The sequence below is a fragment of the Bos indicus genome, chromosome 11 (assembly GCF_029378745.1).
Source record: "Bos indicus isolate NIAB-ARS_2022 breed Sahiwal x Tharparkar chromosome 11, NIAB-ARS_B.indTharparkar_mat_pri_1.0, whole genome shotgun sequence".
NCBI lineage: Eukaryota > Metazoa > Chordata > Mammalia > Artiodactyla > Bovidae > Bos > Bos indicus.
In genome coordinates, this window is record NC_091770.1 from 96,487,211 (window position 1) to 96,548,770 (window position 61,560).

General features: G+C 51.3%; 2 long non-coding RNA genes across 3 annotated transcripts; one reads left to right on the forward strand and one right to left on the reverse strand.

Annotated features, from left to right (window-relative positions):
- Positions 1–25,285: 25,285 nt before the first annotated feature.
- Positions 25,286–34,551, reverse strand: LOC139185685 (uncharacterized). Of its 2 annotated transcripts, none has more exons than XR_011569169.1 (3): positions 34,286–34,551; positions 31,961–32,098; positions 25,286–25,874 (listed from the first exon to the last, which is right to left on the reverse strand). It is a non-coding gene; the product is annotated as an uncharacterized lncRNA (long non-coding RNA). The 2 variants fall into 2 exon arrangements; XR_011569170.1 differs by lacking the exon at positions 25,286–25,874 and adding an exon at positions 30,371–30,574.
- A 1,886-nt stretch (positions 34,552–36,437) lies between these two features.
- On the forward strand, positions 36,438–59,234 carry LOC139185686 (uncharacterized). The gene is made up of 4 exons (XR_011569171.1): positions 36,438–36,560; positions 37,180–37,406; positions 54,031–54,155; positions 59,167–59,234. It is a non-coding gene; the product is annotated as an uncharacterized lncRNA (long non-coding RNA).
- The last annotated feature ends 2,326 nt before the right edge of the window (positions 59,235–61,560 follow it).

Below are 61,560 nucleotides of genomic sequence, written 5' to 3' on the forward strand. Positions count from 1 at the left end.
CAAGGCCACACAGCCAAAGCCGTCCTTCATGTTTGCATCCCCCGAAGGGCTGCCCCAGGTCCTCACTGTACTAGGGGCATCAAACTCTGGAGGGAGGCTCATGACAGGTCAGGGCCAGGTCAAGAGTGAGCAGGGCTCCGTGCGAGGCACAGACAGGCCCCCTGTGCCTGGTCCCACTCCGGGTTCACACCCACCCCACGGGCCTGCACTCTCATCAGCCCTGACTGAGGTCAGAGAGGCGGGCTCCCCCACCAATGTCACGCTAGTGTGATTTCGGGGCAGGAATGACAGAGGCCTGGCAACTCTGCCCTGTGCCCTTCCAGAGCCCACCTGCCTGCCCCTCCTTGCTGGCCCAGTGCAGGGTGTGTGAAGTGTGAAAGTGAAAGTCGCTCAGTTGTGTCTGACTCTTTGCAACCCCATGGACTATACAGTCCATGGACTTCTCCAGGCCAGAATACCAGAGGGGGTAGCCTTTCCCTTCTCCAGGGGAACTTCCCAACCCAGGGATCGAACCCAGGTCACCAGCTGAGCCACCAGGGAAGCCTAAAACCCTTGAACCCAGTTTCCATCCCGGCTCTGCCGCCTCGGGCTATGTGACCACAGGCGGGGACTCTGCCTCTCCCCAGCTCTTCATCTGCAAAGTGGAGGCAAGGCGCCTTGCTCCCTCTCAGGATTAGGGGCCGTGGCGATGACACAGTGCAGGGGAGCACCCCACAGATGGTCAGGCCACTCAGCCGGGGTCTCAGAGGGAGGGTGAGGACCCGCTTTGTCTGCCCCTCGGGCTGCTGTGGGCCGCTCTGCACCCTTCCCAGGTGCCCTGTGCTTCCTGCACCCTGGCTGCTTGGTCTCTCTCCCCATCCTGCCTTTTCTCCTGCTTCCCTCCAGGTCAAGGCAGAGCCCCCTGGCATGTCTGGATGCCCGTGGAGGTCCCGCCTGTGCTGGGGAGCCACCGCTGCCCCAGCTTGCATCAGGCCCAGCTCAGCTCCCCTAAAACACCTAAGCACCCACGTGCATGGCTGCAGCCCTAGAGGGCCCTCCCTGCAGGCATCTCTTTATGGAGGGGTATTTCATTGCCTGCCCAGCCTCCAGGGGTCTCCCCTTCATAGCCCCCAGCCTTCCAGCTGCTGGCGTGGGGAGAGGTTGGAGGTGCAGGGAGAGACAGCCCCGGCTTTGAAATGCATCGGTGCTACTCTCTACTGGCAGTCACTTGGCTTCTCGGCCCCCATTTCCTTGTCCACAAAACGGGAACAGAGTCAACACCGCCCTCGCAGGATGGGATCGTGAGTGAAGAACCTGGCACAGGGCCCATTGCAAAATCATTGCCAGGGCATCCAAGCTGTCTTCCCGCCCTGGTCTCTGAGTGTTCCAGTCCCAAAGGTCCGGCCCAGCCCGGCCTGCCGCCTTGCTGGCCTCTCCTCTCAGCCTGGCCCTGGAGGCAGCGGCTCCTCCTCATTGCGTGCTCCCTCTCCGTCTCTCTGCTTGGTTGGCTCCCAGCCCCTCCTCCCGCTGCCATGTGGCCTCCCCCATCCAGATGCCTTCCTGCTGACCGACAGAACTCCCTGCCACATCCTGTGTCCACCCTCCTGACCCTTCCCAGTTCCCCGTGTTTTATTGGCTCTTTATTTGTTTCTGGTCCGGCCCCTCACTTAGCAGATGCTCAGGCCACAAACCTAACAGCCTGGACTCCACTTTCTCTCACACGCCACATCAAGCCACCAGGGAAGCAAATGTGTCATAAGAAACTGCTTCTCACCTCTCCCCCTGCTTCCACCCTGGACCAAGGGACAGTGGCCATTGCTGGGAGGCAAGAGCCTCCTCCATGCTTGTTCCAGCTCCCAGCTTTGGCCTTCGACCCCTTTCACTCTCCACTCAGCAGCCAGAGCTCCCTCTAAAACCTGAACCCTGTCCCCACCCTCCCTGTCACTGGAGGGAAAACCACAGCCCTTTATTTCGTTGGTCCCACTGGGACCTCCCCCTCTCCCCAGCCCACCAGCCTCCTTGACTTCCTCCTTGACCTCTGCCCAGAACTCCCTTCCCAGCGCCTCTGCAGCGTTCACTTCCTTCCCTCCTGGAGATGGCTCTCCACTCCATCTCGACCCCCTGGTCAACCCTGTGCCCGCCAGGCCCACAAGCCCTCTCCCTCTGCAACCTATCATCACCCTTGGGCACCGGATTAGTAACTTAGTGTTAGCCGCTCAGTTGTGTCCAACTCTCTGACCCCTTGGACTGTAGCCCACCAGGCTCCTCTGTCCATGGAATTCTCCAGGAGTGGGTTGCCATTTCCTTCTCCCGGGCATCTTCCTGACCCAGGGATTAAACCTGGGTCTCCTGCATTGCAGATCCCCTGGATAAGGGACTGTCCAGTGGAGAATCCCATGGACAGAGGAGTCTGACGGGCTACCACCCGTGGGGCTGCGAAGAGTTGGACATGACTGAGAACTAACACTTTCATGCTCACACTTGCATGAAGCCTTGCAGGCAAGGGGCAAGTCCACCAGCCCGGCTGCCTCTAGGGGGAGCCAGAGAAGAGCTGGGCGGGCTGCTGCCTCAAGGCTGCAGGTGTGAAAGGGTGATTCTGCCATAGTCACTGAGGGACCCCCCCACCCCATTCCCAGCCTCCCTCAGTCCCGGCTCTGGCCTCCACAGCCGATGAGCCTGTCCCATTTGGAGCTTTTATTTCACACAATTGCTTCTGCCTGCTGGAAGAGCTTCTCCTCGCAAATCAAATCTACCCCAGGCGAGGAGAGTGAAAATCAATGCTGGTGGAAAGTTCCCTGTGGAAAACTAATTGGTTCTCCTGGAAAGTTCTTTAACCACCACGGGCTCCGACATCCACCCGGGGCCTGTCAGTTTGCCCAAGGCTCCAGTCTGGCTGCCAGGAAGGCTCAGAGGAGCAGGGTGGTGTTTGCTGGGTGTTCCCTGAGGGCCCGGGCAATAACCACGCCCGGCCAGGGCACTCCCAGGCTGGAGGACACAGAGGTGCAAGGGTTGAGGCTTGACATCTCAGATCCAGATTTGAGTAGTCTGACTCTAGTATTTCCCAGCTTCCCTGGTGGCTCAGCAGTAAAGAATTGGCCTGCCAATGCAGGAGACAGGAGAAGTGAGTTTGATCCCTGAATCAGAAAGATCCCTTGGAGAAGGGAATGGCAACCCACTGAAGTATTCTTGCCTGGAAAATCTCACTGACACAGGAGCCTGGAGGGCTACAGTTGATGGGGTCGCAAAGAGTTGGACCTGACTTAGTGACTAAATGACAATAATAATAAGCACTTCCTGCTGCATATCCCTGGGCAGGTCACTTGGCCTTTCTGAGCTTCAGTATCCCCTTTTCAAAGGCGAGGATATCAAGAGTGCTCAGCCTGCAGGATGATTGTGGGAACATGAATACTAGGCGCACAGCATCTGGCCAATATTAGACTCCAGTTTAAAAAGGCTGAGTGTCCCCAACAGCGCTTCTCCCAGTCAGAGCGAAGGGCAGAGTCCTCTGGCTGCCTCTGCTGATAATCTAATGTGAGCAGAGTCCATATACAGGGTGCTCACTAGGTACCAGGGGCTTACTCTGTGTTATAGGACTTAATCCTCTCGGCTGCCCATAAAATGGCTTTTTTTTTTTTTTTTTTTAAAGATTTTTTTTCTTTTTTGATGTGGACCATTAAAAAAAAAAGAATTATTTTTAATTGAAGGATAATTGTTTTACAATATTGGTTTGGTTTCTGCTGTATATCAACATGAATTAGCCATAGGTATACATATTCCCTGGTAGCCCAGCTGGTAAAGAACACACCTGCAATGCAGGAGACCTGGGTTCAATTCCTGGGTTGAGAAGATCCCCTGGAGAAGAGATAGGCTACCCATTCCCATATTCTTGTGTGGAGAATCCAATGGACAGAGGAGCTTGGCAGGCTACAGTCCACGGGTTAGTAAAAAGTTGAACACGACTGAGCGACTAAGCATAGCACACATAGATACATCCCCTCCTCTTAAACCTCCCTCCAGCCTTCCACCTTTCCCACCCCTCTAGGTTGTTACAGAGCCCCTGTTTGATGTGGACCATTTTAAAAGTCTTTTTCGAGTTTGTTACAATATTGTTTCTGTTTTATTTTTTATTTTTTTGGCAGCAGGGCATGTGTGATCGTAACTTCCTGACCAGGGATCGACCCTGAACCCCATGCATTGAAAGATGAAGTTTTAACCGCTGGCTGGACTGCCAGGAAAGTCCCCAAATGGCTTTTGTTAACACTCCCATTTTAAAGATGAGGAAACTGAGGCTCTGAAAGGCAGAGACCCTTGCCCCAGGTCACACAGAGGTGTCTGAGAGCCAATCTGGGGCTTATCCCACTGCCCCAAGGCCTCCCCAGGCACAAACCTTTCCAGAGGATTCTGAGCTGACTCCTGTCACGGCTGCTGGGGCCTGCCTGGCGACTCTAAGCCTCCAGAAGTGACATCTATATAAATATTGTTAATGGCCAGAACATAATGTTAAGTCAGGTTTTACTGGACTCCCTCATCCAGCCTGTGGATTTATGGCGATAGAATTTGAGGTAAATGTTTATTGGCCCAAGTGAGAACCGGGCCTGCCTCTCCCCTGACTACCTGCTCCCCAGGGCTGCCCCAGGGCCCTCCACCCACCTGTCGGGAGCACACCGGGATAAATCTCACCGAATGAAATATTTATTAATTTTGCTAACCAGTGTTGATCTCATAAATTACACCGACTTTTTCATGAAATGGTTATTAACATCCAAGGCGCCGTGTTAATGGCTTATTGACCAAATATGGGATAATTAGGCCCGAGGAGCGCGGCCTAGCTGATCTGTGAGAGGCCAATTTGGCCAGGATTACGCCAATGACCTATTTTATATCTCCGCCAGAATTATGGGGCGATTCTGGAGCCTGGCCCTCCGAAAGCTGAATTCTTAAGGGGGCTACTGGCAGGAAGCTACTCTGGCCTCCAGCTCTTCTTCTGGCCTGGAATCCCTACCCCTCCATGTGTCCAGGTGTGATTCAAGGGGAGCACGATGAGGGCCTACCCTTATGACCCCCATCCTGTCCTCAGCTCTGGCATGAGCAGGTGAGGAAAGAGGCCCGAGAACAGAAGATGGCTCAGCCCAGGTTCCTAGCTCCTCCTACAGGAGCTGGAGGAATGAGTGGCCTGTCTGCCTGGAGAACGCACTTCTCTCTAGGGAGAAAGGTGGTTGGGAGGTGGGGCTCTCTCCCTGGGGCGCTGTGCAGCGGCTGCCTGGCTGTGCTCCTGGGCTCAGGCACACGGCGTGACCCAGGTGTCTGCGTTTGCCCACACACACGTGACCGGGCCCCTGCGTGTGGCACACACACACATGACAGGGCCTCTGCGTGTGGCACAGACACGTGACAGGGCCCCTGCCTGCGGCTCACACCCGTGACAGGGCCCCTGCGTGTGGCACACACCTGTGACAGGGCCCCTGTGTATGGCTCCATGTGGGCCCACAGGCGTGTGTGAGGGTGATGCTTGAGGCTGTCCAGCTCCCCGCCTGGACAGGAGCAGCCTGGCCTCTGCCTGCTGCCTCTCAGGGACCTTGCTTTCTGGCTGATGCTCAGAGGGCCTTTGGGAGCCAACAGTGAAAAGTGCCCCCTCACCAGCCACTGCCCCCTTCCTTGTGGACCCCAGGGGCAACCCAGAGAGGGGAAGGGGATAGGCGTCCAAAACAGAGATGTTCTCCTAAAATTTGGCTCAGAGGTCATTCACGTGCTCTCACCCTTTCAGGGGCAGGGCGCGCCCTCCTTAGGCAGGACCTCGATTGTTAAACTTCAGGAACATGATTAGGGAGCCCCTCAGAAAACCACGTTCATCCCCTTCCAGGTGGCTCCCGCCGGCCATGTTGGTTCTGGGTGGTGACCTTGCTCCAGGCCTTAGCTCATTGGTCCAGGATAAGTCACTTCAGTCGTGTCCAACTCTGACCCCATGGACTGTAGCCTGCCAGGCTTCTCTGTCCATGGGATTCTCCAGACAAGAGTGCTAAAGTGGGTTGCTATCTCCTCCTCCAGGGGATCTTCCCAACCCAGGGATCAAACCTGAGTCTCCTGTGGCTCCTGCACTGAAGGTGGATTCTTTACCACTGAGCCCTGACTGGACCAGGACTGGGCATCTAATCCCACCCGGGGCACTCTGGTTCTCTCTGGGGGATTTGGACGAGGACAGTGGAGAGTCAGAGAGAAAACCAGGCGGAGAGCAGGCTGCTCCTCCATCTGCCCTTGCTGGGCCCTGCCAAGGCCTCCTGCCTTCCCTGGGAAGCAGTGTCAGGGGCTTAGGTCTCTGCTCCCAGAGGGGCTTTTCTAGGCCACTCCCAGAGTGGCGAGGAGCTGGCCTGCCCTCTGGAGCCATGGCAGCGGTTGTGGAGTGCGCTTGAGGTCTCTTATCTGGAAGATGGAGGCTCCCAGTGCTGGAAGGTGCTGGAAGATGCCCTGTTCTGAGAACTAGTCACATACTGTGAAGACGAGGACACCCCTGAGTGAGTGGAGGGTTGTCTGGGGGTGGTCTTCCCCCCAAATAACTTCCTCTTCTCTGTCAGAGGTTTGGGGAATCCGACCCCCCACCCCCTGACAGCCCTGCCCAAGACGTCCACCATGACATGCTCTCCACTTTCTCTCTGTTAAGCAAATCCTTCAACATTTTTCTGTTTAACTCTGAGTGCCAACCGAGACTGGGTGGAGTGTGGGGAAGGGGGGATAACTCTGAGGACAGCAGCCCAGCACTTGTGTGATGACCGAGCACAGCGGGGGGCCAGGGGTGCTGGATCCTTAGGGGCACCAGGTGGCCCCACCACGGCCACTTCAGGCCTTTGCAGGATCTTTCCAGAGCTTCAGGTCTCTCCCTCGGAGGAGCTACGAGCTACCCTCTGGTTGTGGGGGTCCCCATCCCCCTTCACCGTCATCTGTCACATCACCCTGCTTGTTCCTTCTGCAACTTGTCATGATTGCCAATGATTTTTACTCCTTTATCGGTGGGTTATTTCTCCCATGAGACTGTAAGTTCCTTGAGGGCAGGGACCATCTTGGTCTTGTTTAGAATCCTCTCCTAGTGCCTGGCAGTGAGCTTGCTGGATGAATAAGAGAAGTGGCGAGTGAGTGAATGAACAAGTGAACAAACACATCGTGTGGTTGATCCTCCTGTAAAGCATCTCTCAGGTTGCTGACCTTTGGTCCCGTCTGCCCTCCTGGCGGAAGCTGTGGGCAACTCTTCCCATCTGAAGGGTTTTGGCTCCCTTCTTCCAGTCCCATTGCCTGCCCTCCTGGGCAAGGCGGTAGTGAACCTCGCCGGGCAACCCTGTGGCAGCCCTCTGCCTACAGCCCTCCCGTGGATCTGCAGGCCTGTCCTCCTCCGGCCCTCGATGCTCCCTGCAGCCTCCCCGCAGCTCCTCCCCAGGCTGACCTGTCCCTCCTCTGTGTCCCTGCTCCGCTCCTCCGCATCCTGCTTCGTGTCACCTCCCCACTTCTGATCGGTGTCCCGTGTTTGCTCTTCTTTCCCCTCATGGTGCTCAGCACAGTTTGCAATAACACGCCTGCTGGTTATTATTACTGAGTTTGCCTCTCACTGGCCTGCAAGCCCCCGAGGGCCCTGTCCGTGAGGGAGGCCAGCATAACCCACCCAGTGCCACACCTTCAAGGTTTCTTGAAGCAGTGAATGAACTTGGGCAAAGTCACCAAACCACACCAAGCAGTGCGTCAGGATCTGAACCCAGGACGCTCCTCACCTGCTGTGTGTTTGATGTTGCTGTTATTCAGTCACTCAGTCATGTCTGACTTTCTGACCTCATGAACTGCAGCACTCCAGCCTTCCCTGTCCTTCACCATCTCCCAGAGCTTTCTCAAACTCATGTCTGTTGAGTCGGTGATGCCATCCAGCCATCTCATCTTCTGTCATCCCCTTCTCCTCCTGCCCTCAATCTTTCCCAGCATCAGGGTCTTTTCCAATGAGTCAGGTCTTCATATCACGTGGCCAAAGTATTGGAGCTTCAGCTTCAGCATCAGTCCTTCCAATGAATATTCAGGACTGATCTCCTTTAGAATGGACTGGTTGGATCTCCTTGCAGTCCAAGGGACTCTCAAGAGTCTTCTCCATCATCACAGTTCAAAAGCATCAATTCTTCAGTATTCGGCTTTCTTTATGGTCCAACTCTCACATCCATACACGACTATAGGAAAAACCATGGCTTTGACTATAAAGAACTTTGTTGGCAAAGTAACGTCTCTGCTTTTTAATATGCTGTCTAGGTTTGTCAAAGCTTTCCTTCCAAGGAGCAAGCATTTTTTAATTTCTTAGCTGCAGTCACCATCTGCAGTGATTTTGCGGCCCAAGAAAATGAAGTCTGTCACTGCTTCCATTGTTTCCCCATCTATTTGCCAGGAAGTGATGGGACCGGATGCCATGATCTTAGTTTTCTGAATGTTGAGTTTTAAGCCAAGTTTTTCCTTCTCCTCTTTCACTTTCATCAAGACGCTCTTTAGTTCCTCTTCACTTTCTGCCATAAGGGTGATGTCATCTGCATATCTGAGGTTGTTGATATTTCTCCCAGCAATCTTGATTCCAGTTTGTGTTTCATCCAGCCCAGCATTTCCCTTGATGTACTCTGCATATAAGTTAAATTAGCAGGGTGAATATAAACAGCCTTGATGTACTCCTTTCCCAATTTGGAACCAGTCCATTGTTTCAGGTCCAGTTCTAACTGTTGCTTCTTGATCTGTATACAGATTTCTCAGGAGGTAGGTAAGGTGGTCTGGTATTCCCATCTCTTTCAGAATTTTCCACACATTGTTTTGATCCACACAGTCAAAGGCTTTAGCATAGTCAATGAAGGAGAAATAGATGTTTTTCTGGAATTCTCTTGCTTTTTCTATGATCCAGTGGATGTTGGCAAGTTGATCTCTGGTTCCTCTGCCTTTTCTAAATCCTGCTTGAACATCTGGAAGTTCTCAGTTCATGTACTGTTGAAGCCTAGCTTGGAGAATTTTGAACATTACTTTGCTAGCGTATGAGATGAGTGTAATTGTGCAGTAGTTTGAACATTCTTGGCATTGCCTTTCTTTGGGACTGGAGTGAAAACTGACCTTTTCCAGTTCTGTGGCCACTGCTGAGTTTCCCAAATTTGCTGGCATGTTGAGTGCAGCACTTTCACAGCATCATTTTTCAGGATTTGAAATAGCTCAGCTGGAATTCCATCACTTCTACTAGCTTTGTTTGTAGTGATGTTGTGTGTTTAGTATATTTTTATTGAGCATGCAAACTTTGAGAAGCATCCTTTGGAGGCATCTGGAGGGGCCCCCCTGTTTTTTGTCTTTCCATAGGCCTTCCCCTGGACCAAGGAGGGTGACTGAGAAGGGGGCTTGACCCCTGTGCAGAGCAGAGGGTCCCAGTGCAGATGTGTGCAGGCAGTTTTGAGGCCAGACCCTCCCAGGCAATGGTTGTGAGTGGAGCTGGACAACTCTGCCTGTCGGTCCAGTGCCTCCGCCTTCCCCTCTGGGGCTCTGCCCGAGGCACCTCCCTCGGCAACAGCTCTTCAGATAACTGGGAGCAGGTGGTCTGCCTGCCTGGCCACCCTCCAGGGTCAGCCCTCCCCTAGACTGTGCAGCCCTGCCTTCCCCTGCTCCCCTAGGGCATGCTCAGGGAGCTGTCCAGCTCTGACCCTTAGCCAGGTGGCCCTGGGTAAGGCCCTTCGCCTCCCCAGCCTCAGTTTCCTCCTCTGTACAATGGGTATAGTGTTATTCATCTCTTCCAGACTGCTGGGGGGAGAAGATGAAGCAATTTACACAAAGCTCAGGGCAGGGCCCAACCATTGAAGGTTTTTGGGACTACCAGTTCCAAATTGGCTCAGGACTCAGGCCTGGGCCAGGTGTTGAGGGGTGGGGGCCCTGCCATTCCCTAACAGAGGGCCTGTTCCCGTGAATATAGATAATGGGTTTGTTTCCATGGGAAGGAAAGCTGCTTCCTGCTCACCAGCGGTGCTCTGAGAAGTGACATGTGGTCCCCACTTTCCAGGACAAGACCTGCTTATGAGTGTAACAAGGCACAATTCTACATGTCTCTTACCCTTTAAAAGTGTCCCCAACTGGATGATAAATATGGTCACCCAGCTTGGAGGGACAAGAGTCCATCTGGCTTCATAGAGAATTTCCTGTTCTCAGGTGCTTTTCTATATTTTCCGTATTTTCTGAAGGGAGTAAGGATGGCTCCTACAAAAAACAACACACGGAAGAGACAAGTGCTCCCCTCCTCCTAGACCTGCCGGGAACTGGGTGCTTTGTGGAGTGAAGCCTGGCACCACAGCCCGTCCAAATCTGCCCTTCTGGGGGGCTGGATCCCGAGGGCTCCCTGGGCCCTCAGACTCGTCTTCCCTCCCGACTGGCCTGCCCAGGGTCTGAGCTAACCGTCCATGTTGTTCACCCAGAGCCTGGCTTTCAGCTGCCATCACCCCCTCAGCACACACATGTGCGTGCGTGCACACACACACAGAGACACACACACACACAGACAGACACACACACATACACACCCCTGCATCCCTCTCTGGGCCCTTTCACCTCCAGTCCCTGTCCCAGACTCTGGCCCCTCCGGACGCCACTGCCTCCCTTTGGGTGACATTTTAAAAAGCCTGGAGAGCAGGCAGAGCCCCGCCCCTGCCTTTGCTGGAGACAGGAATGAGAATTTTAATGAGGGTTTATTTTTAATAAAGGTTAATAAAGTTTAATTAAATTAAATTAATAAAGTCCAATATTTGCCAAGCCGTGCGCCAGGCCTGGGTATGCTGGAAGGCTCAGGGGATTAAGTCTGTGTTTGTGCTTCCTCCCAGTGTGGGAGGAGGGGCACTGGGGCCAGCTGGAGGGACGGGGTCTCCAGAGGCAACACCCTGTTTATCCCCAAGGTGGGCTCTCTGCCACCCCCACTAGCCCAGTGTGGGCTGGTGGGGAGGGCAATGGCCTGGGCCTGGGAGGATTGCCCCCGCAGAATCCAGGCTCCTCCCAAAGCCCCCCTCCGCCTCCCAGGCCACGTCTCAGCCCCTTATGCCAGCACTCAAGGCCTTTCAGTTTTTTGTGTGCTGGGCCTGGCTCTGAGATGTTCATGGGCCGTGTGCTGTGTGTGTGCTCTGTCGTGTGCAACTCTTTGCAACCCCATGGACTGTAGCCCACCAGGCTCCTCTGTCTATGGGATTCTCCAGGCAAGAATACTGGAGTGGGTTGCCATGCCCTCCTCCAGGGGATCTTCTCAACCCCTGGAATTGGGAAGAACTCCATTACTTGCGTCCCCTGCAGTGGCAGGAGAGTTCTTCACTCCTAGCACCATCTGGGAAGCCCCCGGATGTTCCTAGAGTATTTCGTTTAACCCACCTCCTCCCCCTAGCAGCCTAGGGGAAGTGAGGAATACTGTGCCCATTCTCCAGAGAGGGAAACTGAGGTTTGGGTGGTGAGGGCACCGAGTGGCTGAGCAGAAGCAGGCTGATTTCCTCTCTGTGCCATCATGACACAGGGTGACCCTCCATCTAGAATGTCCTTTTCCTGCCCTCTGGACACCCCTTCCTCCTAGGGCTGTGTGTGTATCTCCATGTTTCCCAGGCCCTCTGGGGCCACAGGAGAGGCCTTTGGTTTGACAAAGTTTATGTCACCTCACTCAGTCCTCAGGGACGAAGGTCTATGATTATAATTCTCAGTTTGGAGTTAGGGCAACAAGCTCAGAGAGGCAAAATCATGTGTCCAAGGCCCAGAGACAGGGCGGAGAGGGGTGAAAAGAATGGGGAATGTCCTTTTCATATATCCCCATCACCAGCCTTTTCCCAGCCAGTGTGGCTCTGTGCCCTGTGCTAGGACTGGGGCTCCACCTCTCACATCAGCCAGTCTTGCCTTTGAACCAGGGCTTGACATGGACCCTGGGGTGCCTTCGCAGGAATGATCATGGGAATTGAGATAAATGTTCGGCCAAGGAAATGAGGACAATGGGGCTTTCAGGTGGCAGTAGTGGTAGAGAACCTGCCACTAATGCAGGAGACTTAAGAGATGCGAGTTCGATCCTGGGTTGGGAAGATCCCCTAGAGGAGGGCCTGGCTACCCACACCAGTATTCTTGCCTGGAGAATCCCGTGGACGGGAGCCTGGTGGGCTACAATGCATAGTGTCACAGAGTCAGACAGGATTGAATGACAAACACACACGCACACAAGAGGACCAGGGTGGCTGCCCCCTAAGTCTGAGTAGAGATGGGACACATCTCATGTTAGGGTTCAGTCCAGCGAGAGACCGTTCTCCTCTCAGGGGCTGAGGAGGGAGGGGTACCCAAGAGTGGCCAGGGTGCTATGACCCGAGGAGGGGGACAGCAGTATCACTTTACCTAGCCCATGTATGTCATGCGCCATGTGGGTGACCTGGGCTCTCTCCCTGCATTCTCACAAAAGCCCTTGGGTTGGGGGGGACTATTATTATTCCCATTTTATAGATGAAAAAACTGAGGGTCAGACTGGTACAGTGACTTGCTCAAGAACCTGGAATTACCTCTTTCTTCCAACACTCTGTCTCCAGCTCAGGCACCAGAAGAGCATCTGTCAGGGTTCCCTGACTGGCTCCTGCTCCAGGAGGGCAAGGGGCAAAGAGTATAGCTTCTGGGCCAGCTGGCATGTGGCCTGGTGGCAGACACCCCATGTGGTGCCTCTGGCGCCAGCTTCAGCGGGCAGCCCTGCCTGACAGACCGCGTGAAAGATGGTGAAATGTTGTAACAAAGGCATTGATTTTCCTATCTCTGCTTTATGCATTTTATTAGCCAAACACTTTACCGTGTAACCACTCAGCGCCACGCTGGCTGGCGATGAATCTGAAACGCCCAGGCACGTAAAATGGAATTGACCACATTGCTTATGCGCCAACAACAAAAATAACAGGCAAAAGTGTAATAAAATGAATAGCACCCGGCAATGGCCGTAAAAAAATATTACCCAGGGGACCGGGGAATTTCCTGGGTTGTGAAGTAGCTGCACGAGGGGTCGCAGCGCTGGAATGATGGCAGTTTCCATCTCCATGGATTTGGCCAGAGCCAAGGCTCCTGCATGCTGGCACTGGCTTTGGCCACATCAGACTGAGTTGGCTGCCACTGGCTGAGTCCTTTTTCATGTGAGCTGTGAGAGATGTAAACGGAAGTGGCTTGAAGTAAGACTGCAGAGTCTGGGAGACTGAATTTAAGTCCATGCTCTTGGGGCTGTGTGACCTTCAAAAATCACGGACCCTCTCTGTGCCTGCCTCCTAATGAGGATTGGTGAGAGCACGTCCTTCCCGAGGTTCAAGTCGTAACTGCTTATGAATGGTGGCAGGGTTATTACGCTCCTTATTGTTAGAGAGGATAGTCCTTCCTGTGTGATTCTCTGGTGCTCAGCCAGCTGGTAAGGAGGCAGGGTGATGGCTGAGATAAACTCGTCTCCTGTAGAACCGATGGTCTGGGCCTGGTCAGCAGTGCCCTCCATCCCCAGGGTCCCACTTCAGATCAGATCAGATCAGATCAGATCAGTTGCTCAGTCGTGTCCGACTCTTTTCGACCCCATGAATCACAGCACGCCAGGCCTCCCTGTCCATCACCAACTCCCGGAGTTCACCCAGACTCACATCTATCGAGTCAGTGATGCCATCCAGCCATCTCATCCTCTATCGTCCCCTTCTCCTCCTGCCCCCTATCCCTCCCAGCATCAGAGTCTTTTCCAATGAGTCAACTCTTCGCATGAGGTGGCCAAAGTACTGGAGTTTCAGCTTTAGCATCATTCCTTCCAAAGAAATCAGAGGGCTGATCTCCTTCAGAATGGACAGGTTGGATCTCCTTGCAGTCCAAAGGACTCTCAAGAGTCTTCTCCAGCACCACAGTTCAAAAGCATCAATTCTTCGGAGCTCAGCCTTCTTCACAGTCCAACTCTCACATCCATACATGACCACTGGAAAAACCATAGCCTTGACTAGATGAACCTTTGTTGGCAAAGTAATGTCTCTGCTTTTGAATATGCTATCTAGGTTGGTCATAACTTTCCTTCCAAGGAGTAAGCGTCTTTTAATTTCATGGCTGCAGTCACCATCTGTAGTGATTTTGGAGCCCAGAAAAATAAAGTCTGACACTGTTCCCACTGTTTCCCCATCTATTTCCCATGAAGTGGTGGGACCGGATGCCATGATCTTCGTTTTCTGAATGTTGAGCTTTAAGCCAACTTTTTCACTCTCCACTTTCATTGTCATCAAGAGGCTTTTGAGTTCCTCTTCACTTTCTGCCATAAGGGTGGTGTCATATGCATATCTGAGATTATTGATATTTCTCCCGGCAATCTTGATTCCAACTTGTGTTTCTCCCAGTCCAGCGTTTCTCATGATGTACTCTGCATATAAGTTAAATAAACAGGGTGACAATATACAGCCTTGACGAACTCCTTTTCCTATTTGGAACCAGTCTGTTGTTCCATGTCCAGTTCTAACTGTTGCTTCCTGACCTGCATACAAATTTCTCAAGAGGCAGATCAGGTGGTCTGGTATTCCCATCTCTTGAAGAATTTTCCACAGTTTATTGTGATCCACACAGTCAAAGGCTTTGGCATAGTCAATAAAGCAGAAATAGATGTTTTTCTGGAACCCTCTTGCTTTTTCCATGATCCAGCAGATGTTGGCAATTTGATCTCTGGTGCCCCTAAATCCTTGCTAATGACTGTGCTTAATGAACAGCAACGCCTTGGGGCAGAAGAAAAAGGATAAATGGAATCCATATATGGATTCCTCCATCTCCCTGGCTCTTAGATTGTGGGACAGTAGGTGGTGGGTGGGGCAACATGTTTGTGATGGAAGCGTGGCTGGGTGGGCTGGCGCTCTCGGGGGACCTCCCAGGGGTGAGGATGTGGGGTTCTCTATTACGGTGGTTTGGCCTGACAAAGAGCAGGGCCAAGTGCCCCTAGCTGCCTGGCCCCCACCCTGGGAGTACCCCCCAGCCTGGTCATCTTGCTGGCCTCAGGGTGGGCTGGGCGGCAGCAGGGGGTGCACAGGAGGCCTTGAAGGGAGGGACCACCAGTCCCACGAGTACCCCCTCGCTCAGCCCAGTTCTGGGGGTGCTGCACAGCCCGCTGCCTGGTTTCTTCTGGCCCCTTTACAGGCAGGGTGGCCGGTTCAGAGAGAGCTTCAAGCTCAAGTGGTCTTTTTCCTCCCACAGGGGCCTCAGAATTCAAGGGGCATCAGTGGGCAAGGGCTAAAAACAAGCAGCCTGGGCTCCCCCTGCAGAATGCTGGTCCTTTCCAGGGGCCCAGGAATTTTCATTTTCATAAACCCTCCAGGACAGGGGTCTCCAAATTCCAGGATCTAATGCCTGATCGTCTGAGGTGGAGCTGATATAATAATAATAAGTGAAAGTGGAAGTCGCTCAGTCGTGTCCGACTCTTTGCGACTCCACGGACTGTACAGTCCCTGGAATTCTCCAGGCCAGAATACTGGAGCGGGTAGCCTTTCCCTTCTCCAGGGGATCTTCCCAACCCAGGGATCAAACCCAGGTCTCCCGCATTGCAGGCGGATTCTTTACCAGCTGAGCCACCAGGGAAGCCCAGTATTGTGCACACAATAATAAAGTGCACAATAAATGTACTATTCTTGAATCATCCATAACCAACTCCCTGCCCTCTGCTCCAAGAGACAATTGTCTTTTACTCAACAGGGCCCTGGTGCCAAAAAGGTTGGGGACTGCTGCTTCAGGAGATTCTTATCCAGGGGACTCAGAGAGAAGCTTAAAAGTACCATCTTAGGGGCTCCCAGGCCAATGGTGCTGTGATCTCCCTTCTCAGGGGCCACAGGGGCAGCAGGAGGTGCCCCCTCCCCCGGTGCTGCCCTGGTCGCTCTCCTTGCACAGCTGTCTTTGGGATTTGCCCCATCCTTCCCCAAGTCAGGGTCTGTAAGCCCAGGTGGAGAGGAGAAGGCGGAGGAGCTCTGGGTTGGGACTGATGGCCCTGATTTCACAGCCCACCTCTACGCCTCCATTAGTTACTTGGTCTCCCTAAGCCTCAGTTTCCTTGCCTGCAAAATGGGGAGAATGAGACCCCCTTCAGAGGGCTGTGTCAGTCAGGGGCAATGTGAAGATGTGGAACCCAGGACTCTTGTCAAGCCTACTGCTCCCCATCCTAAAGCCAGGCCGGGCTGCTGAGATAATCCTGGAAGGATTTTGGAGTGTCCGTACCAGGCTTGAGATCTGATCACACTGACCCCAGATGCCATGTTCTCAAGCCCAGGTGCCCCTAACTGGGGACTCAGCAATGAATAAAGCAGGACTGGGCTCTGACCTCTTGGGGCTCCCAGTCTGATGGGGGAGATGCATTTTGCCGTCAAACAGGCCATCTCAAAACAGTGCTGAGCTGGGATGGGGGAGGTTGGGAAGCTGTGGGAGCCCATGGTGGGGGGATCCTGGCCAAATTTTGTGGTGGTCAGGGAAGACTTCCTGGAGGAAGAGGCATTGTAGGTGAGACTTGAAGATGAGATGGGGTTGGTCCAGGCAAGAAAGTGTGGGAAGAAGGTCAAGTCTGAAGGCACAGGGGCATGAAGGCCTGGAGATGGGAGCTTGAGGAACTCTTGCTTGCCTGAGAAATAGCGTGTCAGGGGGTGGGGTGGGGGTGGTAGGCTGCGCTGCTGTGGACGAGGCAGGAGAGGATGGCTGGGGCCACAGAGCTGCATTTTGTGGCTCGGCATTTCTCTGAACCCTGCAACCCACCCAGGTAAGACTCAATAGCTTTTGATTGTGCCATTTTTTTCTTATTTTTTAATTTTTGTTTTCCCTTAAAGATGATTTTAACTTCCTGACACACCCTCCCCTTGGCCTCTCCAAGCCTAGAGTGAACACACAGACCTACTTCATCAACCACGGGAAGAAAACAGCTTGGTTATTACACAGTAACTACAGCAGAATTACCTGATTGTTTATATTTTTCTTGCTACGTAATTGTGTTTGGCCTTAGCATGTAAATTGGGCCATAATTACTGTATAATTTATAGTTTTTATATCTTATAACAAGTTAGTGTCTAAATCACACACCCCCATGTAAATACTTTAAAATTATTCAGTAATTACTTATTTACATTATAATTAAAAATAAGTAATTAGCATACATTTACAAAGGATTTACATACTTATTTCTGAGTATCAGTTCTTGGCGGTGCTAGTGGAATCTTTTGCTGATAGTAAATTGAAGGCCTGGAAAGGAGAAACTTCCCCAGGTTAGAAAGGGGATGTGGCTTTGGGGTCCTCCAAGTTTTTAGAGCCCAGCTCAGGCGGGGCAAGGAGAGTGTGCAGGGTGGGGAAAATCTAAAAATGTTCTTCAAATGAGGTCAAATGAGGGCTTTTGGGGAAAGCCTTTATTCTCATCCCTGAGAATAAAAATAGGCTTCATCGGCAGCACAAGGAAGCCGAGGTAGACAGGCAGAAATACTTCCTGAAGATCCGTGAGACTGAGGCCAGAAATGGGGCTCAGACTTGGCAGACCTCCCCGCTCCCAGTCTGTCTTGACCCTGACTATCTTTCAAAATAATGACTTCAGTGCAGTTGCCATTGGGTGTGAACTTGACATTGTCTCAACTCTCACTGCAAGATGTTTTAATTCCCATTTTGTAGGTGGAAAATAAAGGCTCAACACAATGAATCACCCAGACCTCTAGGGCCACAGAGCCCAAAGTGGTGAGATCAGAAGGCTGGGAGTGATGGGGAGCCGGCCACCTCGACCCGTCTGTTCCCAGACCCAAGTGTTCTACCTGTTGGGGACATTGAACCAAATAATGGCTGTTGGTTCAGGTGTACCCAGCGTCCAGCCTCACAGGTGGCTTATCTGAGATGACATCTCCACCAGGCACGCCTATCTGTCCCTAGGGACACCAGGCTCTATCCCATTCTTCAGAACACCTTGTGGGCTGTCCTTTTGTTCAACTTCTGGTAGGCTCGCAGCCTCTGGAAGGTGCGATGTTTGGCTGATCCCAGGGTCAAGGGCATCTTCTTTGCCATGAAGCGGGTCTCTTGGTCCAAGGCTGTGTTATTGAGAATCCCACGAAAACAGATCAAGATGCTCTATGAGGCTTACAAAAGTGGTGCTGGAATACAGAGGTCGCACCTGGGGAATACAGAGGTCGCACCTGGGGTGTGGGTCAGCCCAGTCCTGGGGGATTTGTTGCCCTTGTCAGGATGGTCTGATACAGTCAACTGGCCACATCAAAGGATAACACAATAAGAGTTGTTTTGTGTTCATTTCTGCTGCTGGCAGTTCTGATGTTTGGCATTCAGCTAGGTCATCCTTGGGAGGGGGAGCCCATGCCTTGGGTCCATGCAGAGTCCCCATCCTGCCATTATGGCAATTCCATTCATGGGTTCATTGCACAGGTTCAGGGGGTGGGAGGCTAGAGACTAGCTGACATCTGCCGGCCAGGTCATCCTGTCCATGTCATTGTCCAGTATCTGTCCTCAGTGGATGTCCTCTGGTGGCCTTCTCATGGGTGCAGAGATGCTTACACTTGGTGCCTGATCCCATGGGTCCATCCACATACCTCTTCCCCAGACCTGTGAATTAAATAGAAATTTGGTGGTGACGATGGCCCCTGTATCTTTTAAGATTTTGAAATGGCACTCACTTGTTCAGGTGCTCAGTTGTGTCTGATTCTTTGTGACCCCATGGACTGCAGCACGCCAGGCTTCCCTGTCCTTCATTATCTTCCAGCACGTCTTTTCCCCCACGATCAAATGATTTTTGGTTTTCTCTTGGCTAGGGAGTGGGTGTGCCACTTCCAGAGCCTTCTACTTCTTCTTTCCTCCATCATTAGCTCTTACTCTGAAGATCAAGGGACAAACATTCTGCCAACTGCTAAACAGGTCCACCAAATATGTCCACTCCAATGAGATATTTGAGAACTGATAAAGTGCTCCTTGAGTGGCCTGTGAACCCAAGGGTCCCACTATGGAATGACTTCAGCCAGGGTTCTATTTGTGACCTTCCCCTTCCCCCATGTGTCCCCACTTTTATAGGGAGATTGTGCTGGCTCACTGGGGTCTCAAGTACAAGTGTCACCTTGGGTCCTGTATCCTCCAGCCCCGAGGTTCTCTTTCTCCAGTTACTTGACCAAGTGGCTGTAGGTCCCTTTGGGGAAAGGGCCCAGGAATCAGCATGGTGAACCCTTGCTGTGGTGTTACAGGATCCTTCTCCTGGGCAAAGGATTGTGATTTCCCATTCTTGTTCTTTTTTGATTATTTAGAGTAAGGAACACCCCTGTTGGCTGCCCATCCATTTCACTCTAGGAACACCAGGTTCTATTTCATCCCTGGGAACACTCTTGTTGTCTGTCCATCTATCCCAACCATAGGGACATGGGGACCTGCTTGTTCCCTTTCTCCTGAGAGCTTGCCCTCAATAAACCATGTGACCCTGAGTCCCTAACTTAGTCTTGGCTTCAGTAGAACATAATCTAAGGTAGCATGGATGTAGTGGAGAAGCTTGGAGGTGGAGTGGTTAGAGAGGTGCTAGGAGGCAGAACTTCAGGATAGGATTCTTGAGATGCAGGCTGCCATTGCCCCTTGCTGCCACTATGGTAATTATGTCCATACTCAGGTAGTGACCTTGGGTAAGTCACTTCATCTTTCAGAGTTCCCTCATGGTAAAATGGAGAATGAAAAAAAATCATACTTGCCTTATAGAGTTGTTGGGGGGATCAGGTGAATTATTGTCTTTAAAATGCTCAGAAAGGTGCCTGATACATTTTAAATGCTCAATGCATATTAAACTTTCCTAGTATTCTTGCCTGGAGAGTCCCATGGACAGAGGAGCCTGGCAGGATACAGTCCATAGGGTTGCAAAGAGTTGGACAAGACTGAAACAATTTAGCATGCACATGCATTTCGGGTCTATCTCAAGACCCCTATCCTTGCCCCACCAACAGGCAGGAGACCAAGACTGTATGGATGAGATGGGACCAAGATCCCAGCCTCTGCTCCCCAAGAGTCTCAACTGGGGAGACATTTCAGAATGAGACCAGAGAGCTGGGCAAGGCAACCAAGCCCTTGAAATGCAATGACTCTCAGGAAAGGGGGGACCTAGCCTCTGACTCTGTATCAACACAAAGGACTCACCATGGCCTTGGGGGAGAGCTAGTTGGGCATAGCTTGTAGCTGTGTTGGAACTGTGTCTGGCCCCAGCCAGCATGGCATGGTGTTAAGCTTTGGGGGATGGTGGATGAGCCTGGGCATGAGAAGGAAAAAGCCCTCTTACTGGGTGCCTGCTTGGCTGAGTCAAGAGACCTGAAGCAGCAGCAAGAGCCACTGAAGCGTCAAGGCAAGCAGAGTTACCAGGCTATGCAGTTCCAGTCTTCAACAGCGCCACCGTGTGGCCTAGAGAAGCAGCTGGCATTGACGCTGAGATTGGTTTTCTTTTCTCTAGATCGAACTATTCCAAAGGGGTCTTGACCACAGCCTTGTCTAACTCAATGAAATTATGAGCCATGCCATGTAGGGCCCTCCAAGATGGACGGGTCATGGTGGAGAGTTCTGACAAGATGTGGTCCACTGGAGAAGGGAATGGCAAACCACTTCAGTATTCTTGCCTTGAGAACCCCATGAAGAGTATGAAAAGGAACAAAGCTAGTGGAAAAGACGATGCTGTGAAAGTGCTTAACTGAATACGCCAGCAAATTTGGAAAACTCAGCAATGGTCACAGGACTGGAAATGGTCAGTTTTCATTCCAATCCCAAAGAAAGGCAATGCCAAAGAATGCTCAAACTACCACACAATTGCACTCATCTCACATGCTAGCAAAGTAATGCTCAAAATTCTCCCAGCCTGGCTTCAACAGAACATGAACCGTGAACTTCCAGATGTTCAAGCTGGTTTTAGAAAAGGCAGAGGAACCAGAGATCAAATTGCTAACATCGCTGGATCATCGCAAAAGCAAGAGAGTTCCAGAAAAACATCTACTTCTGCTTTATTGACTATGCCAAAGCCTTTGACTGTGTGGATCACAACAGACTGTGAAAAGTTCTTCAAGAGATGGGAATACCAGACCACCTGACCTTCCTCTTGAGAAATCTGTATGTAGGTCAGGAAGCAACAGTTAGAACTGGACATGGAATGATAGACTGGTTCCAAATCGGGAAAGGAGTACATCAAGGCTGTATATTGTCACCCTGTTTATTTAACTTATATGCAGAGTACATCATGAGAAACACTGGGCTGGATGAAGCACAAGCTGGAATCAAGATTGCCAGGAGAAATATCAATAATCTCAGATATGCAGATGACACCACCCTTATGGCAGAAAATGAAGAAGAACATCTCTTGATGAAAGTGAAAGAGGAGAGTGAAAAAGTTGGCTTAAAGCTCAACATTCTGAAAACTAAGATCATGGCATCTGGTCCCATCACTTCTTGGCAAATAGATGGGGAAACAGTGGAAACAGTGACAGACATTATATTTTTAGGCTCCGAAATCACTGCAGATGGTGACTGCAGTCATGAAATTAAAAGATGCTTACTCCTTGGAAGAACAGTTTTGACCAACCTAGACAGCATATTAAAAAGCAGAGATATTACTTTGCCAACAAATGTCTGTCTAGTTAAGGCTATAGTTTTTCTGGTAATCATGTATGGATATGAGAGTTGGACTATAAAGAAAGCTGAGGGCCAAAGAATTGATGCTTTTGAACTATGGAGTTGGAGAAGACTCTTGAGAGTCCCTTGGACTGCAAGGGGATCAAATCAGTCCATCCTAAAGGAAATCAGTCCTGAATATTCATTGGAAGGACTGATGCTGAAGCTGAAACTCCAATACTTTGGCCACCTGATGCAAAGAACTGACTGATTTGAAAAGACCCTGATGCTGGGAAAAATTGAAGGTGGGAGGAGAAGGGGACAACAGAGGATGAGATGGTTGGATGGCATCACTGACTCAATGGACATGAGTTTGAGTAAACTCTGGGAGTTGGTGATGGACAGGAAGGCCTGGCATGCTGCAGTCCATGGGGTTGCAAAGAGTTGGACATGACTGAGCGACTGAACTGAACTGAAAGGGGTCTTAGATCTCTGTGTGTATGTGCAGCAGAAAATCCTTCAACTGAAAGAGGCTAAATGTTTTATTAATAGGTCACGTGGAAATTCAAAGTATTAATGGGAAGGAGAAAAGAAATTTGATCTTATTTACCACATGAATTAACAAAAATTATCATACTGACTACATCTGTGTGAGATGGGGTATATGGTAGGTGTGTATGATTGTGCATATGTATTCTGAATAGGGATGTGTTTTGAATCTGGAGTGAATTGCACAATGAGAAAACCAAATGGGACTTTGAAGATTATCTAATTGAACTTCTGGTGGTGTTTGTGGACTGAGCTTCAGAAAAGATGAGAAACTCATCTGAGGTCACATATCAAGTCATTAATAGAGCTGTATTGAAATCTAGGGGCATCTGAACTCTTGGTTTGGGGCATTTTCTTTCATCACTTAAAAAAAAACTTTTTAGAAGAATTCTAAACGTGTTACAGAGAGTTCCTGCACACCCTCCCATCAGCTTGCTTTACGTGACCACATTTTTTGTTGTTGTTTAGTTACTGAGTTGTGTCTGACTTTTTTGAACAACTTAGACTATAGTTGGACTATATCATTCCAGGCTCCTCTGTCTGTGGGATTTCCCAGGCAAGAATACTGGAGTGGGTCACCATTTCCTTCTCCAGGGCATTTTCCCAACCATGGTATTGAACCCACTTCTCCTGCTTTGGCAGGTGGATTCTTTACCACTGAGCCACCAGAGACCACAGTGCACTTATTAAAACTAAGAAACCAACACTGGAACAGTATTAGTAACTAAACTAGAGACTTTATTTGATATTTGATATTTATTTGATTTATAGATTTCTCTAGCTTTTCCATGGGTGTCCTTTTTCTGTTCTAGGAGCCAATCCAAGATGCCACATTGCACTTAGTCATTATCTCTTTAATTCCTCCAACTCTGTGACAGTCTTTCCTTATCTTTCATGATCTTGACATTTTTGAACACAGTTCACCACTTATTTTTATGTCAACTACTCTAGTCATGTAAACAAATGTGAATATGCCATCATTTCCATGAATAAATTCAGATTTATAGTTACAAGCACATCTCCACATACCTATCTATGTTCTGTAAGTATATTTGTGTGTGGGATGTATGTAAATATTTGGACATGAGAATGTTCACTCAGTGTATTTATTATAATTTTTTATATTTTGGGGAAAAAAACTTGCCCCAGAATCCTGCCTCATTGGCAGCCTGAAGAAAGTTTTTACTCTAAAGGGGAAAGCAGGGGTTTTTGGCGTGATCTGGGGTTAGTGCCATATCAGAGTGGGTGACGTCTGGGCCTTTGCTTAAGCTGGGGGCACAGGGTCCCCCAGATTGGCAGTCAAGGCCCCCGTGCTGGAGGTTGGACAGAGGAGGGAGCCTGTGCCATGACCACTGGTCAAGTTTTTCACACTCTCACTCAGAGTTCTGGGGTCTGCATGACCCCTCCGCCCAGCAAGTGAGAGGTCAGCCCGTGGGGGTCGCCAGAGTATGTATGTATGTGGGCCTTGTCACGCATATCCGCAAGCATAGATGAGCATGTGAGCCTTCATACATGTCCACGTGTGTGAATAACCGACTCTAACCGTCACCGGTTGGGTGACTTTGAGCAAATTACTTAGTCAGTTTGTGTCTCCATGCCCTCATTTCACAAATGCAGACTGGCAGGGTATCTGGGCTCCTGACATGCAGTGAGCCCCTGCATTACCCAGCCTGCTTTGCAGCTGAGTGGGGCCCACGTGACTAGTTCTGGCCAATGAACAGAGCAGCACCTGTCACTTCAGGTCTGAGGCAGTTAAGACCTCGTGTGTTTGTCACCACTTTCCTTTCCTGCCCTGGTGACCTTAGAGGCCACACGTCCACATGGCACAGCCACAAGACAGAGGAAGGCCAGTGACCTGCACTGGGCTTCATGCGAGTGAGAAAAATACGCTTACTGTGATAAGCCCTGAGATAGGGGGTTGCTTCGTTACTGCAGCATAGTCGTCCAGTCCGGACGAATCGAAGTCATACTCACCTCAGTAAGTGGAGATGCTCACGAGGACTCTGTGAGTTAACATGTCCATGTGCTGGTAACGGAGCTGGCCAACTAGGGCTTTGTGAAGTTTCCACAAGCTGGAGTGGGTCATATCTAGCGGGTGTCCACACATGCTCAGAAGATAATCATTGTTCCTACCATTCCTTGTGCGTGCATACGTGATGTCTCTTAAGTAAAGTCCGACTCTTTGCGACCCTGTGGACTATAGCCCCCCAGGCTCCTCTGTCCATGGGATTCTCTAGGCAAGAACACTGGAGTGGGTTGCTATGCCCTTCCCCAGGGGATCTTCCCGACCCAGGGATCGAACCTTCATCTCTTCTGTCTACCTGCCCTGGCAGGCAGGCTCTTTACCATTAGCGCCACTTGGGAAACCTCTTACCATTCCTTAAAGAGACAGAATTTCTGGTGAGTTCAATTTCCAGCCCCCACTTGGAAAGGGCTTTTCCTCCCATGTAAAGGATGACTTTGCTTGTTTGCTACTTCAGCAAACGATATTTATTGTACCAGCTATGTGATCCTCTGGTGGAGGGCTGCTGGCAGAAGTGGCAGATGGAGCCTGACAGGGGTCACAGGGAGAGGGGCCTGCAGGATCAGGCTGTTAACAGCCTCCCTCCACCCCCAATCCTGACCACGAGGAGCTCCAGGGTGAAGAAGGGCTCTGTCTCCCAGGGTGTGGCACTTGCAGGCTGGGGCTGGAGCCACAGGAACACCCTGTGTTGGGGACACCCAGGCCTGTTCTCAGATGACACAGACATTGCTGTCAATGTCAACACGTGTGCAGAGACCCTTCCATGGACCAAGACCCAAGCTGACCACTTTATGAGCTTTAACTTAGATTCCACACATCTCAGCAGGCAGGGTCTGTTACTCTCCATCTTTAGGACCAGGAAACCCAGGCTCCGAGATAGGGAGGGGCTTGGCCGGGGTTGCAGAGGCAGAGCTGGCTGTAGAGTGCCCACTGTCATCCACCACGCCCTGTCCTGCTGCTGCCCAGATGGTCAGGAGCATACTCGCTATGGACACTCCCTCCCTGCCAAGTCTGCTGGACGTGCCCTTTGAGAGGGTGATGAGGACAGTGGCAGACAAGGCCAAGATGAAGATGCAAACTTCAGAAAATCATGACAGTACAGGGGCATTTTTTATAAGAAATAAAACTAAAAGCTTCTATAGATTCCCACATGTGAAGGCGTAGAGAAAAATCTGGAAGGCTGCACACCAGACTGGTAAGTTGCAGAGAGGTACAGGGGAGAAAGTGGAGGTGGTCTAGGGAGATTTCATCTGTGATGCTTAAATTTTTGTTTTGAGTGAGACTGTGTTCGTATATGACCCATATAGCTAAGAATTCATTACAGATTTTAAAGGGTAAAAGCACGCAGACCACACTCAGGCCACACGTGTGGCCTGCCTTTGTTCACGCGTCCTCACCCTCTGCTCCGTCACACGTTCTGTGTCAACACTTGTGCTTTCTTGCCTTGGGCTTTTGTATAGGTTGGTCCCTCTGGAGCATTCTCCCTCCCGGCCCCCATTTCACCTAATAGGTCTTCAGCCTGGCATCAGCAGCTGTAGGGTCCTACAGCTTTGACAGGGGTCCCTCCTCTAGCTTCATTTCCCCGACTGCAGATTTTTATCAGCCTGTATAATCGTCTCTCCTTCTTGTCCGTCTGTATCGCAGTGGATTGTAAAACCTGTGAGGCTGGGAGTTGGGCTGGCCGCATTTCCTGCTCGATCTCCAGCACCTGACACTTGGCAGGAACTCAACAAATGTTTATCTGAATAAATGAATAAGTGAAAGAACAAACAGGTCAGAGGTGATCTAAATGGCATGGCTGTGGGGGGAATGATCACCTCCTTCTTTCTAGCCATCATATCTCTATTGATATAGCCTGAGACGGCACTGGCTTATTGGTGCCTGTACCTTGCTTGGGTCTCAGTAGGCTGGTTTCCGTTGAATTAAAATCCACAACTTCCCCATCACACACTCCTTGTAGGACCCAAGCACCCATCTTTCCTCCTTGTTCAAATTTGTTGTTATGCTCAGACCATTGTTGACTTTCTCCCCTTGCTTCTCATCCCTAGAAAACCTCATTTGTTTGTTTCCATGGGCTCTTCAAGGGTCTTCCCTGATGGCGCTAGTGGTAAAGAACCCACCTACCAATGCAGGTTGAAGATGAAAACTTCAGAAAATCGACAGTGGGTCAGAAAGATCCCCTGGAGAAGGGCTTGGCAACCCACTCCAGTAACCTTGCCTGGAGAATCCCAAGGACAGAGGAGCCTGGTGGGCTACAGTGTCTAGCATCGCAAAGAGTTGGACACGACTGAAGCAATTTAGCAAGTGTGAGTGCATGGGCTCTTCAATGAAGCACTGGCAGCAGTATGGACCGTGTGTGAATTGGGGGTGCAGATTGAATAATGGGGCTTCCCAGATGGTGCTTTAGTGGTAAAGAATCTGCCTGCCAATGCAAGAGACACAAGAGATGTGGGTTCGATCCCTGGGTCAGGAAGATCCCCTGGAAAAGGGCATAGAAACCCACTCAAGTATTCTTGCCTGGAAAATCCCATAGACAGGGAAGCCTGGCGGTCTTTAGTCCATGGGGTCGCAAAGAGTCAGACAAGACAGCACACACACACACACATGCGTTGAATGATGAGAAAAGAGTGAATAGAGCTCATTAGATGGGATGTCGGTGTGCATTAATGGCTGTGAGTGACCATGGCCACTGAGAAGAGGGCCTGTCTGGTTCCATGTCCAGCTGCTGTGGTCCCAGAGGAAGGACATGGCCAGAGACTGGGAGTGATGCACCGTCCATTTATGTCTTATGCAGCGTCATCTCTGATGGGTGTTGCAAACTCAGGGATGTCACAGATCCACGCCAGCCCCTCCTCCACCTGGCCTGGACCCTGCCTCCCCTACCTGCCACCCAGCCTTCCCTAGAGCCAGGGAGCTGGGAGCAGGAAATCACACACCAAGGCCCCTATCTGATGCCCATAAGTTTGCTCAAGCTTATGTAAATCACACAAAAACTGACAAGTTTTCCTATTAAAAGATAATTGTAATCAGGGTGCCGGACGTGCAACGTGGGGATGATTGGAGATAGACGGACAGCACGGAAAGATGGATTGTTTTAATTTGCACCAATTAAATTGAAGTTCATGGGATCATCTTCTTCAATCTTCATGAATACTTTATTTTCTGGCTGCTACGGAGCTATTAAAAAGAATGATTGAGGCACGCGGCAGGCCGGGTATATTTTATGAAATATCACCTTTAAAGAATTTGAGTACGCCATTTTCATAATGAGTTTTCTAGTACCTAATCCTCTTCTCTATTACTACATTTAAGAAGTGGATTGATCTGGGAAGTGCCGAGGGTGCAGGTAATGATACATTTTGCCAGGCGCAGGCGGTGATAATGGATCACGTTTTTGGCGAGCAGGATAATGGATGCGTGTCGGGAGGAGGTATATGCAGGACTTTGGTGGTGGTGGCCCAGCTTGGGTGGGGACCCTGTGCTGAGTCAAGCTTTCATCCTTGATGGGTGACTGTCCACGCAACGAAGGCCTGGAGCCCAGAAGAGGAGTGGAACAAAGAGGTTCCTTGTTGGGGCTGAGCTGGGATGGGAAGGGCTTGGGGCTCCAGGTCTTCGGGCAGAGGCTGGAGTTGCCTGTGTCACCCTGAGCCCATTTCTGATGCTTTGATGTTCAGCTGAAGGCTTGGCTTGGAGGAGGAGAGGAGGATGGGGAAATCTCTGAGCCCATGAGGCAATTCATTCACGGGGTTCAGAGAGCAGGACAGACTGTGCAATGGCCCCAGCCATAGGCCTGACCACTGCAACCCCATTCGTGACCTTGACCTCTTTCTAGATCTGTCTCCATGCACAGTGGTCTTTGAGTCTAGAGGGGACAGGCATATAGGGAAGTGGGTGGTAGGCTCACCCTCAAAGGCAAGTGTGAATCAAGGGGTTCCTGCCAGGATCGAGTCTGGAGTCCTTTCATATGTGGTCATGATGACGGGTGGGGCTGGGACTTAGATGTGACATAACAGGTCAGGTCAGAGGAGCTAAACCCACAGTTCTGGGTCTTGTGCCCTTGTCTCTGGTGATCTCTGAGGGTGTTGGCCTGACCCTGATAGGCCTGGTCCTTGGGAATCACAGCCCCCCGGTGGCTTCCTGAGGCCCCTGACCTTGGCCCTGGGAAGGGTGGGCACCAGGCACTGGGCAGGGATGGCCAGGGGATCAAGCAGAGTGAGGAACCCTGCCCCACCCCAGACTGGGTCTCTCCTCTGCCACTTGGCTAGGCTTTCCTCCCCAAGCTTCAGAGCAGCAGCCGTCATAATTAACCCTGCTAATTAATCAGGGCAGGACGGATTAATTGAGATCACAGGAGACCAGGAGAGCAGGTGCAGCTTCAGGGCTGACGAGATAACGAGCTCTCTGGATGCCCAGGAGGCCTGGCTCCACCCGGAGGAGCCCTGAGCTCGCACAGTGGTGAACTAGGCAGGTGGAGGCCCTGGGGGACCCAGCCCTCCTGGGAGCCTGGGTCCTGCATAGGCAAGCTTCGACAGGCTGAGATGGGAAAGCTGGCAGGCAGACAGTCTCCATCACCCCCTCTGCTGGGGGCCAGCCTGGTGGAAATGCAAGTTCCACCCACAGCCCATGAGCCAGGTGGCCCTGGGCTGCGGGGGGAGCTGGAACAGAGCAGAGCCCGGGTCTGGCACCAAGTCTTCTGCTGCTCCAGAGGCCCCTGGAAAGAGGCCCAAATTGGAGCTGAGACCCAACTCCGTGCCAAGAGTGGCACCACCTAAACCATGGGAGGACGAGCTTGGTGGGTTTCCAACAGCCAAGTGATTTGCTCATTTATGTTTTGCTGAAATCTCTCTAGCAGCTTTCATGTGGAGGAGAATCTGGGAGGTGCCCAATGGAGGCAGAGACCCCATTGAGGAGGCTGGGGCCATGGTCCAGGCAGGAGAGAATGGTGACTGGGACAAGGTGGTCGCAGAGGAGGCAGAGGGCTCTTGGGGGCTGGAGGCTGCGGAACTTCCTGATGGATCGTGTATGGTGGAGTGAGGGCCCAGGGTCAAGGGCTATTATTCCATCTCCAGGAAGCTCTGGTTGGGATGGGGAACATGGAGCATGTTTGGAGGACAGGAAGTTTCTGCCATGTTCTGGGTTACTAGTACCTCACCTACCTTTCAGACTCAGTTGCTATTGCGTTGTTCCAACTCCCCTTAAACTGCTTTGGGTGGTACCCCATCTTCCTGCCCCCCAGCTTGTCAGGCTCCTGGGACACTCGAGCCCACTCATGCACCAGTCCCCACAGGTTGCTCCTTCCTCCAGACAATGGCTCATCTTCCAACACCACCTTATGCTGCCCCTTCCCCAAGGAGCCTTCTCTGTTCCTGGGTGCATGGGCCTCTGCACTCTGAGATCCACCATATCTTTGTAACTTTCCTGGTGCTGTTCCCTCTGCCAAATGCCCTTCCTTCCTTGAACCCAGACGAGCTCCTATTTAGCCTTAAAAGTCCAGAGCAATCCCCATCTCTCCCTCTTGATTTGTCTTGCTTCTGGTTGCTTCTTTCTTGGAGCCCTGCTGCACTTTGTATGACTTTTGGCAACCATGGCTCTGCCTCCTTCAGTCTACTTCTGGGAGTTGCAATTGCCAACACTAGGCTGCAACCTCACTCAGGCATTGTGAACCACTTATTCCTTCCAAGCAGGGTTTCTCAACCTCAGCACCATTGACATTGGGAGCAGAGCATTCTTTGTTGGATGTTAGCAGCATCCCTGGCCTCTATCCACTCGATGCCACCAGCTTCCCCTGTTGTGATACCAAAAAGGCCTTGAGACATTGCCAGAAGTCCCCTGGGGGAGAGGAGCAAAACCATCCTCGGTCGAAAACTATTGCTTTCAAGAGAGATGAGAAACATTAGAAAACCAATTGAGCAGTGAGGATTCCAAATTCTGACCACGGACTGACAGGCCTAATGCTATTTTGGGTGTGAGTTTTGAGACTATTAACATCTAGTGCTTCCCCAGTACAGAGGTTCTCAACTTCTGTACAAATATGTTCCTAAAAGTACACAAACCATGAGACATACAAGAACATCCATAGTCAGTCCCCACACTGGACTAAATGCCTGTTTGTACTAGAATGAATGAAAACTATGGTTATTCACTCAGGGGACACTGGGCAGCACGGCCTGCTGTACAGGCAGCGTTAGGAATGAATCTCACAGGTGAGAGAAGCAGCCAGACCCTGGCGATGCGGATTGTGAAAGCCCATTTATGGAAAGATCTATGGCGCCGGAAGGCAGGATGGTGGCTCCCCTTGGTGTTCCCCAGCCCTTGAGGGGTGGTAATATGCTTCTCAATCGATGTCCATCTGAGTGCTGGTTTGCAGACTGTGTTGACTCTGTTCAAACTCTTTGGGCTGAACACTGAAGATTTGTGCATTTTTCCCATATGTGTGTGATGCTGAAATAGAAAGTATACTGAAAAAAATAAGAACAGTACCTTAAAAACAGAAAAATACGCAACAAAACAATTACTTGGTCTCTACCATATGACCCAGCAATTCCACTCCTGGGTATATATCCAAAAACAACAAAAACACTGATTTGAAAAGATCCACGGACCCCAATGTTCATAGCAGCACTATTTACGATACCCAAGACAGGAAAGCCACACAAATGTCTATCAGCAGAAGAATGGATAAAAAGATACACACACACACACACACACACACACACACACACACACACACACAATGGAATATTCAAAAGTGATAGTGTTAGTTGCTCATTTGTGTTCGACTCTTTGCAACCCCATGGATTGTAGCCCGCTAGGCTCCTCTGTTGGAGAAGGCAATGTCACCCCACTCCAGTACTCTTGCCTGGAAAATCCCATGGACGGAGGAGCCTGGAAGGCTGCAGTCCATGGGGTCGCTGAGGGTCACACACAACTGAGCGACTTCACTTTCACTTTTCACTTTCATGCATTGGAGAAGGAAATGGCAACCCACTCCAGTGGTGTTGCCTGGAGAATCCCAGGGATGGGGGAGCCTGGTGGGCCGCCGTCTCTGGGGTTGCACAGAGTTGGACACGACTGAAGCAACTTATTAGCAGCAGCAGCAGGCTCCTCTGTCCACAGAATTCTCCAGGCAAGAATACTGGAGTGGGTAGCCATTCCTTTCTCCAGGGGGTCTTCCTGACCCAAGGATCAATCCTGAGTCTCTTGCATGGCGGGCAGATTCTTTACCTTCTGAGCCACTGGGGAAATCCATACAATGGAACATTGCTCAACCACAAAAAGGATGACATTTTGCCTTTTGCAGCAACATGGACAGACTTGGAAGGGATTATGTTCAGTGAAATCAGCCAGACAGAGAAGGACAAATATCATATGATATCACTTATATGTGGAATCTAAAAAATACAGCGAACTGGAGAATGTAACTAAAAAGAAGCAGACTTACAGGTATAATGAACAAACCAGTGGTTGCAAGTGAGGAGAGGGAAGGAGGAAGGGGCAGATAGGGGTAGGAGAGGAGGAAGGACAAGCTACTAGGTATAAAATAAGCTTCAAGGATATACTGTGCAACACAGGGAATTAGCCAATATTGTATAATGGCTATAAATGGAATATAACCTCTAAAATTGTGAATCACTATATCGTACAACTGTAACTTCCTATAATATTTTACAGCACCTATACTTCAAAAATATTCTCACGCATGAATGTTGAACTTTATAAAGAAGATAGTTCAGCTTGCTGCAGACTAATGAATATCATGAAATGCTAAACCGTGCTTCCCTTCTACACTCAGACTCTGATGTTGCATTTCTAGAATTTTGTTCTTACCCATTTCTCGTTTCTTCGCCTTCATGATTGATGCCCGATGTCTGGCTCTATGCTGGGGTGGCTGATGGACCACTTTGACAGCCTGGAATCTTCATCTGTGTCTCAGATGCATATGTTCCTTCCCCCTAGGTTGGCACACTCATTAAAAATATTAAGACTTGAGCTAAATAAAAAATTACAAGGGCAAAATGCAAAAAAAAAAAAAAGCAGCTTATGAGTTTGCAAGGGTTTGAACCTGTATTTTGCATTTTTCCCGATAAAATTCAAGGAGGACTCCGAGGGACACCATCAGAACAAGCTACGCCCTGTGGCCTGAGGGTGGCAAGTGTCCCCAGTCAGGTGATATGAAAAGTTGGAAAGATTAGTTGAGTAAAATGCAGTTTTAAAAAAATGGTATGCGAGGGGATGTTTTGAAAATACAAATTAGAAAAATGGAACAGTCTGCATCATCCAAACCATGGGTCTTATTTCCTGGGGTTGGATCATCTATCAGCCCCAGATATGTTTTGACATCTCCCGTCTTGTAAACAAATTGTCCCCAGGGCCCTGTTCTCCTGCCAACACCCGTGTCCCTGCTCCCTTGAAGCAAAATGCCCGGGAGAGTGGTCTTCACCCTTTGCTGCCTCCAGCCCCGGTTCATTCTCCAATCTCTGCACACAGGCCATCAGCCCTCCCCTGAAATCAGGCGGCATGTGACCAGCGACCAGCAAATATGGGCATTTGCATTTGATGTGCCTGGCTACTCCTTCCTCCTTGAAGCCTTCTCTTCACTTGGTTCCTGGGAAGACTTGCTGCTAATTTTTCTTCATCGCGTTGGCTGTTCTTTTCCAGGATTCTCTACTGGCTCCTTCTCTGGTGTCAGTGAGACCCAGAGCCACACCCCTGACGCCCTTGTCTTCTCTGGCTCCTGGGGGATCAGGCCCGGGCTCAGGGTGAAGACCCCTGGCTAAGACACACCTCTGCTTGGACCTCGTGGCTGGGCGCTGCCTCCACCCTCACCTCTCCACTGTCCAGTGTCCACTCGGGCAACCAGGGAGCTTTCTAAACTTTCACCAGGTCGCTTCTCAGCTCAGACCTTCCAATCCCAACAAATCCAAATCCTTGCTGCTTCCTGCTAGTTGACTGCGGGCCAGGGGCTTGGTGTGCAGCGTCTCTGGGCATCCTTACAATAATACTGGGGGGCAGATATCTACCGGATACCCGTCTTTCAACTAAAGAAACAGCTCAGAGAGGCTAAGGAACTTGCCTTAGGTCACACAGCTAGGGAAAGATGGTCTACCTCAAAGGCTCACGGAGGTGGGGGGCTGACTCTGGCACTCACCAACAACTTCCCTCCATCCGCCCGGAGGAAAACTGCCTGTCCTGGTCCAAGTGTGTCCTGGTATAGAGCCTGGCACCTATTAGGACTTTAATAAGTGAATGGAGAGTGATCTGCAAACCCAGACTCGGGGACACTACATCTTGGGGTGTGTGCTTATTCATGTGTGTGAGCTCCCATGAGTCTCCTTTTCCTCTGCATTCCCTGCCCCAAGGCTGCACTGGTGGCCTAAGGGTCACTCCAGGCCTGGCTTTCCATCCTATACCCGCAGTGACAACCCAGATCCCCCATTCTCCTCCAGCGTTCCTTTTAATTGCTCAAAAATTGACGATAGGTGCAAGGAAAATAATGAGGCCTAATTATGTTAATTAAATGGCTAATTCATTAATTAATGCACTCACATCCTTGGCTTGGAGATCCCCTCACTGAGGCAGTGAGGTTGGTTCTGTTCCAGCAGGGATGGGAAGCCCTGCCCGGGGCAGGGAGTCTGTAGCCCTCTCTGGTGGGGGCCGCAGGTGCCCGGCTGCCATGAGCCCCCTCCAGCCACCCATACTTGGACACCCCCTGTTCTCCCCTCCTGTCTGCAGTGTATGGGGTGGTGGGAAGCAGGGAATGAGCAGATCTGGGTAGGTGGGGTCTGTGTCCCCCAGGAGCTGCCTGGTAACTTCCTGGGTGGCTTCCCAGCCTGGAGGAGGCAGTGGGGATGGGCAGGGGCTCCAGAGAGAGAGTGAGAGTGGGTAGATTTGTCCAGTGGGGTCAGGCACTGTGAGGCCACGCACAGATGGACACGTTGCCCAGGATGGTCCAAGAGACCCTTCTGTCCCTGGAGGGACCGCCTGGGGCCTGGACCATCTGGATGAGAGCAGGGAGCGGAGGCCAGTGGCTGGGTGCAGCTTGGCCACTGGTTTGCTGTGACCACAGAGGGGCTGACTGTCCTTCACAGGGTAGACCAAGTCCTCACAGTGCCCTGTGGGGCCCCTGGCCCCTCACCTCTCACCTCCCCTCACCTGGTCTCTGCCTCTGGTCCCATCCCCGGGTCAGGACCCCTGAAGTGCTCTCCCAGCACTCCGTCCTGTGTCACTGGAGTCCTCGGTACAGGTTGTAATGATAGGATCCATCCCCATTCCTCTCTCTGAGGTCACAGTCTGTACCGTATTATCATTAAAATCATCTGTTCTCCTGTTTTTCTGTCATCAGACAGGGCTGCACCTCCGGGTCCCCCATCCAGGTTTGTGACATAGGGATACATTTCACAGTCACAAGCTCAGATGAAAAAAATTTCACTTGAAGCCATGTGGAGAAGAGGTTAAGGGTGAGGTCTTGACATTGAACCCAGGCTTTACCCTTCACAGCTGTGTGACCTCAACAAGTACCTTAACCTCTCTGGTTTATGACCCAGGCATTCCCTTGGGAAACGGGGAGTGGGGGGTGGGGACGGAGAGTGCTCCTTTCTCATGGGGAGCTCCTGGGCTTTAAATGAGATACTGTGTATAGAGCTCATAGACTGGGCCTGGCAGAGCTTGTGCTGAATAAATGTCAGCAACTTTGATCGCTTTATTTCCGCTAATACTTTGTTTTGAACTGCAAGACCCCATATTCCCAATGCTAAACATGAAATCCAGGCAGAGTTGGCCAAACTGGGGATTTCTCACTTGGGTTGAACAATTCGTCATGGTAATGCTTTTGTTTGTTCCCTGCCCTTGTCTTCTGAGAGTTGGCGCTAAGCTCCAGAGCTTTCACAAAGCCCTTGCCTGCCTGGCTCCCTGCTGGCTTCTCCTTGAGTCTCTATCTCCCCTGATTCCCCAAACAGTGTGAGAGGAGGAGCCTGAGGCAAAGGGAAAAAGTCCTGTGCCCAGTGTACATTTATCAACATTGCTGTTTAGTCTGACTCTTTTGTGACCCCCAAGGACTGTAGCCCACCAGACTCCTCTGTCCGTGGAATTTTCCAGGCAAGAACACTGGATTGAGTTGATCCCCTTCTCCATGGCATCTTCCCGAACCAGGAACTGAACCCAAGTCTCCTGCATTGCAGGCAGAGTCCTTACCATTGAGCTACCAGGGGAGCCCACAGGACCCCCTCCCCGACCCATATTCTAAACCAAGTGGAAAAGATTCATAAAAACTCCACAAAGACCATAACTGTATGTAAACCCCATAAAGCCCAGTCTGTTTGCACACCATTACCAACCCTGATATACCTGCCCTGCAGGGCCCCAGGTTGATTGGAATCAAGCAACCCTTCCCAGTGCCCAATAATGCAAGTTCTTAAACATAACAGCCAGTCTATTTCAGAGTTGATATTTTGTTCATTGTGGTTTTCCTGTAGTCATTTTGATTTTTAAAAATACTATTTCTGGGACTTCCCTGGTGTTGCAGTGGCTAAGATGTCACACTTCCACTGCAGGAGGGTGAGGGTTTGATGCCACATGGCTCAGCCAAGAAATGAAAAAAAAAAAAAAAAGCACCAAAACTGTCTCTGTTGATCACTGAGTTTTTGGTGCCACTTAAATTTTGCATCCGAGGCAAGTTCCTCTCTTGCCTCACCCTACCCCAGGCCAGCACTGACTCCAAGCTCCTCCTCGGGCCCCCACTCTGCCCTGATGCTGTTGTGACCTCCTTTGGCCCCCTATTCTCATAAGAGGCTGCTGGAAATGGGCATCCTGGGTGGGACCTGGGAGGAGCAGGGCTTCTCTGCTTTGGGACCCCCAAACCCATCTTTCAGGGGTCATCAGTCACCCTCTTTTCTTTTCTTTGCTTGGGCATCTTCTCAGAGGAAACTGAGCTGGGGAAGCAGAGGGTGAAAGTGACCAGCCTCTCTGGTCTGTCCCTGGAGATGGGTGTGGGGAGTTGGGATGGGTGCTGCAGGGTGAGGAGGAAAGGTTTCTCCTTCTGTCACACATCTTTCCCATCTACCCTGCTGATTCCCTGCATCAGAGTTTGATGCCAAAGCCGGGACTGTGGCATCTTGGTTCTTCAGTTTCTTTAAGTCCTGTAGGGCCCTCCCGGCTGGGTGCCCTAATGATGGGGAGGGGAGGGCAGCCGCAGGAAGCAGGGAGTATGGAGGTGAGCTCCCCCCTCTATGACGTCATGCCCCTCTAGGTGCCCAGTGCACCTGGCTGGATGCTTCTGAAACTGGCCTAGAGGCTTGGAGACGGAGTGGCAACTGGAGTGAAAACTCCCCAAGGGGTCAGTTGACCACCAGACAGTGCCCCCAAGCTGCCATCTCCAGGCTGGGAGAGGGAGGCTCCAGTCGAGGGGCACCAAGAGCTTCACTTGTGCCAGGTAGAATTCAGCCCTGCTTCCCAGGGAGTGGGAATTGATTGCTTTATTGCCAAGACTTAATCTGAAGGAAGTGAAACTAAAGCCTCATAAGAAATATGGTTATTACAGAATGCTTAAGCCCCTGCCTGGGGAGCCTGCACCCTGCTCGTCTCACCCCTGTCTAGGGTAGCAGGAGCCACAATTGCACCCTCTAATTGGAATAGGTTTCTAAAGTGCAATAAAAGCAGCTGCCTGGATGGGGGCACTTGTCGCTTGGAGCATGTTTGGGCAGATGTGATGAATATGGGGATTCTGTGAGCTTCCATCTCCTGACCTCTGGCCCTTACAATAGATGGTAATAATGACAATGATAACAATATTAATATGAGCAGCTGAGTATTTAATGAGCATTTACTATGCACCAGGCATTGTTTCACTGAATCCTTACATTGACCCTTTGTGGAAATGTATCATTCAGTAATTACCACAAAGTTGCTGCGTAACAAATGAGCCCAGAATGCAGTTGCTTGAAAACAATGATCATTTATTCTCACAAGTCAGAGGGTTACTTAGGAGTTCTCTGGTCTTGTCTGGGCTGGGCTGGGGCGATTAGCTCTGCTCCACATGCTCCATCTTTCAGGTCCCAGCCTGGGCTTATTCTTCTTGTGGATGGCGGTGTCGCAGAGAGCAACTGGAAATGCCTGAGGCCTCTTGAAGTCTTGGCCCCCAGAGTGGCTTCCGTTCCTCCTTCCTCCTTCTGTTGCCAAAGCCAGTCACAGTGCCAAGCTCAAAGTCACAGGTGAACACTGTCTTGCCTCTTAGTGGGAGACACTGCAGACTTGGAACCAACAGTGCAATCTGCCACAGGTACCATCCTTATTACCCCCACTTTATAGATGAGGAAAATGAGGGCCAGAGAGGAAAAATGGCTTCCCCAGGGTCACACAGTGCTGGGAGCTGGGATTCAGAGCTCAGCAGGTGCCTGAGACCCCAGCGACCCCTTTCTCATTATGCAGTTCAGTGTCCGAGCTCTGCTCACCCTGAACAGGGGCGGTTCATCAGGACCCAGATGGCTGTGACTCCAGACACATGGTGGGGCCCGCCTGCTGAGGGTTCCTGGTGGTCCCCCATTCACTCCAGTTCCTACCAGACCAAGAGTGGACTCTGGGAAAGGCGCAGATCACTGCTCGGAGTCAGATGCTCCCCCGCCCTTGTCTAATACTTGCTCTGTTCTGTGAGGGGACACCTGGCTTCCCCGGCTGGTGAGGGTGCAGTCAGGATTTGAAACAAGCTCCTGATTCAGAGCTTCCCGGTGCTGTGACCCCGAACTGACCACAGGGGCTCCCTCTTAGCTCAGCCCTCCACTGGTGGCTGCGCCCAGGGCTCTCACCAACCTTCCCCCCACCTCCCCTCCCTGCTCCGAGCACGTCGGAGCTGATGGATACAGAAGCAAGAGCTGCCTGAGTTTCCTCCTTCTCAGCCTCTCCTGGAGGCCTTGGCAGCTGTAGGATGTCTGTTTTGCCCTCAGCTCCCCGACCCCTCCCCTGGGGCTTCCTGGGACCCTGGGACCCTGGGCCAGCAGAACCTGTGCCCAGAAACCCGTGGCTGTATGGTCCTCAAGGACCCATGAACTCTCACCACCTGACTCTTTTTAAGCTTTTATTATTTCTCTATTACCCAAGTAATACATGTTCATTGCAGGAAAATTAGAAAATACAGAAAAGCATAAAGAAAAAAAAAATCAAGTGTAACCAGTTTAGAAGCATCTCTACTCATTAGGGGTATAAACATGAAATGGTTTTATTTTTCCAATAACGGCCACCGCTCGGCTCTCTCTAAACCGCCTCCCTCTGCCTGCTGGTTGGCAGGTCCATAAATGACATCTCAGTCCAACTCCGTTACTTTCCACTCTTGGGTGTTCAGCCTGGCTCATGCTGGTACCCAAGACGAGGTCCTGTGTTGTTTCAAACTCTAAGCCCATTTAGTGTTCAAGGCTTGTCCTCTCCCCCACCACTGGGTTTGGCCGTGGGATCTTCTCAACTGTAACCCCTTCACCCTACCACCCGCCCTGGCAGTGCCCGGCTCAGGGTTGGCCTGGGGAGACGGGGTTCACATAGCCTTGTGTAGGGTTCTGCCCACTGATGTAACTTGTCCGTGGGTGGATGGCCACTCTTAAGGTTCTTCCTGGGGAGGGAGGGAGTCCTCCTGTTGTCACTCCCAGGGCTTGCTGGTCACCCCCACCCCCACCGCCCACCACCCTGCGATTCTGCTGCATCTTGAGGCCAGCCCCAGCTGTGGCCTCCAGCTGAGCCCTTCTGATGTGTGACTCCTTGCAGCTGGTAGCCCTCGAACTTGTCTTCCCTGGTGACATTCGGTTACGGGGTTGTGGGCACCTGCTGAGCCAGGTTCAGAGCCTGGGGCCCTGGGCCCTCGGGTGGTGGTCCTAGAGACCACTTGGGCAAGTCCCACCCTCTCAGTCAGTGAGCCCTTTGCCTGGGCTCCGTGGGCACAAGGACAGGCCAGTGCAGTGGCTGAGCTCTGGGCTGGAAAAGCATTTCCCCTCCTCGCAGGCACCTGGGCTGGAGGAAAGATTCCCTTAGACTTGGGAGGAAAAACCCAAGCTCCTCAAGTGCAAGAAGTTGGGGGAGGGAAGGGACTGGCCACTCCTCTCTCCTGTCTGCTCTCGTCTCCGTCCAGGGAGGGGCTAGGAGGCACATCAAAGAGGGCTCCATCTGTGGGGTGGCCACCCAGCATGAGTGGCGTGCCTCCTCTTCTCCAGGACCTTCTAGCAGTCTCTGGGGTGAACCATTGTCAGTTAGCTTTATCCCATGTTCCCCCTGCCCTCCACTCCCACCCTAGGCTGATTGGATCCGAGATGTGCCCTTGGCCCCAAGAGATAGAGACAGGATCCGTGTACCTTCCAGTCCAGATAGGCTCATGGCTTCACACCCAACTCAGGAGCTCTGGGTCTTCAGGGTGGCCTCCCAGATTTGCACAAGGACTCTCCAGCTGCAGGCAGAAGGACCTGGGGACAGAAGACCAGGCCTGGTGTGTACCTACTATGAGTCACACACTGGGTTGAGGATGACACATGGGATTTCCCTACCCTTTGAAGGAGGTGCCGTTAGCATCCCCATTTTACAGATGAGACAACTGAGGCTCTGGGGGCTGGAGTGACAAGCCCAAGGTCACAAGGCTGATGAGTGGTACTCTGAGGGTCATCAGTTGTTTCCTGGAGGTCACCTCATATCTCCCCACACTGTCATCTCCTTGTCTCCATACCCACTGCTAAACTGGTATGGGGACAAATTCTTGTGGAGTCAAAGAATAAATGAATGAATGAGAGTGAGGATTATGTTTCTATCAGTGGGACGGTTTATTTTTGGGCTGTTTCTGGACTTTGGAAAAGTGATACACTGGCCACAAGTGTTCCCATTTGCCAGATGGGGAAACAAAGTCTGAGGCCCCTAGTGAGGATGGAGTCCACCCCCTCCCCACCCCCCGGGCACCTGAGCTGGAGGCACGTCCAGTGCAGCTCCTGCCTGTGCTTTGGGCAACAGCTTGTGAGCCAGGAAGCAGCAGGCTGGCCGGGCGGCTCTCTTTTCCCTCCCTCTTCTCTCTGTCCCCATCCCGAAGGTAAAAAGTTCACGCGGGCGGCCATCCGTCGCAGGCTGTCAGGCGGCCGTGCAATCTCTCTGTGGTTTTATTACTTAAAATCGGCACGGTGTCCAGGCTGGGGAATTTTCCAAGGTGTTTGAGGCTGCCACGGGCCCCATTTATATTGTGCCTGAGTTTCCTTCCCAGTCTCCTTGAGACAAGTGACCAGCAGGTCCCGCTGTGAAGGCCGTATCAGTCATTTGCCAACCGGAGCCGGGCCGTGAATTATCAGGGGATGGTGTGGTGGGGAGTGCGGGCCGGGGGCGCGGGGTGACCGTAAACATGTCCCGGGAACGTGTCTCCCATCACTCACGTGCAGATAGCAGATGGAGGCACACACGCGGCCCCGATCTCTAAATCTCAGCCTGACCTGGGAGAGAGATGGAGGTGACTTTCAAGGGAGTCCATCTGCAGGCCAACTTGGACTAGAAGTTAATGGCAGGTCGGGTTTCCCCGAGGGTGGGACCTTCTGGTTAGTTCATGTACACATTTATTTATGTTTTCACTCCATGAAACTTTATTATTGAGCATCAGTGACGAGGGTGTGCATTTTGGGTTTCTTGAAAGATACAAAATGAGGGTCTTGGTTTTATGGGGATGAAGAGGTCCCAGAGTCAGCCTCCTGTGATCCCCGCTCTATGGTCCTTTGTTTCCTTGCCCTAGCTTGAGTTCCATGCCAGCTCACCCTGTTGTTCTGTCTGGGACCAAGAAGCTTGCTGTGGGTAATGGAAGAGGAGACTGCCCAGGAGAGGGGCCGCTGTCCTCTCTGGTGGGGAGTTATCTTCCCTGGGACAACTGCTCCATGCCAGGCTCTGCAACAGGCACTTACTCACCCAGTCTCATCAAACCCTGCAACCCTGTGACATGGGGACCATATCACCGCATTTTATAGGTGAAGTTAAGGAAACTTCCAAGGTCATCTGGTGACTTGAAGCTAGAACTTGGGCTTCAACCCAAGTCAGTAAGCCCCTAAAGCCCCTGGGAGGAGGATTCTGGCTGCTGCCTGCAGTCTGGGAGGGGTGTCTGAGGACCCTGAGAGGGGGGCACTTGTATCCCATCCACCAGCCACTGACATCTGGGTGTGGGGTCTCACCTGACCCTCCAGTCCACCCTTCCATCCAGTTCCTGATAAAGGGGATACTTGGGCAGAGGACAGAGATGGGAGACAGAAACAGGTCCTCCGAACTTAGGAGAAGGGCAGGGAGAGGAGAAGTAAGGTGTCAAGGGCAGGGAGGAGACAGGGAAGGCAGGTGTTCAGACAGACTCGGAGATGGTGGACACTTTGTCTTCAAACTTTTGTGTCTTTTCTTCTCTCATCTGTCTTCATGCTTGCGTGCTAAGTCGCTTTAGCCATGTCTGAGTCTTTGTGATGCTGTGGACTGCAGCCCACCAGGCTCCTCTGCCCATGGGGTTCTCCAGGCAAGAATACTGGAGTGAGTTGCCATGCCCTCCTCCAGGGCATCTTCCCGGCCCAGGGATTGAACCCCTGCCTTGTTTCCTGCATTGGCAGGCAGGTTCTTTACCACTAGTGCCACCTGGGTAGCCCATCTGTCTCCATGATCTTGGGCAAATGACATCACCCGCTGAGCCTCAGTCTCCTCACCTGTGAAGTGGGGATTATAGAACCAGTTGCTTTGAGGACTAAGAGCAGGCTGACCAACTTGTCCTGGTTCTCCCGAGATTTTGCTGAAGTCAGCACCCAAAGTCCCCCATCCTGCAAACTCCACTGTGCATGAGTGCTCAGTCACTCAGTCGTGTCTGACTCTTCTGTGACCCCGTGGACAGTAGCCCATGATTACCAGGACTACAGGGATTTTCCAGGCAAGAATACGGGAGTGGGTTGCCATTTCCTACTCCAGGGGATCTTCCCGACCCAGGGATTGAACCTGCGTCTCCTGCATCTCCTTGGCAGGCAAATTGGAAGGACTGATGTTGAAGCTGAAACGCCAATACTTTGGCCACCTGATGTGAAGAACTGACTCATTGGAAAAGACCCTGATGCTGGGAAAGATTGAAGGCAGGAGGAGAAGGGGACGACAGAGGATGAGATGCTTGGATGGCATCACTGACTCAATGGACATGAGTTTGAGTAAACTCTGAGAGTCAGTGATGGACAGGGAGGCCTGGCGTGCTGCAGTTCATGGGGTCACAAAGAGGCGGACATGACTGAGTGACTGAACTGAACTGAGCCACCTGAGAAGCCCCACAAAACCCCCAGTGCCTGACAAATCGGGAGAGCGGTCACTCTGGGAGAAAGAATGACCTGAGCCTTCAAGTGCCCAGCACACAGCAGCCTCTGTGAACACGCACCCCTGCCTGAATCTGTGTCTCTCGTGGGCCTTCTTGGATCCTCTGGTCTCCGTTCCTGTGTTTCCACCGTGTTTGCTCCAAGTGTCACTCCCTGGCTCTCTGACGGTTCCCTGATGTCCTCGTCTCCATATCAACCTCTTCCTCATGTCGCTCGAACATTCTTCTCCACCCCCCCAACCGTCTCTCTCTGCTTCATCCCAGCCCCGTCCCTGTCCTGTATACCCCACTTCTCCATTCTCTGCCCTCCTCCTGGTTCTCAGGGTCAGGCCCCCAATCTCTGTCCTGCGTGAGAGCATCCGCTCCTGACCGTGGGCTGAAGAGTCAGGTGGAGGCCCCAGGCTCCCTTCACAGTGAGTGACCCTGAGAGCCTGCCCAAGGCCCTGAGACTGCGCGGAGGGTCCTGAGAGCCAGTTCCGGGTCCGCAAGAGGGACGGGACCAGGAGGGTCCATTATCCAGCCCCACCCACCACCCTGGGCCTGGGCCGCTCACCTGGAGAGGGAAGAGGCCTGCACAGCCTGCCTGGCAGAAGCCCTCAGCCTGTCTGGGCTCAGACAAGGACTGACTCTTTCAAAGATAATTTATTGGCCGATACCTCATTGCACATGGTAATAGCTTGTGCTTAAATAATAATAAGCTTGATTGCCGTGCAGTCGTTAAACTTTTTTCCCATTCAGTTTAACTGACCATTTTGTGTGTGGTTTGGAAGAAGGGGGGAGAGAGAGCCCGGTCATTATCCCCGGCCTGAAATGGGAGTTAATTTCTAATGAAGGTATAATTTTATTCCGATGATTTTACATTTAATTAACTAAAGCTACAAGTAATTTGAAATTATATGGTGATGGGGCCTCACTTTGGGGATCACAGGGGGCAGAGAAGGGGAGCTGAGGGTGGGGGGAACAGAGGGGCAGGGGTGGCCAGGGAGCAGGGCTGGGTGGGGAAGAGGGACAGAGGGAAGGGGACCCTGGGTCAAGCAGAGGTGGTTGGGGCCAGTTACTTCTCAACCCTTCTTGGCAGGAAGCTCTGTGGTTTCCACTTTACAGGTGAGGAAAGGAAGGCTCGGAGAAACGAAGGAATAGATGACTGTACTTTGATCTTTCTCCCCATTCCCTCCTTGTTCTGGAAACATCAGCTCCATCTTTACAGCTCCTCCTCCCCCAACTCTATCCAATGGCACTGCCGTGTTGTTCCATAGTCTTGACCCCGAGCAGCACTGGGTTGGGCCAGTGACACCATTTCTAGGGATTTTTAAACTGGGGCGTGAGAGAGTCAGGCGCCTTTGATGGCTGAAGGATAAAAGTTGCTTTTCTTTCCTATCTAATTTAACTTCCGTTCAGGTTGGGGCACACATCTGAAGAGGATAGCTGAATGCAATTTCACGTACGCTTTGCACCCATGTTACCATCGCCCAAGAACAAGCTCCCTGGAAGGCTCCCTCAACTCTTCTTTCCAGTCAATGCCTCCCCCGAAACTAAGACCATTGGCTAGTTTTGCTCTTTCTGGGTTTTGTGCAAAAATCTAATAGCACCTGTTTGATGTCTGGCTTCTTTTGTTCCACATTATGTTTAGAAAATCATCCAGGTTGGCGTTATGTTGCCGTAGTTTCGCAGTTTGTCCCTTTACCTCGCTGTGTAGGATCCGTCGTGTGGACTCGCTACCATTTGCTAATTCATTCTCTTGTTGATAGACATTCATGTTGTCTCTGGGTTGGTGCAACCATGGTCATTCTCATCCTTGTTTTCTGGAGGGATGAATACTCACTCTCTTGAGTGTACGCCAGGAGATTCCTTGGTTCTGTACACTTGTCTTTCTCAAGCTTTAGAAAATGCGGCCGCACTATCTCCCAAAGCGGTCCTGCTGCTCTCTGCTCCTCTTACCAACCTCGGAGAGTTCAAGTGTCTCCACGTTCTGACACTTTCTGTTGCCAGTTCCTTTATATTTAGCCATCTGGGCAGGGGCATCGTGTACCACTTTGAATTCTCCTGATGACTAATGATGCCGATGACATTAACAGCTCTTCTAGGCTTTCTTGCCCCTTGGATGGCCTCTTCTGTGAAGTGCCTGTTCGAGGCTTTTGGCCATTAAAAAAAAAAATAGGGTGTCTGCTTTTTTCTTATTTCTTTCTCGGTGTTCTTTATATATTCTGCTTTTTTACTCTCTTAAAGGTGCTTTGATTGCCAGGAGCTCTTTAATTTTAATGGAGTCAAAAGGTAAAGCTCTAAATGTAGAACTAAAAGGCTACTGTTGGTCATGTTTTTCACTCTGGACAAAAGCCAGACTCCAGCAAATGAAGGAAGTGAAATCCCTGTTCTGAGAGAGAGAAAAAGAATCCTGCCACCTTCCTCATTTCCAGTCCAGCAGCCCCCAGGCCTGGCTCCATCCCTCCCCTCCTGTGGCCTGAACATTCTACCCATCCTTCCATGCTACGATGTCCTTGATTCCAGCATCCTTCCGATAAAATCCCCCTTTAGCTTAAGCTCATTCACATTGAATTTTCTTCTCATGCAACCTGATGATCCCCATTTCACAGAGGTGAAAACTGAGGCTCAGGGAGATGTCATGATTTGTTCCAGGTGCCAGGGTGCTTAGTCTGGGGTTGAATTAAAGCCCCAGCTCACTATGAGGGTGACTCAGGAGACCATGGTGAAGGGTTTGGGGATACAGCAGAGAGAGGTCAGGGTATGGGATGAGAAGGTGGAGTGACTGAGCCCTAGGGACTGAGGGGTGGGTCAGAGGGAAGAAGGTCCGAGTCAGGGATGTGCGCTGGGCTGGAGGCAGCAGGTGAGGTGGAAATGGGGACTCACAGTGAGATACAGGCTGGGAGAAGCCTGGGTAGGGGGTTCAAACTCATGGAACAGACAGTAGGATGGTGGTTGCCAGGGGCTGGGTACAGTGGGAGGGGATGGCCACAGGGCACTCTCTGTTCCATGAGTTTGGCTATGTTAGTTTCCACATGTAAGTGAGTTCACAGGGTATTTGTCTTTCTGTGTCTGACTGAGGGTTTTAAGCAGGGAGTTAAGGGGTTCAGCAGGCACAAGGAAGGGGTTCAGGGATGGCACAGTTTCCCCAAAGACAGGGTCCCCTCTGTCTGGTTCACTCCGTACTCCAAGTGCCTGGAACACAGCTGGCCCAGACACAGCTGTTTAGTGACAGTCTGCTGAATGAATGAATGACCGATGGGTGTGAAAGGAGTGTGGACAAGCAGTTAGCATCAGGTGGTCATGGATTCTCCCACCAAAGCAGGGGTGTGAATCCCAGACACACTCAGGAGGGCATTTCCATGGAGGGTGATGAGAACACCTGGGGCAGCAGGCTTGTGAGGTGGGCAGATGTCAAAGAGCACCCGAGGCCTGGGCCAGGGATGCTTAGACTGCCTTGTCTAGTGCGGAGGTCCAGTGGTTTGGGGGCCAGTGGAAGCCACCGAGCCATGGCTCATACAGAGTCAAATCCCTTTTGAAGTCAAACCTGTGGTTCAGCCAGGATTGAGGTGCCTAGGACTGCTCCCAGGATGTGTTTCTGTGTGGCTTGTCACTCAGCATGTTTTCAAGCAAAGTCCTAGCGTTCCACTTTGTCCAGAGCAGGCTCCCTAACCAGACACAGGTCAGACGTCTGAGTGTCTGAGCTCGACTGTGTCAGGGCTTGACTGCTGACTAGGAAGGAGTCAGCAATTTGGTTTCATTTCATTTTCCAGCTCCAAATGATTGTGATTGGGCATAATATTAAGAAGAGCTCCAAGGCCACATGTAGGCTCATTGGGAAAGAATGTGGTGATCCATTAGTGATGCCTGCCACAGTCGTGGGTGCAGACCATGGTAGAACGAATTGTGCATTTATTTCCTTGATAAGGTAAGTTCAGACACTGGGTGCTGAGCTGAGGTCAGGAGCCAGGGAGAAAGTTAAGTCAGAAACCAGCAAGTGGCTGAGATCAGAAATTAGCTAAAGACTGAAGTCAGTAACCAGATTATGGAATAATGTCAGGAACCAGAGAACTGCCAAAGTCAGAAGCAGACAGTGATGGACATTAAGAGCCATCAGTGGGATGGTGTCCTGGAGTCCCGTTGAGCCTCTAGGAGCAGGATGCTCTGATACTTGGCATGTCAGCCACGACACATGTGGGAAATTGTTGTCATGCATTCCACTGACCTGACATCCCTCAGCCTGAAAACTTGCCAGCTCTTTCACCTGGTGGTGCCCTATTTTTTGTTTTATAAGAGCTTTTTGGATATAGAGGAAAACAATAGAATGTGGAAGAGTAGAGATCTCTTCAAGAAAATTTGCTATTTAAGGAACATTTCATGCAAGCATAGATACAGTAAAGGATAGAATCGGTAAGGACCTAACAGAAGCAGCAGAGATTAAGAAGAGGTGGCAAGAATACACAGAACAGTACAAAAAAGATCTTAATGACCCAGATAACCATGATGGTGGGGTCACTCACCTAGAGCCAGATATCCTGGAGTGTGAAGTCAAGAGGGTCTTAGGATGACTACAAACAAACCTAGTGTAAGTGATGGAATTCTAGCTGTGCTGTATCAGATACTAAAAGACGATGTTGTTAGAGTATTGCACTCAATATGTCAGCAAATTTGGAAAACTTGGCAGTGGCCACAGGACTGGAAAACGTCAGTTTTCATTCCAATCCCAAGAAGCACAATGCCAAAGAATGTTCAAACTACCATACAATCGTGCCCATTTCACATGCTAGTAAGGTTATGCTTAAAATCCTTCAAGCTAGGTTTCAGCAGTATGTGAACAGAGAACTTGCAGATGTACAAACTGGATTTAGAAAAGGCAGAGGAACCAGAGATCAAATTGCCAACACCTATTAGATCAAGGAGAAAGCAAGGGGATTCCAGAAAATAATCTTCTACTGCTTCATTGACTACACTAAAGCCTTTGACTATGTGGATCACAACAAACTGTGGAAAATTCATAAAGAGATGGGAATACCAGATCACCTTACCTGTCTCCTGAGAAACCTGTACGTGACTCAAGAAGAAACAGAACCGGACATGGAACAATGGACTGGTTCAAAATTTGGAAAGGAGTACGTCAAGGCTGTATATTGTCACCTTGCTATTTAACTTCTACGCAGAGTACATCATGTGAAATGCCAGGTTGGATGAATCACAAGCCAGAATCAAGACTGCTGGGAGAAATATCAATAACCTCAGATATGCATATGGTACCATTCTAAAGGTAGAAAGTGAAGAGGAACTAAGCGCCTCTTGATGAAGATGAAAGATGAGAGTGAAAAAAACTGGCTTAAAACTCAACATTCAGAAAACTAAGATCATGACATCCAGTCCCATCACTTCATGGCAAATAGATGGGGAAAAATGGAAACAGTGACAGACTATTTTCTTGGGCTCCAAAATCACTGCTGATAGTGAGTGCACCCATGACATTGCTTGCTCTTTGGAAGAAAAACTATGACAAATCTAGACAGCATATTAAAAAGCAGAGCCATCACTTCGCCAACAAAGGTCTGCATAGTCAAAGCTATGGTTTTTCCAGTAATCATGTATGGATGTGAGAGTTGGATCATAAAGAAGGCTGAGCACTTTTGAATTGTAGTGCTGGAGAAGACTTGAGAGTCCCTTGGACAGTAAGGAGATCATACCATCAATCCTAAAGGAAATCAACCCTGAATATTCATTGGAAGGATTGATGCTGAAGCTGAAGCTCTAATAGTTTTGCAACCCTGATGAAAAGAGCCGACTTATTGGAAAAGACCCTGATGCTGGGAAAGACTGAAGCAAAAGGAGAAGAGGGCAACAGAAGATGAGATGGTTAGACAGCAGCACCGAATCAACGGACATGAATTTCAGCAAACTCTGGGAGATACTGAAGGACAGAGGAGCCTGGTGTGCTACAGTTCATGGAGTCACATGACTTAGCCACTGAACAACAGCAACCAAACAATCCTCCCACTTGAAGTATAAAAGTCAGTGGTTTTGAGTGTATTCAAAGGCTTGTACAACCATTACCATGATCAGTTTCATCACCTCAAAAACAAACTCTGTGCCTATTAGCCCTCCCCATCCCTCTCAGCCGCTGACAACCGTGAACTTACTTTCCATCTCCGTGGATTGTCCATTGTGGACACTTCATGTAAACGGAGTCATCTAACATGTGGCCATCGGAAACTGCGTTCTTTCACTCTATTTAATGTTTTCAAGGTTCACCCGTGTTGTCACATGTATCAGAACTTCATTCCTCTTTACTGTTGAGTAATACTCCATCATTGGATATATCATCTTCTGTTTATTCATTCGTCAGTTTGATGGACATTTGGATCTTTCCACTTTCTGGTTATCATGAATAACACTGCTATGAACACTCATATACAAATTTTTGTGTGGACATATGTTTTCATTTCTACTGGGTATCTACTTAGGAGTATAATTGCTGAGTTACATGGTCATCCTGTGTTTAACCTTTTGAAGAACTGCCATTCTGTTTCCCAAAGTGGCTGCACCATTTTGCATCCCCATCAGCGGAGTATGAGGGCTCCAGTTTTTCCAAATCTTTGCCAACACTTGCTATCTGTCTTTTTGATGGTACACTATGTGGGAGTGACCTTGCGTTTTATTGTGGCATTGATTTGCATTTCCCTAATGGCTAGTACGGAGAAGGCAATGGCACCCTACTCCAGTACTCTTGCCTGGAAAATCCCATGGGCGGAGGAGCCTGGTGGGCTGCTGTCTATGGGGTCGCACAGAGTCGGACACGACTGAAGCGACTTAGCAGCAGCAGCAGCAGCAGCAGCAATGGCTAGTAAGGCTGAGCATTTTTTTTCGCAGGCTTATTGGCCATTTGTATACTGGCTACTCAGATATTTTTTTGGTCCAATTTAAAGGTGGGTTGTCTTTGTGTGGTTGAGTTGTAAGAGTTCTTTATATACTCTGGATTGTTGTTGCTGTTCACTTACTCAGTTGTGTCTGACTCTTTGCGACCCCATGGACTGGAGCACACCAGGCTTCCCTGTCCTTCACTATCCCCTGGAGTTCACTCAAACTCATGTCCATTGGGTTGGTGGTATCATCCAACTTCTTTCGCCCCCTTCTCCTACTGCCCTCTATCTTTCTGGATACCAGACCCTTATCCGATATATGGCTTGCAAATGTTTTTCCCATTTTGTGGTTGCCCTTCCCTTTCTTTTCAGACATATATTTATTTGGCTGTGTTGGGTCTTAGTGGCGGTGCAGGGATCTTCGATCTTGGTTGCCAGGTGAGGGATCTTTAGTTGCAGCAGGTGGGATCTACTACCCTGACCAGGGATTGAACCTGGGCCCCCTGCATCGGGAGCATGGAGTTTTAGCCACTGGACCACCAGGGAACTCCTGATTTTCCCTTTCTTCACAGTGTATTTTGAAGTCCAAATTTATTTATTTACTTATTTATTTGATTTTTAGTTCTAGCTTCCTTGTCACTACAGCCACCACCAGGGCTGTGTAACCAGCACCGTAATTCCAGGAAGCAAGCAGACTCTTTTCCCACAGTATGTTCCAGGTACTGTATCGCTCTGACTAATGGAGAGAAAAGCTATCGACATTAACCACACTGCTCCAGGAAGTTGCTAGTGACATTCTGTTGACCATGGTACCTAGAACAGAAACTCCTCAGAAATCACCTCTCAAAAGCTATCATCAAAATATGATGTCCTCCTTATTTATTTTTCATTTGGTTACTGTGCTTTCGACGTTGTATCTAACAAACCATTGCCTGATCCAAGATTTGCATGAATGCTTTTCTTCTAAGCATTCTAAGGGGGCTTCCCTGGTGGTTCAGATGGTAAAGAATCTACCTTCAATGTGGGAGGCCTGGGTGCGATCCCTGGGTTGGGAAGATCCCCTGGAGGAGGGCATGGCAACCCACTCCAGTATTTGGGCCTGGAGAATCCCCCTGGACAGAGGGGCCTGGTGGGCTATAGTCCACGGGGTTGTAAAGAGCTGGACACAACTGAGAGACTTTCACTTTTTATTTTAGGAGTTTTAATTTTAACTTTTATGGTGTTTGATCTATTTTGAATTAATTTTTGCATATGATGTGAGATAAGGGTCTACCTTCATTCTTTTACATGTGGATCTCCATTTTCTCAGCACCATTTATTTTTGAAAAGAATATTCTTCTTCCATTGAATTGTGTTGGTACTATTGTCAAATGCCAGTTAACCTTAAATATGAGAGTTTGTTTCAACTCAGTTCAGTTGCTCAGTCATATCCAACTCTTTTCGACCCCACAGACTGCAGCACGCCAGCCTTCCCTGTCCATCACCAACTCCAGGAGCTTGCTCAAACTCACATCCATAAAGTCAGTGATGCCATCCAACCATCTCATCCTCTGTCGTCCCCTTCTCCTCCTGCTTCAGTCTTTCCCAGCATCAGGGTCTTTTCCAATGAGTCAGTTCTTTGCATCAGGTGGCCAAAGTATTGGAGCCTCAGCTTCAGCATCAGTCCTTCCAGTGAATATTCAGGACTGATCTCCTCTAGGATTGAGGGTTTGTTTCTGGACTCTCAGTTCTATTCCACCGATTGTGTGTCAGAACTCACACTAGTACCATACAGTGTTGATTCCTATTACTTTGTAGTAAGTGTTGAAATCAGATAGTGTGAGTCCTTCAACTTTGCTCTCTTTCAAATTTGTTTTGACTCTTCTTGTTCCCTTGCATTTCCATACAAATTTCAGGATCAACTTGTCCATTATGCAAGAATGAAGCTGGGAGTTTGCTAAAGATTGCATTTAACATGCACATCATTTGGGAGATATTGCCATTTTTGAAATATTGCCTTCCCATCCATGAATATAGGCTATCTCTTCTTTTATCTAGATCTTATCTACTTTCTTTAAACATTTTATAGTTTTCAGAGTATTGCATTTCCTTTGTTAAATTTACTCCTTAGTATTTAACTCTTTTTGATTCTGTTGTAAATGGGATTTTCTTAACTTCATTTTTTATTTGTTCATTGCTAATATATAGAACTACAGTTGATATTTGTATATTGATCTTATATCTTGCAACCTTGCTTAACTTTTTATTAACCCTAATAGTTTTTTTTGTGTGTGGATTTCTTGACATTTTTATATATGCAAGAATTTTCTCATTCTCATCTACATATGAGACAGTTTTCTTTCTTTCCAACATGGACGCTTTTTATTCCTTTTTCTTGCCTGACTGCTCTGGCTAGAACTTCCAGTACAGTGCTAAATAAAGTAGGGGGAAAGACATTCTTATCTTGTTCCTGGTGTTAGGGCAGTGAGGGTTGCTGGGTGAGGGAGCAGGTTTAAGGGAAAGGGAATTAGGACCTGAAGGATGGCTGAAGGTCATGTGGCAGGTGGCAAGAGGTCAGGATTTGGGAGCTGGCAGTTCCTGGGCGATAACTGCACCCTGAGAGAGGATCCACTGCCCAGGACAGTGTGTGCCCTGGGAGGACCCTGGGGAAGGACTGCCTGGTTGGGGGGCTGCTCTCTTCAAGCCAGAGCCTGTCTCCTCCTCCAGAGGGCAGCCCCATGAGACCATCAGTGGGCGGTGGTCAGGGCATGAGATAGATCTTTCTGCCAGGTTTGGGGAGGAGACTAACTACCAGCCAGAAGTGGTAGCTGGATAGGGGTGGGGGACAGTGCTCAGAGCTGGACATTCATGCATTCATTCATTCAACAGACATTGATTAAGCACCTACTATGTGCTACCTTGATCTAGGTTCTAAACAGAAAGGGTGACAGACAGTGAACAACAGAGACAAGGAATGAGTATATTACACAGTTCCTTAGGGACTTCTTAGGAATGGCAGAGATGCCCTATTCCTAAAGATGGAACCAGCCCCTCCCTGGCGGTCCCTCGCCTGTTCCCCCTTTCCTGCCACTTTTCCCCATCACCCCTCTTCCTCCCTTTCTGTTTGGGAAATCACCCCACTGCCATCTGCGGTGGCCATCTGCTGGGTCCTCACTGAAAGGGCACAAGGATGGCTGCTGGGGTGGGCTGGGGCTCATTCTAGCCCTGGGGAGGCACAGTGCTGGGCGTGGGCAATCTCTGTTGCCATGATGCGGGGTGCCGCTTCCTTTGTGCCCCACTTATCTGCCAGACACAACCTGAGGGACTGCCATGGGCTCACAAAGGCCCTGCCCTGAACTGAAGGACTCCCCAGGGCATGGGGATGAGGGTGAATAGCAGCATCTGGATAACTCACCTGGGAGGGGCAGGCTGCTCCTCCCTATGAGCAGCACCCCCACACAAGGACTGCACACGCATGCGTGCTGCTTCCAGCAGCCCTCTGAATCTGCATGTGAGTGAATTCCTGAATGGATGTGTATATTCCTTTGCAAGTGCATGTGTGCCCGGGTTCACTGTGTGTGCATGGATTGTGTGTACACGGATTGTGTGTACACGGCAGTTCACAGGTGTGCAGGCCTCTGAATTGTGTGTGTGTGCCTGCATGTGTGTGTATGTGTCTGTCCATGACTACAAGAGGATGTGTGTTTTGACCTGTGCCTCCCCATGACCACCTGTTTGTGGTCTTGTATGTCACTGTTCGACTGTGTACACGAAAGTCAGCACACACGTGGCAGAGGTACAGGGGCAAAGTCTGAACTTTCAGGATGTTCTGGGTCAGGTTTTCCCTGGTAACGGGTGTGCCTGAGGTTGCAGATTAGGAAGTAAAATGTGGGGCAAACCTGGACCACAAGGACTCTGCGCGTGAACACGTGTGGCCAGAGGACAGGTGTGCGTGCCACACCACCGTAATTGAGTTCCTGAAACACTGTGGTTCCTGTCCTTCACCCCCGTGCTCCAATATGGCAAACAGCCAACTACTGCTGCCCAGCAAGTTTTCCACACTGAAGAAACGCGGGGGGTCACCTCTCTCCTCCCACCCTCTACCCCTGGGGTACCTGCATACTAAGTTATCTCGCTCGTGTCTGACTCTGTGTGACCTTATGGGCTGTCGTCTGCCAGACTCCTCTGTCCATGGGATTCTCCAGGCAAGAATACTGGAGTGGGTTGCCATGCCCTCCTCCAGGGATCTTCCTGACCCAGGGATCGAACCTACATCTCTTACGTCTTCTGCATCGGCAGGCAGGTTCTTTATCACTAGGCCCACCTGGGAAGCCCCACCTCAGGGGTACCCTGGTTTTTAAGAACTTAAGGTCCCAGGCAGTGGCCTCCTCTTCTCCCTCACCTCCCCCAAGCCCAGGCTGGGGAGAGGTGAAGTGGGGGATGAGTATACTGAGTGGTGGGCAGGTAGGTGGTGTAGGAGATATCTGGCAGGGCAGTGGCAGCTGTGGGGCTTAAGAAAAGGCCCAGGGTGCCACTCATGGAGCAGGGTCTGAGGGGTGAGCGGGGCTGGGGACCCCCTTTTGGGGAGGAGTTCTGGGTGGGAGGGGCTGGCAAGGAGGGAGGCAGTTAGTGCAGGGAAGGGGCGATCAGGGAGGCCTGGAGAGCAGGAGCCACAAGGCCCTGTGCACCGCGAGACTTGGGTTCGTGCAACTTTCTTGCACCTGTTCTTCACAACTGACTCCAATTTACAGATGAGGCAAGTCAGGCTCGTGGAGCTTCATCCCGCTGGTCAGCCCAGACCAGAACGGCCAGGCCACAGACCCAGGGCTGGACCACGGCCCCAGCCGAAGGGACAGGACATTTCCCGTACTCAGAGGTGAGGTCCTGGACTAAGAGGTTGGGGTGAGGGATGGGGTGGCCCCTTCAGAGCCCCAGGGGGTAGCTCTGAAACAGAGCATCAGAGACATGTGAAGGGAGAGAATTTGACCTGCTTGGGTGGCGATAGCCACTGGGGACACCCATACAGGGGCCAGTGAGAGGGGCCTGAGTGGACAGGCTTCCGAGCCCACCCGAGACACCCTCTGGGGACGCCCAGACAGACTTGAGTGTCTCTGGGGGTTGGTGAAATACTGCAACATGCAGGTGAGGTGGGGAACCAGCAAGAATCATATATTGTGGCTACTGTGACCTCATTTATGCACACAAGCAGGGGTGCTGGGGCATTTGGGGGTTCCTCACTCAGGCTGGAGGAAAAAGGGGTGCCACAGTCAGAACAAGCCCCTTGGGAACTTGACTCTGGGTTCAAATTCCAGCCCTGCCTCCCCCACCTTGGCCAAGTATGCCTCACCAACCACTCTCAGCCTCAGTTTCCACATCTGTAAAATGGGGCTAATAATACCATCTCCCCTATAGCAGCAGTCCCCAAGATTTTTGACCCCAGGGACCAATTTTGTGGCAGAGTTTTTCCACAGGTAGGGGTGTAGAAGGGTGATTTCAAGATGCTTCAAGCACATTACAGTTATTGTGCACTTCATTTCTATTATTATTACATCAGTTCCATCTCAGATCATCAGGCATTAGATCCCGGAGGTTGGGGACCCCTGCCCGAGAGGACTGTTTTGAGGCCTTAATGAGATAATCGGTTCAAAGTGCTCATTAGAACAGAGCCTGCCAGGGAGGACAGACAAGCCTGAAGCCTCTGTCGAGTGGACTGTACTCCCTCTGCACCAACCTCCAGGCCAGAGGTGTCACCCTGTAATTATCTTTCGGGGCACAGACCCCCATGGTATTTCTGGTGAGTTTATGAGTCTGGGAGATTAGCTGCTCTGAGAAGAATCTCGTCCTCCCTGGCCTGGGGAGGGACAGGGTGCCAGGGTGAGCTGTGTGTGGAAGTGGCCGTGAGTGATGTTTTATGGGGCCTGTAAAAGCTGCTGACCCCGCTCCTGGACTTAATGAGATGAACAGGGCCGTGGTAGCCTCCAATAACCTGCAACTCCAGCTGAGCCCAGCTGACCCGACACGGGGCAGGGACAGGCCTCAGCTCTGCCCTGAGACCCGGCAGGTTAGGGTGAGGGTACGGAAGAGGGGGACAAAGAGGCCCACGCCCCACATTCTGGGGTGCAGGAGCACTGGACACAGACCCCAAGCCCTCCCTGCCCAGCTGGGGCGTCATGGGTGCAGAATCAGACAGACCCAGGGCCCGTGGGGTCTTGGACAAGCCAGTTCTTGTCCTGGGCCTGTTTCCTCTTCCGTGATGCAGCGATTAGAATCCACATCTGTGGATTGTCCTGAGATTTGAGGAGAAGAATGAGTGAGCCTGGTGCCCAGAGCCAGGGCCCCAGTAAAGTGTTGATAGCTTAGGTCCTCAGGGTACTCCCCGCTTGGTCCCTCAGCCGAGGTTCGTTTGCGTTTGGGCCTCTGCTCCCCAAAATGAACTGGGGTGCAGTGCGCCTGAGCTGGGGGGTGAGCAGAGGCTGTGCTGCTTGTCTTCAAGAATGGAGAGGAATGTGAGGGGTGGAGGAGGGCAGACGGTGGCAGGGCCTACGCTCAGACTACGCACCCCGCCGCCTGGGTGGAGTGCCAGAGTCTCTCTGGGGACCTTCTGCCAGGCTGGCTGGTCAGGACAGGACATGGTCCTTCCACTCAGCCATGCTCATCTCTCTGTCCATCTGTCCAGGGACCTCTGTCAGCAAATGTCCCTTGGCACTTCCTCAGGGACAGCCCCTTACAATCTGTGTTTTTTCCAATCTTTATGACACTCTGTGCAGACAAGGAACCTGAGGCCAGAGGGGCCAAGCCCCTTGACTGAGTAAGGGGCGGATGTAGAAGTCCACCCCATCCAGTGCCCTGTGTCCTTGGCGCCCCCTGCAGGTTTGGGCTGGAATAGAAGGGAAGTGGGGGTTGGGGGACTTCCCAAGCATTAGGTATCTGCTCCTGCCTGGCTCAGCCATTACAACTCAACCTCAGCTTCCCTGCCCAGCACTCCAGGTCTCCATGGGGGCCAGATTCGGCTCTGAATCTGACTCGGTTTTTGAGCACTCTCTGTTCTTTTCTTCTGCCCCTCCCCTCTTCCCCCCAGCTTTTGTTTTCTAAACAGCAGGGCCAGTGAGGGTCTCCATGGGGGGTGAAAGCAGTGAACACACCAAGGGGCCATCCCCCCAGACTCCTCCCTCCTCTCTCCCACCTTGTCAATTGCTCCTTCGCCCACTAACTTCAAGTCTTTTTTTTTTTTTTTCCCTTAAATCAAAGTCTGAGCAGTCCTCAGACCAATGCATTGCCTTAAGAACGTGGAAGAGATCCCACTTTGAGGGGGCTGGCCTGAGAATCCCATGGACAGAGGAGTCTGGCAGGCTACAGTCCATAGGATTGCAAAGAATCAGACACTACTGAAGCGCTCCCTTTGGGTGGGACGGGGCTGGCCCTCCTCTCTCTTGCTCCCTCAGCTCTGCTTATGATGTGACAGACAGTCCCTACTTTCCCACAGGGTGTGTGGGAGGACCTAGTGAGACCCAGAAAAGCCCCTAGAAAAGGGCCTGGCACATAGTAGGCCCTTGGCTCAGGGGAATTCCCTTGCTCTGACCCCAGCCCAGGCTCCCCCCCAAGATGGCCTCCAGCTTTGCATGAGGGGTGGACTCCCTGATTCCACTGCAGCTTCTTTTCCAGGCACCGTCCAGCAGCCAGATCTGCCCTCTGGTGGGGTCTACTGAGGACCTGGGTGGTCCCAGACCTCCTCCCAAGAGTGTCCCTTTGCTTATGGGGATGTAGCCCCAGGGGATGTCTGTATGTGCTCACCTTTGGGGAGGCAGTGTGGGGACAGCCTGTCTCAGGGCCCTCCCACGTGGCTTGCACCTACCCTGCCCTCTCCCGGGCAGGCTTCCAGACCCCAGTCAGTCACCCCCCACCACCTGATGGGACTCGGACTATCTAGGACTCATCTAGTAAGACTGATCGCGTCCTATGAAGCAACAGAGTGCAGTGGTTGGAGCCTAGCTTCTGGTGCTGGGTTGGCTGGGGTTCAAATCCCAGCTCCTGTTTCCAAGCTGTGTGATCTTGGGTAAATTGCTTAACCTGTCTGTACCTCACACACCTAAAATTTGCCCCCCACTGATGAGGTAATTGCCCCACTGTCCCCACCCAACAGAGGAGGAAACGGTGGTCTCACTGCCTGATTCCAGAGGCCTCTGCTTACTCAACCCAGCCTCCTAACCAGAGGCCACAGGAGGAGTCTGTTACTGGTGGGAGGTACACCAGGCGGGGCCATGGCAGGGTGGGGGTCTGGTCTGGCTGTCCCTCAGAGGCCTGGTGAGCCCTGGCCTCACCAGAGACCCAATTGGACGAGAACTCCAATTAAAGGTAATTCCCCTTTTTCCTACCTTGAAATTCCTATTGATTTCCTCCCTAAATAGAAATTCCCATTGATTCCTTGTCTGTTCAGATTAGTGTCCTTGGCTGTGGCCTTCAGTGCATAATATCTCCCTGCTTCCACCCAGGCCCCAATAACTCTCCCCAAGGTGACCCTGCCACCCCACCCTGTGCTGGGCCCCATGGCTTCCCAGCTGGGCTGGGGGACAGCGGGTGGAGAGGGGTCCTGAACAGGGCTCTGGCTTCCCTCTGATAGCCATCATCCTACTTCTGCCCTTAATGGAGATGAGGAGGGGAGCACAGATGGAGATGTCACTAGACTTGGACATGGAACCACCTTGTCGGACCTGCCTCTGCCCATGAACTGTTGGTCTGTTGCCCCACGGAGACGCACAGAGGCATCAGTGCCAGGCATGAGCTGCCCGCATGGTCCAGGGGGCAGCCCCGCCCTCCCCCAGGCTCCTCTGCTCAGACTGGCGCACAATCACTGACTGTTACATTTTCAGTTTTGGGAGCTTGTTGATGTCACACTGGTAGCTTGAAATCAACCATGGTGGGAGAATTTATACCATGTAAATTGGCAAATGCAACCACTCAGAGGGCCTCCTGGGTGGCGCCAGTGGTAAAGAACCTGTCTGCCAATGCAGGAGACATGAGAGACCCGGGTTCGATCCCTGGGTCAGAAAGATGCCCTGGAGAAGGAAATGGCAACCCACTCCAGTATTCTTGCCTGGAGAATCCCATCAACAGGCTGTCCCAGAGCCTGGTGGGCTACAGACCATGGGGTCGCAAAGAGTTGGACACAACTGAAGTGACTTAGCACCACTCAGGGTCTCTCTCCTTTCATCCCAATTGTGAAAGAGAGCCTGTTCTTAAGCTTTACCAGCACACCACTGCCCCAGACTCTGTCGCCCGCCTCTCATTCCTACCCAGGAACACTGGGTGCCTCTAGCTTTCTGAACTTTGGGAAGATCCCTTGGAGGAGGGCATGGCAACACACTCCATTTTTCTTGCCTAGAGAATCCCATGGACAGAGGAGCCTGGCGGGCTGCAGTCCACGGGGACTGAAGTGACTTCGCACCAGCTTTCTGAACACAGTGATTTCCTTCCCAGCTCCCTGCCTTGGCCGTGCTGTCCCCTCTGTCTGGAATGACCTCCCCATCCTTTCCTCCATGGGGAGATCCTTGATGACCCTGCTCGATTTCCTTTCTCTTCGTGTCCCTCTGCAAGGCCTGGGCTGGGTATACGGGGTTCAACAATAGGAAGACAGGCAGGCCCCTGTCCTCAGGCAGCTTGCAGTTGGGGGCCCAGGCTCAGAGCCAGCTGGGTCACCAGGAGCTGGGTGGGCTTGGGCAGTCACCGTGCTCCTGCAGCCCTCGGTGCCCTCTTTGTGCAGTGGGTCAGAACAATCCAAATCGTGGTCACCCCTGCCCCTGGGAGCAGGACCGAGGCTGGTGTGGGCTGGTGTCAGCTGGCTGAATGCTCTTACCCACGAGGAGATACTGACGCCTTCCTCATTTTTCCAGGAGGAAGATGAGACATAGAGAGGCGAAGGAACTGCCCTGACTCAGGTCACACTGCTGGTAAGTTGAGGGGCTGGGATTTGAGCCTGTGTGCATACCCATCCCACCCCTGAGGGCCGTCGGCAGGGATGAAGCCCACCCTGTGTCCAGGAGGACACCTGGTTCTCCTCTGGAGCGCTGGCCAGTCTGGGTTAGAATGGTCGAGGTCTGGCATGCCTCTCCCACCAGTCTGGGGCTTCCTTCAGGTGGGGGTCTGCATCTGATTCTCGTCTGTCCTAGTGTCCAGCCTGGGGCCAGACACTGAGGAGGCAGGAGGAAGAATCTGAGAAGTGGTCTCGGATAAGGGTGAGCAGGTGACTGGGGGAGAAGGAGGGTGTTCAATCACTCAGTCGTGTCCGACTCTTTGTGACCCCATGGACTGTAGCCCACCAGGCTCCTGTGGTAGGCTACAGAGGAAATTTCCAGGCAAGAATACTGGAGTGGGTTGCAATTTCCTACTCCAGGAGATCTTCCTGACCTAGGGATTGAACTCGTGTCTCCTAGGTCTCCTGCATTGGCAGGCAGACTCTTTACCACTGTGCCACCTGGGAAGCCTGAGGAGGGAGGAGGAGGCATTACTCAGCTGGCCCCCTACTCCCAGCCCCCACTTAACCCTGTGGGGGGACCCTGCCTCATGCAGTAACTGCTGCCTGCCTCCGTTCCCCTACCACTAGAACTGGAACCTGGAGCCGCCCCCAGCTTGTACTGGTTGGAGGTAAAAGGAAAGAAAGGATGGTGATGACAAAGGATGTTTCCTGCGTACCTAAGGCGTGTTTGACTTTTGATGTTTGGTGTTTCCACATCAGCCTTCTCATGTGAGGACTGCCGAACCCAGGAAGTCCACCTGGACCTTCAGACCAGGAAACTGGCATGTCCAAAGTCACGTGAAAGTAATTTCTGGAGTGTGTGCTTTGAGTCAGACCTGCCTGACACTGGCCTCTGCATCACCAGGGTCCTGTAATAGCAAAGGCAAAAGGCCTGGGGTCCCTCAGATCTGGGTTCAAAACCCAGCGCTGCTTCCTGCATATGCACCATGTGATGGGGACAGGTGACATCAATTCTCAGAGCCTCAGTGTCCTCAGATCCCCTTCCCCTGGGCTGGGGCCAGAATCCAGGGAGATCTGGTTTGTAAGCCTGTTAGTGCTGAACATTGCCCAGCATAAGGGCTCTGTATGGGATGGCTGTTCTTCCCTCTTTTCTCAATGCCGTCCAGACCCTACCTGGTCCCCCTAACCTCTGAGCTGTGCTCAAAAATGAGGCTGACCTCCTAAGGAGCCTGGACCTTCAAGTCTCACCCCCGCACCTGGTCCAACCTCACACTTTGACCCTCTCGGCTTTGGGCTGACCTCTGTCCAGACCAACCGTGACTTGAGATGGTTCTAAACCAGACTCGATGGGAATAGTCCCTTGGTCCCTCCCATTGTTCTACTGATGGCTCCGGATTCCAGGGCCTCCATCCCTGTAGGACTTTGAGCCTCGGTCCTCTCTCTGTTAAATGGGAACAATTGTACCTACCAGGCTCACATTCAGGGCCTAGGGAAGGTGGTGGTGTTGGTGATGGGGGCAGGGTGCTCAGCAGAGTGGTCGCCACAGCCACTGGGACCTCAGGATCAGGTCCTAGGGGCAAGGTGTCTTAATGACTGTTTTAAGAGCTGAGGTTTATGGAGTGTTGAGGATTTTCCATGCGTGGTCTCCCCATATCCTCCAGCAACCCCATGAGGCTGCTCCTATTAATATCACCAGACACAGCTGCTAAGAGGCAGGGGTGGGGTTTGGTTACTCGCCCCAGGGACCCCGCTCCCACCACAATACAAATCACAAACCTTCCCCTGTCTTCCTGTAAAGCCGATTCTCTGTCTGATGTGCAGACATTTTTGTGATGGGTATAACCTGATTATTTCCCGATTAATCACTCACCATAGCTAATTCACTCTTCCCATTGATCCCAACTCCTCTGGAAGGGTGCCCCCCTCCGTCTCTAAGGGCCACCCCGATGCTGATGGGCACCTCTGAGAGTGCCAGGTGGGGATCTGGTTGAACTTGCTGAGGTTCAGTTGGTTGCAAGAGGGCAGGTTGTGTGGGTGGCAAAGGCCGTGGTCTGTGCAGGCCTGGTGTGGGTGGCATCCTCGTTTTACCTGGCAAACAGTGACCCATCTGGCAGCATCACTGGAACCCCCCACCCCAAATAGTCACCCATTCTTTCCACAGATAGTGATGGAGCACCTGCAGAGTGCCAGGCCTCGTGCAGTGCATTCCCCTATGAAAAGGCCGCCTGGCTACAGCTGTGTGCCTGTGTCTGCATACGGAATTTGTTTATATTCATTCACTGACTCATTTGTGGAGCATAGACTACGTGTA